Source organism: Echiichthys vipera (genome assembly GCF_963691815.1).
Source record: "Echiichthys vipera genome assembly, chromosome: 19".
Lineage (NCBI taxonomy): Eukaryota > Metazoa > Chordata > Actinopteri > Perciformes > Trachinidae > Echiichthys > Echiichthys vipera.
Window position 1 is genome coordinate 25,264,902 of NC_139844.1, and position 67,433 is coordinate 25,332,334.

The 67,433-nt window shown below is 47.7% G+C and overlaps 2 protein-coding genes across 3 annotated transcripts; both read left to right on the forward strand.

Moving 5' to 3' along the window:
- The first annotated feature begins 5,827 nt into the window (after positions 1-5,827).
- On the forward strand, positions 5,828-38,823 carry emilin1a (elastin microfibril interfacer 1a). 2 transcript variants are annotated; one of them, XM_083934358.1, is made up of 12 exons: positions 5,828-6,182; positions 24,175-24,291; positions 27,538-27,743; positions 28,905-29,004; positions 29,487-29,595; positions 30,493-30,669; positions 31,268-32,548; positions 34,059-34,473; positions 34,950-35,075; positions 35,232-35,249; positions 35,352-35,486; positions 36,091-38,823. In XM_083934358.1, the coding sequence occupies exons 1-12, from the start codon at positions 6,067-6,069 to the stop codon at positions 36,408-36,410; spliced, it is 3,120 nt and encodes a 1,039-aa protein (XP_083790484.1). In that variant the 5' UTR covers positions 5,828-6,066; the 3' UTR covers positions 36,411-38,823. The 2 variants fall into 2 exon arrangements, with proteins under 2 accessions (XP_083790484.1, XP_083790485.1); XM_083934359.1 differs by lacking the exon at positions 35,232-35,249 and having other exon boundaries at positions 34,950-35,093.
- Positions 38,824-43,273: 4,450 nt separating this feature from the next.
- ankef1a (ankyrin repeat and EF-hand domain containing 1a) lies at positions 43,274-58,183 on the forward strand (the record flags this gene model as incomplete). The annotated part of the gene is made up of 10 exons (XM_083933953.1): positions 43,274-43,466; positions 45,838-45,999; positions 48,366-48,565; positions 48,677-48,826; positions 49,432-49,555; positions 51,525-52,347; positions 53,208-53,434; positions 53,580-53,698; positions 56,989-57,147; positions 58,040-58,183. The coding sequence occupies 10 exons, from the start codon at positions 43,274-43,276 to the stop codon at positions 58,181-58,183; spliced, it is 2,301 nt and encodes a 766-aa protein (XP_083790079.1).
- Positions 58,184-67,433: the final 9,250 nt, after the last annotated feature.

Consider the following 67,433-nt stretch of genomic DNA (forward strand, 5'->3'; position numbering starts at 1 on the left):
AAACTAATACGTAGGATTTGCCACGAATGTGTTCATGAGAGCACGTTGCTGGAATGATGTGGCCTTTAAAACCATCTAAAAAATGTTTTTACTGTGTTTATTCAGTTCAACTTTCTTTACGACAGGTGAAGCAGTTTTATTCTAAGAACTATCGCCTTCCTCCTTCATGGTAGAGGGAATTGAAAATGAGTTTGAAGAGAAATAGGTTGAAAAAGTCCTCCACACACTCTATCAGCAGCCTCCAGGATGACGAAACCACAACCCACAGAGGTTGAATGACCTGCAGTTTGTTTGAAAGGTGCAGTAGATAAGCCGACGACACCTGTCTCTAAATGACGGGCTCACAACACTCTTAAAGTCCAACTGGTACCAATTCCCACATCGGATACTGGAAATGCTACAGATTAATCTTTGCAGGCTTTGGCTTCAGATGAGGAAGTAATTTAGGGAAGGAATGTAACAGGGTGGGGCTGCGTCTGTGCGTATCCGTCCAGATGAACTGCAGTTTTAAGATTTATGGCTGACAAAGGAGTTCTTATAAGAGGAACGCCACCCATCTCCACAGCCTTCACCCCTTCCTTCAACTCAGTCCCATGAGAGTTCGTCTTATATCTGGTTTGTGTCTTGCATCACGTGGTTTCTTATTTATTCTCAGCCTTATCACTTACACCACTGCCTGGCCAGCATCTCACACCAGCAGCAGCTCATTTGAAAGGTACAGTAGCCAAATTTCAGCTACAATTAATGAGCCATAAGCCTTTTGGACAAAGTGCACTGGTCCTTCTATCCCCAAACAGAGGTCAACACTTCCTAGATCTGCGTAATTTGCTCCAGCTTTTGTTTGGCAAGCATTTTATTGCATTTCATGGGCCCCAAAGAAAAAGGGTCAGGGGTCCGCGTGCTTGGAATCCACTCTACAGGAGTTCTATCTCGCCGTGGCTAAGTTTATGTGTCCGCCAGATACTTTGAGTCTTTTAACTGTCAACTAGATTTATAGTGATGGTCAGTCACCAGCTAACGTGCATGAAACCAAACCAACATAACAGAAGAAATGTATCCCAAGTTGAGTTCTAAACACTGGCGCTGTATCTTCGCAGAACGTGCAATTTATTTGATTAATGTCTTGGGTGGGTATGGCTGTTGAATCCTGGACCTAGGTATCATGTGTACATCATGCATGAACAGGCAGTGGCTGTATGTTTCAGTGATGGTGTCATCCTCCTCAGTGGGGAGCCTGTAGCCTGTAGTACCTGTGTGGAGTACTCCGTTTGGGCAGAGCACGTAGGAGGCTGGGCTAAACATGGATTACATCGCACTCACGTAGTCGGCTCATAATTTGGTCTCTTGCCATTCCTTGAATTTGTCTGATGATTTCAGCATCAGCCCTTACCGACACGAATTCACTAATCTTATAGCGTCTCCAGTAAGATATTTGCGTAGGCGTCTTGGTGTAAATCATCCTCCCTCTTCAGATTAAGAGAGTTGCATTCTTCCATTTTCACGCTATCCACATGATAGAAACGGCATCAACATCACTTGATGCTGTGAATTCTCAGCACAATCGGACATTACGCAGCTTTTTTCTGGGAAGCTGGCGTGGTAAAATCTTTTAAATGTCCGATCCGACTGATCCAGACATTGCGTCTTAGGGCGCACTCACACTGTCGATCCGTACCGTGCCCCAGCAAGTTTCACGGCTAAAGTCTAGTTCGTTTGACCAGTGTGAATGCAACCGTACTGCGCCTAGGAGCGGTACGCTTGCCGTCCACGGCCCGTTTCGGAGAGGTGGGCTTTTGTAAAGCACGTTTGCACATGTACGAGCACGAGCGTGCGCACGTGTATGAGCACGAGGCCTACGGCGGTTCTGAGGTCATTTCCTGTGCGCCTGTTGGGACGTAGAAAAAAGAAGGAGGGACCATGCGCGGACATTTGAAACAATGGCGGTGAAAGGTTCACGGTGGTGTGATGCGGAGGTGGAGTGTTTACTGCAGATTTGGTCGATGAAAAGATTCAAAAACAGTCGACAAGACGCACAAAAACTCTGAGGTCTACGGAAAGATCTGGAAACAAAGCCACGCATCGCCATGACGTCATCAATGCGTGTGACGTGTTACGGCGTGATGACGTATAGGCAGCAAGAAGCATTCTCCGAGGCCCAGGTAGTGTGAGTACAAACGGGCCTGGAGGGGGGGACAAGGACCCTAAAGCACGGGGCACGGGACGGAGGCACAGTGGGAGGGCGCCCTTAATAAGTTCAGGGTTGCAGCACATGTGTGAAAGTGACTTCTGACAGAGCAGCTGGGAGAGCTGATCTCATTAGCGGGCCGATGGGAGGACTGCTGAGCTGGGCATTCCTCCGTGGCAGCAGCGGAGGAGATGCACGGCTCTCATTGACTAAAAATGAAGAAATAAACTGGGACAACAAAGGAACTCTTGGAAAAGAAAATAAGCCCCTACAAAACGCTCTCTCAAACATTGATCATGAGGAAAAATAAAGTGTTGGAGGCTCTACGAACATTAATACGCACATGGAAAAAAAGAGTAACCCAACTGGATAACACGGCTGCTGAGATTGCAGATGTCTATTTTTAACTTTTTGGCATGTACGCTACATTTAGGAAACAGATAATGACAGGAAAGAGGCAGAGAGGGAAATAAAGTGCAGAGTAAATCATGGCATGGAGTCAAACTCTCCCTGCTGCGGGAGTACAGCGGCATCAATCACACCTCGAGAACAGCTTCCTTATCCAGCAGATAAGGAGTTGCTGCTACTACGTGCAGTGTGTGTCTGTCCCAAGAGTTGGGCTGTTAGATGTCATTGTAATCTGCCGTACTGAGCAAAAGGGAAACACGTCAGACAGGCTGATTGCTTTAAGATTGGCTGTGAATATGATGAAGGGGGCAATGACGCGATGGCTATCAATACACACAGACCAATGCCAGAGTCTGACCACAGGAAAGAGAAGATCACATTAAAGGAGTTGTTCAAAACCCTGAGATTCAAAGTTCAGGAGCAGTGAAAAGCAAGTTAGCATTGTGATTGCTAGCATATTAGCATTCTAGCTTTGCTGTAGCCTTGTTAGCTGAGTGACCCACGGGTTAAGGGTGTTCTCATGCATTTGTCGTACATTAACCAACGAAAAGTAACGCGCAGTTGTGTGTCGTCCACGTATTGATTGTGTGTATTCCCACAATGAAAGCATGTGATAGGGAAGGGGGGGACGGCTGGCGAGTTAAACACAGGACTTTATTCCACCTCAAGGCCATTTTGAAGCTATTCTGGAGCTTTTACATGATCTTCATCAGCAGAAGAAGAAGAAGAAGAAGAAGAATTACATCTCATCTCTCATCTCATCTTCAGCCTCTTATCCGGGGTCGGGTCTCAGGGGCAGCAGCTTTAGCAGGGGACCCCAAACTTCCCTTTCCCGGGCCACATTAACCAGCTCTAACTGGGGGATCCTGAGGCGTTCCCAGGCCAGTGTGGAGATCTAATCTCTCCACCTGGTCCTGGGTCTTCCCCGAGGCCTCCTCCCAGCTGGACGTGCCTGGAACACCTCCCTAGGGAGGCGCCCAGGGTTCATCCTTACCAGATGATCCTGAACCACCTCAACTGGCTCCTTTCAACCCAGAGGAGCAGCAGCTCTACTCCGACAAGAATTACTTTAATATTAAATACACACACATGCACAGACAGGACCTATACACATGTCAGAGTGAGGGGGATGCTAATGGATCAGCGCCACGAGTAGTTGGGGCATCTTCCTCCGCAGTGCCCAAGAGATGAACTAGCACCTCTTCAGCCACCAGTCCACACTCCATTCATGGTCCACAAAGGGACTCGAGCCGATTCCCAGCCGAGTCACCTATGGACTGAGCTACTGCCGCCATGGATGGAGTTTGCCCGTATGTTATTGAACTGTTCCATGCAGGAGATTTTTCTCATTTTCATAAACTGGAACACGTTAATGCATTTTCATCCAAGTGGACTGAACAGTTGAGATTTACAGTTTGATCACTGATGTTAAAAACAGTCCATTTCTATTTCTACTTTACTCGTCCCGGTACGAGCAGTAGCGTTTGGTTGCTAATGTTAGCGTTTGGTTGCTAATGTTAGCCAACTTTAGCTCTGGAACAGACGCGGCTCAGCCAGTCCGCTGACTTCATGGCTCTGTTGTGCTTCTGCTCAGTCAAGTTGCCTCCATTTGATTCCTTTAAAGCCTCAAATTCAAGAATCTGCCTCTGCACGCTGATAGGGTTTCAAGGCACAACTCACACCGACACATATTGACATTAAGATTATTTCTGTGGTCGCCCTCAGAGTCGCATGCCTCGGCTCTGGCATTCAGCTTCTTCTGGAAGACTTGGGCCGTGCACCGCGTACAGCCTGAGGCGGTCCAAGGCCCCGGGGTACTGGCCCGGTCCAAAATCCAACCGTGGCGGGGAAAAAAGCACCTAAAGAGCTCCCAAAAAAACTAAATTCATACATCTATTCCTTCATCTGTTCAGTAAAGTGCTTATTTCCCTTGTTCATCACATTAAAGTAGATGTTATTGTGCTTTAAACAACCAAATTGATGTTTATCTGCTGATAGAAGGACGACATATTCAAGGAAATACATTTTTTTTCATGTTTTTAAATAGATTTGCCGTCGGAGCAGCAACAATTATACAACTAATAGATCAACAGAAATAAAATCGGCGACTGCTTTAATCATCTTTAAACTGTCAAAAGTGATTTTTCATGAGGAAAAGTCAGAAAATGCTGTTTCAGTTTCTTAAATATGCAGATCTTCTCTTCTCTGGTTTATATCACACATGTTATCCCATATAACAACGTCTAAGCACTCTCCAAACCGTGAAAACACCACACGTAAATTCAAGTGTTCGTACGAATCCTAATACATAAAGCTTAAACAGAGAGGGCAAAGACTACAACGAGGGTTCAAAGCCCCCTTAAATCATAGATAAGTCATAGAGTGTGGTCTTTACCTACTCCGTAAAGTGTCCTGAGATAACTTTAGTTATGATTTGGCACTGTAAATAAAATTGAATTGAATTAAGACCACGCGTGGCACCGGGCCCACTCCAATTCCACAACCGTTAACTGGGTAAACGTCATCATCGCACCATAACAGGGCAAAATGCTGAATGTTCCCATATTGCTCCACCTGAGTTTGACCTGTAATGACGGGTCTGTGAGTCCTCCGGGGTCTGTGAGTCCTCCGGGGTCTGTGAGTCCTCCGGGGTCTGTGAGTCCTCCGGGGTCTGTGAGTCCTCCGGGGTCTGTGAGTCCTCCGGGGTCTGCTTGTTTCTCTTGGACTTCACTCTCGGTTTGTTTTGGTGTAAAACGGCTCTGGAAAGGTTTCAAATGTTTAAAAATGACCTTTCAGTGCCAGGCCAGTGAAACAGTCTCAACTGGAGGAAGAGAGAAGGAGCTGAACTGAGACTTAAACAGAAACAGAGAGAAAATGTAGAGAGGGGGGGGGGGTCCATACAAGCATATGGAGAGAGAGAGGGGGGGAGAGAGAGAGAGAGAGAAAGAGAGAGAGAGAGGGGGGGGGGGAGAGAGAGGGGGAGAGAGAGAGAGAGAGAGGGGTCCATACAAGCATATGGTGAGAGAGAGTTAGGGAGAGACAGCGAGAGAGAGAGAGAGAGAGAGAGAGAGAGAGAGAGAGAGAGAGAGAGAGAGAGAGAGAGAGAGAGCCTGACTGCTCCTGGAGCCCTGACAGGAAACTTTCCTCTGGTTGCCCCTCAGCTCCAGCAGCAGCAGCAGCAGCAGCAGCAGCAGCAGGAGCCGCAGCAGCAGCAGCAGCAGCAGGAGCCGCAGCAGCAGCAGTCGGAGCGCACCGCACCGCTTCAGCCGCAGTTTACCATGTGAAACGCACTTGAGTGGACTGTGCGGTGTGTGCGGGACTCTGTCAGCCTGTGAAGTCCTCATGGCTCTCCGTCTGTGTTCACCGGCAGCGCGTCACTGAAGAGCACCAGCGCGCACACCGAGACACTTCTCCAGGATCCACTTTGGAGCTAAATGACATTTGTGCGCTTTTAACGCGCCCCGGACACGAGGATGGAGACCCTGCTTTACCTGCTCGCCTGCTGCCTCACGGCGGCCCGGGTCTGTTGGGGTCTTGGATACGCGGAGTCCAGTATTCAGTCCGGACAGAGAGCGGCCAGCAGACACAGGTAGGACCAGGAACGGAACCGCACCTGTGGACATGTTTCTTTACCTGTGGCTCCATCACTTTTGGCTGTGTTTGCGCATGTGAGGTCCGGGGCCCCAGGGGGTCCTTCAGGGACTCTCAGACCACATTAAGTCCGTTTGATATGCAGAATAAAACACTATTATGCATCTAAACCATTTCATTGAATTATGTCAAACCACTAATATTCCTCATGTATCATAAAAACTATAATATTAAACACAAACCTTGTGATACATGAGGGATATTAGTGGTTTGACACAATTCAATGACATTATTTAACTACATAATAGTTTTTTATTCTGAATATCAAATGAATGTTGAATACCAAACTGACTTAATCCAGCAAATATATGTTTTGGGGTTTTCAGTACTTCTCTGTGGTGATTTTACATCGTTTTAATGTAAATTTCAGTCATTTTATACGATTAAAACCTTCCATATGAGGTCAGAGGGGTCAAATCCTCATGATACTGGGGGATCTTTTCTTCATGAATGTCAATATCATCCCTTGCAGAGTGTGTTTGTGTGTGTGTGTGTGTGTGTGTGTGTGTGGGGGGGGGGGGTGTAGTGGTGTACCTGGTTTATAGGGATTACAGCTATTTACTGTTTCAGGGCCTCTAGTGAAACAGTGTCAGGGGGCCCTGAGTTTCCTGCAGCGCCCCCCGGCTTGGAGGATAATTCATCACTTTGGTGAAAAGCGTGTTCCAGCCAAAGCGAAGGTGGACGGGCTCTACGGGGGGGAGCCGCAAGTTGCAGGGATCCTGAACTATGGACAACATTGGTGTCCTTCACTGGCGTCATTAATCCACAAGACTGATAGTGTGTCTCAGGTTGGCAATTTAAAGTTGAGGGGGTGCGATTTCCCAAACTTGCCCTTTTTAACGGGACAGTAAGGAAATCATTCAGATCTGAGAGAGAGTTGATGAATAGTTGCTCGTAAATCAGTGATGGCTGTTGGAGTCCCTGCTCATAAAGCTGTTAATACTGTCAGTGAGCCAACACATGTTTGTTTTTACTGTGCTGTTGCCGCCCCATAGTGTGTTATTAGCATGTAATTGAGCTTCTGCCTGTGTGTGGACGACCCCCTCGCCTCCATGAACACATGTGTGGCTTGTTTGTGTACTTGAATAAGGATGTTTGGACATTGAATGACTGAGAATTCAGGTGTGTGTGTGTATGCATGAATAAAAGGGTGAAGGGGTGAATGGATGACAGAGTCCATCTCTCACATGTGGTATGCGTCTGCCTGCGTGCCTGCATGTGTTTGTACTTAGCGTGCGTGTATGTGTGTATGCAAAGCAGACCAGGCTTCAGGCAGTTGAGCTCCTGCTGCTGCTGCTGCTGCTGCTGCTGCTGCTGCTGCTGCTGCTGCTGCTGCTGCCGTGGCTGCCTGATGATACATGGATGGTTGATGTTCTTGATGTATAATGCAGTAAAGGACCACGGGTCAGAATCCAACCTGGCCGCTGCAGCACTCACTTTAACAAGCCCGTGCAAAGATGCGCATGGATCGATCATTCTCTGCGCTGCGTTCTCCTACACCACAGGATAAAAGTGTCAACTCTACTTCACCGTGTTGTTGTGTCACAGCCCGCTGAGAGCTGCATCCAATCAGCAACCGGGCTTCTTTCAGGGGTTCGAGCGGCCGTTTGTTGGACCTGCTCTCCCACAGGGCCGACAAACGGACGCTCGAGCGACTCACATGCACATTAGGGCTGTTTTGGCGAGATGTACCCGCCTCATTCCGGGTATTCGACCATAGTGGAAACGTACTAATGGAGCTGAACTTTGGGCAACTTTGAGAGAAAGTGGGAGCCGTGAGGCAAGAGGAAGACAGAGGAAGAGGAAGGAATTGGTAAACAAAGTGGAAATGAGTGCTAAAAACTCAGGGGAGAGAAAGTAGAATAGAAAAGAGGGATGTATGAAAGCATCTGACAGATAGAGGGTTTAGGAAGAACAACAAGAAGCTACAAAATCTGTCAAAGTGAGAGAAACGAGAATAAAAGAAGCAGAAAGTCTAAAGAGAAGAGGGAGAACCTGAGCAGGCGTGACAGGAGAGGATAAAAGAGTGAGAGAAGCAGAGGAGGAGCAACACGACAGGAGAAAAGACAGACTGACAGTGGGTCCTTAAATGCCTTCCCCCTGCTGAAACCAGTGGGCTGTGAAGGAGTCAGCAAGGCAGGCCTGTGAAGTACACACACACACACACACACACACATACAAACCACACACACGCAAAGTGACGCATCGGGGAAAAGAATGCGCTGGCCCGTGGCAATGCGGTTTGCCCCCGTGACATCCGTTTGAACTCAATTGATCTGTTTTGACAGATGTGTGAAGTATTCCATAAGTGATAAAGGCTGTCGGATGAACTGAAGACATCCAGCGGGGGTGTTACAGGGGGCTCAGGAGGACCCCGAGGCGTCCGACACATCTCCTGCCAAAATGTCAGACCTACACGTCACGCTGCCAACTCCGCGGACAGCTACAGAAGACGAAGAGGGAAGGAGCGGCGCGTTTGTTCGTATGTGTAGGTCGATAAAACAGTTTGAAAGACGAGACGTTAGATCGCCACTGGAGGGGAGCAGGGAGTAGATGCAGAGCACGCTTCATCATCATCTTTCTCTCTCGTTAATCACACTTATTCCCCACCCTTAACTTCGTATTTACATCAGCTGCAGGGCGCTCCGTACAGGGCCATAAAGACGGACGGATGAACACATGTTACTCTTGTTCAGTCACAGGAGGTCAGTTGTTTAAAATAGGCTGTTTTACGGCCTTCTGTTTAGAGGCCTGTGATCGGAAAAACAGGAGAGCCAGAGACGGTATGATCCAGGGACGTTAGCCCAGGGAGGGCTGAAAGTAGGCCTGACGTCTCCTCTGGTTGCTCCTCTATTGTTGATCTGCTCTCGTCCGACCAAGTTCTCACCGGTCGGATACTCGCTGGTGTTACTTTCATGAGGCTGTTCAGCTGAGGTGCCTTGGTTGAGGACCGTGATACGGGATTCCTGCAGAAGTAGAGATTTACACAGCGCTCCCGTCGCAGATGCACTCATCCCAGGATAAAACATTCAGTGCGTTTACATGCAGTTTAAAAACCAGATTGTAATCGGGATAAGGTCGTACTCTGGTTTCTCAAACACCATGTAAACGCCGTACCCCGGGTAAAATCTGCGTTCTCATGCCCCGGTTAACAGACGTAGAGAACTCCTTCAGTAACCAGAGTTCTCTTGCATGTAAACATCTCACCCGGAGTAATATCGGGTTTCTCGTCTGCGCGTGTGCAGGGGTTATAACTCCCTCCTCCCCAGTCTGTGACGGTGGCTTTTGACCCGGAAATAGAATTAACCAGGAAGCAACAGCGCTGAAAACAACAACAACAGAGCGTTCCCTTTAAACCGAGGGAGGACTTCGCAACGGCAACTTACATCACTACAGAGAAGATCAGTTTCTGTCGTAATTCTGTCCGAAAGTCGTCCGTTTCTGGTTCTGACAAAGGTGAACCGGGAAAAAAAGCCGTATTCAGAGCAGCTGTATGTTGGTGCAGCGCCACCTACTGTACCGGAGGAAGAGTTACTCTGTCATTTTCCCATTCAACCCCCTCTCATGTGTACGAGGGGACCTTTAATAATCCCGTCATTCCCTTATGGTAAGGTCATTTTCAGTTTACTGATGTGCATGGAAACGCACTCACTTTGGTGGACACACAGTCCTGCAGGGTAAAAAATGCTCAGTGTTAATGAGATAACCAGGTTTCCTTTTTTCCATTAACCACTCATTTGGTTAAAGAGTAGGTAGAATAGCAGTTGACCAAGACTTTCTGTGGTCGACTAGAGCCCCAGCAGAATGTGCACGAGCCAAAATCTTATTTTCATGGTTTGGTCTAGGGCTTAAATCCATGAATGAATCCTATAGCCACAGCATGTAGTCTTAGTAAATGTGTGCGCCCAACAGTTTGGTGAAGGCATTTCCCTGTTTCAGTGTGACAATGCCCCCATGCACGAAGCCAGGCCCATAGGTTAATGGTTTTCCCAGTTGGGCGTTGTAGAATTAGACTCACCAGCACAGAGCCTGACCTCAACCCCCTTCAACACCTTTGGGATGACTGAACACCCCCAAAGTCAGTGCTAGCACCATCAGGTGGCTGTCAAGTAACAAATAACATGATTATAGCTGCATATAAATGCTCCTGGTTCTGTAATGAGATGGTAAACGATAAGGTCACTACATGCTTTTGGTCACATGGTGCAAATACCACATATTCTGCTATTGCATACATTTCATCAAAAGCATCCATGCAAAAGATTTCCTGGAACCATTTAAACATCAGCAACTCATGAACTGTAGTCGTGATTGAGTGAGGAGTTACCCCTGAGAACACGTCAGGTCTGGGCACAGAAAGAGAGTAATTGTCAGTAAGTACGCTCATTTAAATAACTGCCCCAGAGCATGCTAATCAATCCCAGTGGCTCCAGTGCAGCAGAGGCAGACTGCGGTTGCAACAGTTTGATGGATTGCCACAAAATGTACCACAGACATGTTTGTTCCCCTCTAATAACCTCAGAGTGATGATCTCATTAGTTTTCATGTATCACTATTGTCAAATTCTTGTCCAATTCTTTGGTTTAAGACAAAGTACTTTATGAAAAAATGACATTCCCATCAGTCTCAGCTACATTTTGAGAGCTAACTGGTGTGTTAGCATGCTAGCATGCAAAGACATTATACCTGCTAATCATCTACAGTCATTAAAGTGAAATCATCCCTTTTTCTGCAAATACACTCATCGAATAAGTCATAGAGGCAATATTTTTGATGTAAGAACGAATTGAATTAACAGAGAAATCCTGGAGAGTCGCTAACAGCCGAATGTGGCTAACAGTGATTAGCTCAGGGCAGTACGGTGAAGGCATTCAAAGGTCTTTTTTAACCACTAATGCTGCTGAAAATAACAGCAAACCTCTGCAGCAGCATGAGAAGAGTCCCCTCGCGCCCCAGGCCCGTTTGTACTCACACTACCTGGGCCTCGGCGAATGCTTCTTGCTGCCTATACGTCATCACGCCGTAACACGTCACACGCATTGATGACGTCATGGCGATGCGTGGCTTTGTTTCCAGATCTTTCCGTAGACCTCAGAGTTTTTGTGCGTCTTGTCGACTGTTTTTGAATCTTTTCATCGACCAAATCTGCAGTAAACACTCCACCTCCGCATCACACCAACGTGAACCTTTCACCGCCATTGTTTGAAATGTCCGCGCATGGTCCCTCCTTCTTTTTTCTACGTCCCAACAGGAGCACAGGAAATGACCTCAGTACCACTGTAGGCCTCGTGCTCGTACACGTGTGCACGCTCGTGCTCGTACATGTGCAAACACACCACCTCTCCCAAACGGGCTGTGGACGGTCAGCTGGCAGCAGTTATGCGTGGAGCGGTTGCACTCACACTGCTCCAACGCACTAGACTTGACCCGAAAAACCTGTTTTGGCGCGGTGTGGAAGGACAGTGTGAGTGCGCCCTAAACGTCATAAAGACAAACACACAAAATCAAATTAAAGGTTGGAAGCGAGTGGTGGTGATGTTGAAGTCATCATGAAAGCTTGAACAACTGGAAGAACAAAAACCTGTATGTCTCTTAAGCCTTCGTTTACCACAGCGAGAGATGGAAGAGCCCGTCGGCTTTTGGTTGAGCCAGGGTGATGACCTACAAAGATACATCAGCCCCTCAGCGCTCTTAAGTGCTAGCATACCAGAATGTTCCCGTGTGTCGCCAGGCGATTAGACCGTAACAGGATTGTCCTCTTCTTCACTGAACCTCGGACAGGATCCAAACACACTTCATCTGTGTGATTTTCTGCTTTCCGCTAATTAGGGCAGCAAACAAAATCTCATTATACATGCTAATGCCAATGTGGGAAAGGGGCTTCTTTCTGCTCACAGCCCTTTTAGTTTAATTACCAAAGTTCCCAGCATGCATTGCATTTGGGAAACCTTTCTTTACCTTGTTTAGATAAACTTACAGGATACTATAGAGACTTGGATCCCTTCCCAACGATCGTCCCATCCCACCATACGTGAAGAAGGGAAACCAACTTAAAGAGAAGACAGGGCGAGTTTATGTGTGTCGCACAATTCAACTGCAGTGTAATTCAGGGCGCACTCCCACTGTGCGTCCGTCCCGTGCCCCGTGCTTTAGGGTCCTTGTCCCCCCCTCCAGACCTGTTTGTACTCACACTACCTGGGCCTCGGAGAATGCTTCTTGCTGCCTATACGTCATCACGCCGTAACACGTCACACGCATTGATGACGTCATGGCGATGCGTGGCTTTGTTTCCAGATCTTTCCGTAGACCTCGGAGTTTTTGTGCGTCTTGTCGACTGCTTTTGAATCTTTTCATCGACCAAATCTGCAGTAAACACTCCACCTCCGCATCACACCAACGTGAACCTTTCGCCGCCATTGTTTTAAATGTCCGCGCATGGTCCCTCCTTCTTTTTTCTACGTCCCAACAGGCGCACAGGAAATGACCTCAGAACCGCCGTGGGCCTCGTGCTGGTACACGTGCGCACGCTCGTGCTCGTACATGTGCAAACGTGCTTTACTAAAGCCCACCTCTCTCAGAGGGCCGTGGACGGCCAGCTGGCAGCAGTTATGCGCGGAGCGGTTGCACTCACACTGGTCAAACGCACTAGGCTTTAGCCGAAAAACCTGTTTTGGCCCGGTGCGGAAGGACAGTGTGAGTGCGCCCTTACAGAGTTTTACATAAAACGTTAAAAGCATTTGGAAAAACAAACATAAAAGATGGTTACAGTCACAGAAGTTACAGTGCAGTTTACTGAAAAACACACGTAAAACATTAACATTTAAAACACATAACAGGTCATTTAAAGCATAAAAGATTGTCACAGTCTCAGAAGTTAAAGTGCAAAAGCAGCAGAAAAGTCTTCAGTCTCGATTTAAAAGAACTTAAAGTTGCAGCAGACCTGCAGTTTTCTGGGAGTCTGTTCCAGATTTGTGGATCATAAAAACTGAACAAAGTGGCGAGACACTTAAATAACGAGCGTACTCTTTTGCACTCCAGAGCAGCTGATAAAGTTTTACCTGCATAAATAGTCTGAGCTATTTTTGGGGCGAGGGTCGCTGGGCTTTGAGGACACTTGTGTCTCAAAAGCACACGCCTCCATAAATGGTTACAACTCAAGTGAGGCACCAAAAACCTCCTGCGGCCCTCCGAGCGCTGACGTATCTGAGCGATCACGCTGAAGCGAGTGACAGTATCATGGACATTCTCTGTGTATCTCTGTGACCGCCAGGCTAAACAATCAGAGAGACGTTTACACAGCCACGCTGTCCTTCGACGCTGGAACACGTCCAAAAAAAATAGTAAAACTTCATTTTAAGACGGACGCAGAGAGCCTGGAGGAATGTGTGTGTGTGTGTGTGTGTGTGTGTGTGTGTGTGTGTGTGTGTGTGTGTGTGTGTGTGCGTGCCTTTGTGTTTGTCTGTCGGCGTGCGATCACTCAAGCGTGAGGGAGTGCACTCGAGTGTGTGTGTGTGTGTGTGTTGTCGTCTGTGACAGTCTGTGTGCTTTGCGGTGTGTGTGTACAGGGGTGTACCTTTACAAGGACGTCGGAGGGGTGCTTGACCTTTGGGCCCGCGGTTCAAACACAGAGACACGCCCCCCATCCCCCCCACCCTCCCCTTCCATCCACTCATTCAGGCCGCCGTCGAAGCCTTCCCCCTTGAAGCTAAATGAAAGATCCCTCAACAAAAGGCGCCGCCAAAGTGGTCCCTTTGTTTGAGCAGTAAACCTCGGCTCCCCTTTCTTTCCTTCTTTCATTCCTTCTTCCTCCCACTTACTCTCCGTGTCGCTTTTGTCAATGATTATTCCAGTTTTACCCACAATTCTCCTCCGCGGGGGCTCATGCGGAGCTGCTGTTGTGTAAAATTAAGCAGGTATGCGTGGGCTTGCGTGTCAGACTGCGGCTTCCTGCTCGGCTGTGAAGTGTGTGTCTGCCGTTTTGTAAAGAGGTGAAATTTATTGGGGAGTTAAAGTGATGCTCAGACAGGTGCAGGGGCTCCACTCGTGCTGAGTTACGGCTCAATAAATAAGAATAAGACGTGCGCAATGTGGAGTTTCAGCGCTCGGTGCCTAGCGGAGATGTAATGAAAACATTGTTTGTGTGTGTGTGTGTGTAGGAGGAGGACGGGGAAGTGTATTTGTGTTAATTAACGTGTGTGTAAGTGTGTTTAGGCTGGTTTCCTGTGCTTGCTTGTGTACCTGTGTGTGTGTGCTTTTATAAACGTGGGAAATCAAACAGCTCCTGACGTGCTAATCCGACTTTGTGGGCCGGCTTTTTTGCACCTGATGGTACGAGATTCAGCTCAGCGCATGTTTCATCATATAAATAATGTCCAACATATATAATGATGTGTGTCATACGGTGATAGAAGGCGTCTACGGTTTAAAACGCAAGGTCATATCTCAGGGCACCGAGGGGTAGACTGTGTTAACACCCATAGACTGTGTTTCTCTCTTTATTAAATTGCCATAAAACAACTGTAACACACACACACACACGCACACACACACACACACGCACACACACACACACACGCACACACACACACACACACACACACACACACACGTACACACACACACACACACAGGCTTTATCATTATCGTATTGGAGAAGTTAACCAGATCTCTTCCACTTGTAAAACCGAAACATGGTGTTTGACGACACTTCCAATAAAAATGATTTGGGGCATTAAGGAGGAAGACTAACTGGTGCGTTGGTTCACCAGTTCACCTCTCCCTCCTGAGAGCGTCCCACATGAGGCCAAACACCCCCCCCCCCCCCCCCCCCCCATGTCATCCTGACACACTTGGTATCTGTTTGGCGTCTCTACTACAATTTGGAATAAAGTCCCGTAGGTTTTACCGATGTCCGGTTGCACAGCACGAGTCGTTGAGCTTTAAACAACTTGTTTAAATGTTTAAATGTTAAGAAAGTATTGTTCTCTAGTGTTGTCTTTATCTGCTGCTGTCCCATAAACATCCTACACATACATATGTAGTGAATTTGTGCAGGAACAGGACTGTTTATGCTTAGTGTTTTCCTGTGGTGCTGATACTGCAAGAGAACAAGGAGCTGCTCAATATGCCATTCAAGACACACACACACACACACACACACACACACACACACACACACACACACACACACACACACACATTTAAACACCATGTTACGTCTTAAACGAGGATATATGCCAACTTAAGCAAAGTACGCTCCATCCTACTGTGGAAGAGTGGGTCGTCCTCCATTCGAGAGATTGGCAGTTCGATCCCCAGCTCCCCCGGTCCACATGTCGAAGTGTCCTTGGGCAAGACACTGAACCCTGAATTGCTCCCTGTGCTGCGCATGGGTTTGTAAATGTGGTGTGAATGGTCAGATTAGATGGTCTGTAGATGTCCACTGCATCAGAGTGAATGTGACAAACACTGTGAAAGCGTCTTGAGTGGTCAGAAGACTAGAAAGGCGCTTTATAAGTACAAGTCTGTTTACCGTTTACCAACCAGTTGATGGAAACTTGCCCACTTTTAGGCCTAGTCCACACAAACACGGGTATGTCTCCTCACAGCAAGAGGGTTCCTGGTTTGAATCCCTGCTGGGGCCCTTCTGTGTGGAGTTTGCATGTTGTCCCCGTGTCTGCGTGGGTTTTCTCCGGGTTCTCCGGTTTCCTCCCACAGTCCAAAGACGTGCAGGTGTTCGGTTCATTGATGACTCTAAATCACCCGTAGGTGTGAATGGTTGTCTGTCTCTGTTCGTCTCTATGTGTCCTGTGATAGACTGGCGTCCTGTCCAGGGTGGACCCCGCCTCACGCCCGATGTCAGCTGGGATCGGCTCCAGCCCCCCCGTGACCCCGACCCCGGGATAAGCGGTTGAAGATGAATGAATGAATGATACATGAAACCCCAAAATCGGCCTCTGTCAGCTGGTCACGTCTAGAGCGCTCCACACGTCTCCATGGATACAACCGATCCTTTACCGTCGCACAGTGTGACGTCGAACAATGTCGACAAGAAGACACGGTTTTCCTCGGTTTACCTGTCCACGCGTGACGGCTGAAACTACAAAAAGTTCACCCTGGACTCCGGTTTCAGGAGCCCACAGCTGCGGTGACGTGTGGATGAAACGCCGAACACATGCTTTCAAATACACCTGCGTTCGTGTGGACCGCCCCTTAATCCATTTATTTTTTGCTATGTCAAATGTTCTTTTTTGCTCTGACAGTTGAATGAAACCCAGCTCCAGTGTGTGTGGGTCTGCGTGTCTTATGCCCGTGTGAGTGTCCTCGTCTGGCTGTGCACGTCTCCTGTTGGTGCATGAATGCGTGTGTAATGGGTTTTGTCTGCTACATGACGTGTGTTTGCTTGTAACTGTGTTTTACACTTGTGGAAAAGACGCCAAGTCTATTTAGTGGACTTTCATCTGAGCGATTTCTCTGCAGCCTTCTGGATTAACGGGACTTTACAGGATTACTGTGACTGGAACGCTTCACTTCACACGCGGGTTAGCGAGAGAACGAGGCGCACAGGCCGGGGAGGGCGAGGCAGAAATGTTATGAAGGTGTCACCGTAAACAGGAAACATGAACAAATTCACTGGAGTCTTTTTTGACACATGCACACACACACACACACACACACACACAAACACACACACACACACACACACACACACACACACACACACACACACACACACACACACACACACACACACACACACAAGCACACACACAAGCACACACTACACTAACACTTATGCAGGCACATAAACACACAAAGACTTTGGATACATGCACAAAAACACATTATGGGACAATACACAAACACACACACACACTCACACAGGCACGCACACACACACGCAAACACACGCAAACACGCACACACACATTCACACACACAAACACACGCACACACACACACACACACACTACACTAACAATAATGCAGGCACATAAACACACAAAGACTTTGGATACATGCACAAAAACACATTATGGGACAATACATAAACACACACACACACTCTCACACAGACACACAGACACACACACACACACACACGCACACTACGCTAACACTTAGTCATCCTGCTACTAGTATAAAGGCTCCTCTTATTTACTGGAGCAGCCCACGATGGAAAGATGGAAAATGAAGCACCGCGGAGGGTGCTCCGTACAGTCAGTGTGGCTGCTCGGAGGCTGCGGAGGGGGAGTTGTGTGTGTGCGTGTGCATGAATATGTGTGTCCTCATCTGTGTCTGTGTCCTGTTTATTTATATAAAACACGGTGCCTGTTCCTCATCAGCGGAGACAGGGTGTGAACGCTGCCAACTTTATGTTTTATCTGCTGTGTGTGTGACCCTGGGAGACAGTACGGCAGGATGATGGACCGGCAGGACTGTCCCACTGAGCCACAGTGACAAAAACAACACGGTGGAACTACAGGGGGAAGAGACGGAGCTGTTGTGATTTATCGCCGCTGTCTCAGTTTACACGCTGTCTATCCCTTCTGTACCGGTCCTGATGGAGATGTTAGATTTCTCCGAAACCTTGAATCCAACACACACAGTACGGTACAGCAGACCACAGATAACCCAGCGGTCCCTCACAGGGCCTAATGCAATAAGAGTCGCTGCAAGACTCTGGAAGAGCAAGAGGGGAAAGACAGATGTTTGCTCTCAGATGTACGGTGGCAGAGTTTCTCTCCCAGCTCTGATAGAGACATTAAATGCAACGTAACCGACCACAGAAGAGGGGAGGACAACGTAGCACGATTCAATGCACAGCCAGAGGGGGGGGGGGGGGGGGGGGGGTGGAGCGCTGTGAACGACCACAACTGTTTGGAAAGGGACTCAGGAGCTGTTTGGGCGCATGAACACTGTGTGATTCCAGCCAAATGACTTTCACTTCTGCTCCACTTGGTGTTGACGTCAGGCTGAGCTGAACCCCCCCCCCCCCCCCCCCAGCGCCTGAAATTAGATTTAACTTCAGATCAGCTCAAAGCAACATGATACACCGTGCATAAACAGGTTACAGGGGAAAGCTTTTTGCACAAGCTACTTATTTGCAATCGGTGCTGTTTCTTTTTAATGAAGCTCGGACTTCAAGACTTTTGCAGACACCTCTTTTGCAGAAACACAACCACACGTCACTGGCCTACACATGCTACACAGTGTATGATCACCACACATGTGTTGCATCCTCAAGCAGACATGACTTCGTCTCTTCCATTTGGCCACTTTTATTCACCTCAGTCCAAAGTTATCGTGGTTTTACACCAAGGAAGACAACCGGCACGCGCCTCAACGCGACACAAGGGCCGTAATACACGCCGTGACTCCACTGTTGTTTCCCTACGCTCCACCGCGCACATTCATGACGTCACGTCTGAACTCTGACCTCTACTAAGTGACATTAATCAGGATTATATTTGGCATATTAACAAAGTATAGCTTCTGTTTAAACCTCATCTCATCTTCAGCCTCTTATCCGGGGTCGGGTCTCAGGGGCAGCAGCTTTAGCAGGGGACCCCAAACTTCCCTTTCCCGGGCCACATTAACCAGCTCTAACTGGGGGATCCTGAGGCGTTCCCAGGCCAGTGTGGAGATCTAATCTCTCCACCTGGTCCTGGGTCTTCCCCGAGGCCTCCTCCCAGCTGGACGTCGCAACACATGCAGTAAAGTGCAGCATGGATCACACTGAGACACGCAGGGAACCTTTCTTTTTTTAATCAATCATTTTAGAATAATGATGATTTAGGGCCTTTTTGAAATCATGTGATTATGATATGCTTTTAAATCTCATCAGGCGTGTTTACATTTAGGTCAAATGTGGCCCCTGGCAAAGTTACAGGGCACCCCCCCCCCCCCCCCCTCTCAAATGTCTTCTCATGCGTCCCGTCTCCATTTCAAAGAAGGACCCCAGAGGGATTTTACGAGACACCGGGGTGACGTCTCAGACTGACTGGGCTTTGATCGTTGGGTAATCATTGATACACCAGAGCCACGTCGACTTCTCTCTCCAAGTGAGAAAAATAGAAAAGCAGCAGTTTGAATATTCTCGTTGACATTCAGACGGTTTAATGAGCACTTCAAGATCCGATTATTCAAATGTATGTCGTTCAAGAAAGTCGATGAAACAAAGAGTTTGTTATCATTTTGACATTTAAGGTGGCTCGTATCACCAGCTTTTTCCAGGGGAGACAAAAGTCGACAGGGCCAACAGAAGCCCGGTCAAATGGCCTTTAGGGCGAGGGGCACCCGCGTTATTGAGTATTGGTATTCGACTGTAGTGAAAACGCCACTATTGAAGCATTGTAAGTGGGTATCGGGCCGTTCAGTCTGACGTAGCACCACCACCCTTTCAAAATAAAATATCCGGGTCCAAACGCTCCGTTGAAACAAAACAGACACAACGGCAGAACATGTGAACAATGACGATCACCTCTTTGGTCACTCTAAGGGCGTGATCACACTATCCTCCCGGACCACGACCCGGACTTTAGGGTACTTGTCCCCCCTCCCTCTCCCCCCGCGCCCCAGCCCGGTTTGTACTCACACTACCTGGGCCTCGGCCAATGCTTCTTGCTGTCCATACGGCATCACACTGTAACACGTCACACGCATTGATCGCGTGTGTGTGGCTTTGTTTCCAGATCTTTCCGTAGACCTCAGAGTTTTTGTGCGTCTTGTCGACTGTTTTTGAATCTTTTCATCGACCAAATCTGCAGTAAACACTCCACCTCCACATCACACCAACATGAACCTTTCACCGCCATTGTTGTTGTTGTTAAATGTCCGCGCATGGTCCGTCCTTCTATTTACATGTCCGAACAGGCGGACATAACGCTACTGCCATAGGGCTCGTGCTCGTGCTCGTACACGTGCGCGCTCGTGCTCGTACATGTGCAAGCGGCTCCGCTAAAGCCCACCTCTTTCAAGCGGGCCGTGGCGGCCCAGCTGGCCCCAGTTGAGCGCGGAGCGGGTGCGCTCACACTGCTTAAAGGTACTAGACTTTAGCTGAAAAAATGGTTTTGGCCGCGGCCAAAAGGACAGTGTGATCACGCTCTTAGACTCTTTTTCATCCATAAGAAAGAGTTCAAAGGACAACATAAATGTCATCTTACCTCTTTCGTATGGCTGAAAAAGACGCTACAAATGGCTAGTACTAATCTATGTAGCTAGCTAAGCACCACTAGGGGAAAGTGAGGAAATGTATATGACTTGGGTCGACCAACTCTTTAAATTGACTCTGACTCTGAGTTAATTCGTCCTGTTTTCACTTTCCCACGTCGTACAGTAGCAACAGGAACAGGAGGTCGTACGGTGCGGGGGAGCATCCAAACATGATGAACTCTCTCCGTCCGTCTGACGAGCTCTGGAATGAAGGGGAGGATCACGACTCGGGCGAACAGGGGAGAGGCGTAGTCACACGGAGGGCGAGGAAAAGCAAATGGAAAGTGTTAATAAACAGGAAGAGACGCAGGTGGAGAGGGGTGAGATGTGTGGAAAGAGAGACACACAGACGCGGGACAAAGGGATATAAAACGAGGTAGACAGAGAGAGAGGGACAGAGACAGACGGACAGATGTGATGACAGACAGAGTGAGCATGAAGGAACTCCTTGTACGCTCCGACTTTTATCCGTAAACCCTTCAGAGCTGCTCCTCCGACGACGAATGTGAGGGTGACACTAATTGGGCATAATAAGCACCGGGGATGTGGCCGTGGAGGGGGATTGTGGGTAATGTGAAAATGATGATGGAAAGCGACTGAAGGACGTCTGTGTCTTAAATCTACCTGCAGTTGTTATCAAGAGAGGGATCTTAGGGTCGAAGGAGGTCAGAGGGAGGAGGACACGGAGAGTCTGTCCCTTTGAACTCGACTTTAAGACGTTCTTGTGTTGATGAGGGCGTCGTTGTCGTCTGGAGTCATTTTGGAGAGCCAGGGTTACGCACAAGTTCAACCTGAGTTAACTTTAAAATAGTTTTACCTCTGACCTGTGACTGTTCCTAGTGTTTTGTTGCTCCAGTTTCCCGTTTCCCTGTCGACCTGTGACTGTTCCTAGTGTTTTGTTGCCCGTTTCCCTGTCGACCTGTGACTGTTCCTAGTGTTTTGTTGCCCGTTTCCCTGTCGACCTGTGACTGTTCCTAGTGTTTTGTTGCCCGTCTCCCTGTCGACCTGTGACTGTTCCTACTGTTTTGTTGTTCCAGTTGCTCGTCTCCCTGTCGATCTGTGACTGTTCCTAGTGTTTTGTTGCTCCAGTTGCTCGTCTCCCTGTCGACCTGTGACTGTTCCTAGTGTTTTGTTGTTCCAGTTGCTCGTTTCCCTGTCGACCTGTGACTGTTCCTAGTGTTTTGTTGTTCCAGTTGCCCGTCTCCCTGTCGACCTGTGACTGTTCCTGGTGTTTTGTTGCCCGTCTCCCTGTCGACCTGTGACTGTTCCTAGTGTTTTGTTGCCCGTCTCTCTGTCGACCTGTGACTGTTCCTAGTGTTTTGTTGCTCCAGTTGCCCGTCTCCCTGTCGACCTGTGACTGTTCCTGGTGTTTTGTTGCCCGTCTCCCTGTCGACCTGTGACTGTTCCTAGTGTTTTGTTGCTCCAGTTGCTCGTCTCCCTGTCGACCTGTGACTGTCCCTAGTGTTTTGTTGCTCCAGTTGCTCGTTTCCCTGTCGACCTGTGACTGTTCCTGGTGTTTTGTTGCCCGTCTCCCTGTCGACCTGTGACTGTTCCTAGTGTTTTGTTGCTCCAGTTGCCCGTCTCCCTGTCGACCTGTGACTGTTCCTAGTGTTTTGTTGCCCGTCTCCCTGTCGACCTGTGACTGTTCCTAGTGTTTTGTTGCTCCAGTTGCTCGTTTCCCTGTCGACCTGTGACTGTTCCTAGTGTTTTGTTGCTCCAGTTGTCTCCCAGCGTACCTCCCTCCTGTGCTCATTCCCCGTGACCACTTTTCCCCAGTCCTCTCCGTGTTTCCCCTTCGTTCTCTGTTCTCTTTTTGTTAATTAAGTTGACTCCTGAGTTCGTGTCTGCATTCGGGTCCAATCCTCCGTGTTTTCCCCGTCACCGCTCGTGACACAACGCGGATTAATTACCAAGAGCAACAAAGTCACGCATGTAAATGTTCCAGATTTAGCCACGCAGGCTCATTTTCACCTGCAGCCCCCGGCAGGTTAATGACATTTAAGAAAACATTAAAAACCAGAAAGAAATGCAGCACAAAAACACACACACACGAGAACAATGTTACAAAAAACAGTGTGTCCAGCACACACAAACATAAAAACGCTCTCACACACTCACACACCGGCGCTCCCTGAAGAGGAATGAGGATAAAAGGAGTCTTCAAAATAAAAATGTGCATCATAAAACACATTTAAATACACGAGCATTTAAACACAGAGGGGGGAAAGCACCGTGTACAGACGAGGAGGAGCGCTGGTGCACAAACTACAAGTAAAGACAAAGTAAAGTGCATTAATCCAGATTATGGCAGCGTGTGTGATTTTGGAATATCCATTGTTTTATAGATTTGGAAAAGGATTTCAAAGATGTGGCGTCAGCTGTTTTTCCAAAAACTCACGTAGCACTGTGAGACGGGCCGAGTTAGCGACGAGCTGGGGGACGTGGTGAAGCATTTAGCAGCTGTGAGCGAGACTGTTCCCCCAGGAGCTGGTGGAGAGCGTAAAAGCACTTCAATTGGAGTGAATATTCCACTTACAGTCGCCAAGACACGACTTCAGATATAAGCTAATGTTGCTCCGTGTCTGTGTGAGAAAGCTGTTAGCTGCTAACGTGCTCACTGTGTGCGACTCATGTGGCCCAAAAAACCCGAGGATAAAGGTTTTAAAGGGAACTAGAAACATGTTTTAAATGAATTCATGTGGTTCCTGCGCTCCCAGACGGTCTACACTCACAAACTCCAATTTACAGTGTGGAAGAATGAATTGAGGGGCAACACGGTGGGGTGGTGGTTAGCTCTGTCGCCTCACAGCAAGAGGGATCCTGGTTTGAATCCCCGCTGGGGCCTTTCTGTGTGGAGTTTGCATGTTCTCCCCGTGTCTGCGTGGGTTTTCTCCGGGTTCTCCGGTTTCCTCCCACAGTCCAAAGACGTGCAGGTGTTCGGTTCATTGATGACTCTAAATCACCCGTAGGTGTGAATGGTTGTCTGTCTCTGTTCGTCTCTATGTGTCCTGTGATAGACCGCCTCACGCCTGATGTCAGCTGTTATCGTGACCGGCCTAGCGTCATCCGCTTCATACCCTTACGCCTGCCCTCATTGAAACGACTGGAGGCGGCGAGTTACTGTGCGGTTGTGTGAAAACAGAGAGTTAAACCCCTGCAGGAGAGGAGGTTATACCTCAAGTGCTAACCCACGATATATACAGTAGACATTATAGTCTGTTACCTTTAATACAAATGATTCTTTGTAGCTCACGGAGCCACTTTTAGCTCCATGTTTTGGCTTTCCAGCTGTGTGTGCGTGTGCGTGTTTGTGTGTGTGTGTGCGTGTGTGCGTGTGTGTGTGTGCGTGTGTGCCTGTGTGTGTGTGTGTTGCTTGGTGCTGAGTTGGGGAGGCATACAATGGAAGTCATTGTTGAACTCACGCCGTTATCCTGAACTGATCTGACGTTTGCACCAGCGGACGATTTCTCTTGAATGTTGCACAGAATAATAATAATCAGAGTTTGAGATTTTGATCTGGAGCCTCAAAGTCAAACAAGGGACCAGATTTTTGATTATTATTTCTCCAAATCTCTCATCTGTGCAGCAGTAGAGTGTATACAGAATGAGAATGTGTGTGTGTGTGTGTGTGTGTGTGTGTGTGTCAACGCCCGACTCTAAACTTCCAGTCAACTGCCAGTCATCTCAGAGTTATTCATTTGTCATTTCCTTCACAGGAACTGGTGTGCGTACGTGGTGACACGCACTGTGAGCTGCGTGATGGAGGACGGGGTGGAGACGTACATCAAACCCGACTACCAGCGCTGCACCTGGGGCCAATGTCCTCGAGTTGCGTAAGTATCTATGGCCTCTCTTCTTTCCTATTTCCTCTCATTCTCTCTGTTCCCTGAATCTAATCTGTATCCAATCGTGCTCCTCCGACTTCCTGTCCTCTGTTCCAAAGACGTTTGTATCCCCGATCCATCCGTCTTCTCCCCCGGTTTCCTGTCTGTGGATACTGAATCATTCTGCTGCTTCTTTTCGTTTACCCAGGAGAGTCTGGTCAGGAGGGTGTCTGGTTGTGTCTAGACTTGTGTGTAGCCAGAACATCACTACAGACAAAACTTAGAAACCATCTTGTAATGGGATCGCACCCAGGCCCCTTCCTTTACCCCTTTCTTTCAGCGCCCTAGCTCGAACCACACCCATCTTTGTACTTGGCCTTCGTTTTGGTTTCCACGACACATGTGAAAGTGCTGTGACTGTATCTCGCACAGGGGCCGCTGTTGGTCCTTGACTTGGTCCTCAGGAACTTCAAGCCTCAGGGCTCCCTCCCACTGTTCCTCCGTCCCGTTCCCCGTGCTTTAGGGTCCTTGTCCCCCCCTCCAGGCCCGTTTGTACTCACACTATCTGGGCCTCGGAGAATGCTTCTTGCTGCCTATACGTCATCACGCCGTAACACGTCACACGCATTGATGACGTCATGGCGATGCGTGGCTTTGTTTCCAAATCTTTCCGTAGACCTCAGAGTTTTTGTGCGTCTTGTCCGACTGTCCGCTGGTGACCAAATGTGTCCACGGCATGGATGTATGAAAAATGGTGGCACAGTGATTACAGCAGTCGCCCCACGTAAAGAGGCTGAAGGTCCTCGAGGCAGCGGCCGCAGGTTCGGCTCCGACCTGCTGCATGTCTCCCCTCTCTCTCTCACCCACTTCCTGTCTGTCCTGCATAATAAAAGGCCCGTTCTCTCAACTTGATCCAATCGTCCTCGCCTACGACAGTTGCCATCTTGTCAGATTTTGACTCTGCCATTGATGATATACCTGACGTAAACTTCTGCAACATTAATATCACAGCCTGGGAGCTACGCTAACAGAACATGTTACTAGATAAACAGGAGTGGGAGGTTTTTCTTCTCATGCTGCTGCAGAGGTTTGCTGTTATTTTCAGCAGCATTAGTGGTTAAAAAAGACCTTTGAATGCCTTCACCCTACTGCCCCGAGCTAATCACTGTTAGCCACGACTGACTGTTAGCAACTCTCCTGGATTTCTCCTTTAATAGTTGTTACACCCAAAAAAAGGAGTGTATTTACCAAGAAAGACCCTGATTTTACGCCAGGATTTCACTTTGATATTCAGAACATTATACAGCAGCAAACAAATATCTACTCTGTAAAGATATTGTGGAGTAATGACCAATAACTGGAGTTCCCCCACCTGCCAAATCCCACTTTAACCCCAGATTACAGCTCAGTGTTTGACTGGTTAATCCAAGCAAAGCGGTCCTGGTCTCAATCTCCCACACTCCTGTAGAGACTGCAGAGCTACGGTATGCGTGGTGCAGACCTGCGGATATTCAATACCACAAATACTGAAGAAAATGTTGAATGACTGGTCCAAATGTGTATATTGTGCTCACAAGACAACATTAATCAAGCGCCCCTGATGTTATTCCTCTTTTGAAGTTTTCACCATGTAGTCCGACCCCGGCCCGCCTGATCCCCGTGTCTGCCAGGGGCCGCGGCCTAAACCCGGGCTATGCTAAGAATGACGCCGACAGGGGTTCCAGGCACCGCAGTCGTCTCCCCTACCCTGTAAAAACAATCTCTTCTTCTTACTCTGTCTTTCTTTTTACGACTCTCCTCCGTTCTTACTCTTCCTCCAACTCCTTCTCCCACCTCTCCTCTCTCCAGACCCTGTTTTTGTTTTTCCTTCTGAGAGTGCGTCTGATCCCCTTTTCTCACGCTCTCAGAGCCCAAAGCTGGAACATGAAGTCTTTATTATGGCGCAGAAAAGGCTCTGTGATACCTACAGTGATGTTTGTGGGTTGGCATAAAGCGGAGCAACCTGCTAAACGTCCACGGTCGAGGCTCGTTAATGCGCCATAAATCTTTAGCGAGACTTCCGGCCAATTCGGGGTCTATTTATTGCATTGTTACTGTAACAGGGAGTCCCTTCAGTGGCAGAGCTGAATGACACATTAATGATAAAACTGCCGAAGAGCTTTCCAAATAAAACGTTTATATTTTTTTCAGATGACTCGGCTCAGAGCAGGAAATTAAGATTGAGTTCCTTTGGAAAATGGGACAGGAATAACATTTCAAGTTTACAAAGCGCTCTTAAGCCCATCCATCATCAGTGGATGATTCAGAGCCTTTTCCCAGACATCCAAGGATTCAGAGCACATTAATATCAACAGTGTACTGTGGTGGTGTTCAACACAGGGTTCAGGGGCCGCTGTTGGTCCTTGACACAGACTTTAAGCCTTAGGGCGCCCTCCCACTGTGCGTCCGTCCTGTGCCCCGTGCTTTAGGGTCCTTGTCCCCCCCTCCAGGCCCGTTTGTACTCACACTACCTGGGCCTCGGAGAATGCTTCTTGCTGCCTATACGTCATCACGCCGTAACACGTCACACGCATTGATGACGTCATGGCGATGCGTGGCTTTGTTTCCAGATCTTTCCGTAGACCTCTGAGTTTTTGTGCGTCTTGTCGACTGTTTTTGAATCTTTTCATCGACCAAATCTGCAGTAAACACTCCACCTCCGCATCACACCAACGTGAACCTTTCACCGCCATTGTTTGAAATGTCCGCGCATGGTCCCTCCTTCTTTTTTCTACGTCCCAACAGGCGCACAGGAAATGACCTCAGAACCGCCGTAGGCCTCGTGCTCGTACACGTGTGCACACTCGTGCTCGTACACGTGCAAACGTGCTTTACTAAAGCCCACCTCTCCCAAACGGGCCGTGGACGACAAGCGTGCGAAGCTAGGCGCGGTACGGTTGCACTCACACTGGTCAAACGAACTAGACTTTAGCCGTGAAACCTGTTTTGGCACGGTACGGATGGACAGTGTGAGTGCGCCCTTAGTGTCAATTGAGCTCAAGTCGCAAATTAGTCTGAAGAGTCTGATGTTTGGGTGGTTTACCGTCTATGTTCAATCCTAGTTTAGTGCACTAGAATGCTAACATGCTAATTAGCACTAAACACAAAGTACAGATGGGAATGTCAGGTACGTATGTAAGTGATACTTCTGATACAGTGTTTCAGAATAAAAGTCCAGATGAGATTTAACATCTAAAATTCCGGTTTCACCCACAGCTACCGGACGTACAGGAGGCCGAGGTATAAGGTAGCGTACAAGATGGTGACAGAAATGGAGTGGAAGTGCTGCCATGGTTACTCTGGTGAAGACTGCCACGACGGTCCAAAGGGAACCACCGACACTCAGGTCAACGGGGGGCGACCCCGCGTCACGCAGACGGGCTACAACGCCGGGGGCGGACAGAGAGGAGAAGGCCGAGATGGTGAGGAGGCTCTGAGAGATTCAGACGGCATCTTCTTAACACTGATGGCGTTATTTTATCTTAGTCTTCACTTTAAAGGGTCAGTTCAGCCAAATCATTTACTACTCCAGTCTTCTTATTTCATTAAGCAACATTGCAACATTCCTACGTCGTTCCTGTGGTCAAAGAAAGTCCAGAAATATTGGTAAACACAAAAACTATTGTGCTTAAACTCTAAATTCATATTCTGAAATAGTATCAAAACTGCAAAAGCATATTTTGTTTTTGTCAAATAACAATGAATGTATGAACTTTAGATAGATCTAGATAGATAGATAGATGGATAAACGGACAGACGGACGGACGGACGATAGATAGATGGATGGATAGATAAATTTATAAATGGATAGATAGATAGATAGATAGATAGATAGATAGATAGATAGATAGATAGATAGATAGATGGATAGACGGATAGATAGAGGGATAGATAGATAGATGGATGGATGGATAGATGGCGTTCTTTAACGCAGCGAGGTTGAAGGAGTCTGCTGCTGAAGCTGCTCTGAAGCTCGTCCAGGGTTTCATGGAGGGGACGAGAGACATCGTCCATGAGCATCCTGTGCTCCACCACCTCCTCCAGGGTGACAACAACAGACCCGGCCGTCTTTATGAGTTTGTTCAGTGTGTTCGCGTCTTTTGCTTTGATGCCCGCACCCCAGGACACCACAGAAGAAGAAGATGGGGCAGCTATATGATACATAACTAAAAAAACAGCTGGAAAACAAACAAAAAAAATCAAAAAAAGTTTGTAATTGAACCCAATCTCCCCGTAAAAACGGCTGACAGAGCTTGTAACATAAGCAAACACCCCCCCGACTCACTAATGACCTTTCTCCAGTGTTGAAAGCAACGACGGAAACACAAATAAAGAAATATGTCAATTTAAATTGAAGCAGAATTGTTTAAAGTTTGTCAGGAAATGTCAGGATGTAACCGTTCCTCACAGTAAGCCGATTGAGAAAAGGGTCGTTTCTGGGTCTTTAACGACTGTGTCCGTACGTCTCAAGGGTTTCTGCTTCAGTCCTGCTTAAGTTAAGTTTGTTTATTAAGCAGTAACTATAATAATAAACTCCACATTTCCTCTCTCATATGGGCTGCATTCCTTTCCTCTGCCTCCAGGTGACAGTGAGAAGATCCGACAGCTGGAGGAGACGATCCGCGGTCTCACCAAAGACCTCCACAACGTGCAGACCACCATCAACGGCATAAACCAGAGGCTGTACGTTAACGTATTCAGTACATCGTGTGCATGTTTTATCTTAGGGAGCGTGTTCACCTGCACAACCAAGTCCTGTTTACAGTTAGGAAACCCAGGTTTGTGGTACGGATCAGCCCGTACGCTGGGGAATGTAGAGAACGCTGCGTCGTTTCATGTTTAATGTAGTTTATGTGAGCGGTTCGGTTAATTGAGAGAGGATACGCGTGTTTATTAACGCATATACAGACATGTGGGGAGGGTAGGAAGACATAAATAGTTAATCCTCAACAAGAACTTAATAGGATGCTACATAAATACACAGAATTAGCTAAATCTTGACTAAACACGTCCTTTTCCACGCAACAATTTCCTGTGTTTAGGATACGTTTTCTCATGAAGCAGTATGGCAGGTCGTTCGTCCTCCACTTTGATGTCATATACGGTGTCATGTGTGTTTATGTTGTGCCAAAACCTGAGGAAATCCCAATTCTTCTTCTGCGTAGGCCCGGTCTGAATGGGGCGAGTGTCCCTGCTGATTCAGCGCAGCCACACATGAAGGAAACCATCAACAGCATCCAGACGAAGCTGGACCACCTCTACAACAGGACACAGGTAAACAGTATATAGGTACAGTATATGGGTTGATAGGGGCAACTGTGGCTCAGTGGAAGAGTGGGTGGTCCTCCATTTCAGAGATCGGCAGTTCGATCAGCCCAGCTCCCCCGGTCCACATGTTGAAGTGTCCTTGGGCAAGACACTGAACCCTGAATTGCTCCCCGTGCTGTGCATGGGTGTGTGAATGTGGTGTGAATGGTTAGATTAGATGGTCTGTAGATGTCCATCACCATCAGTGTGAATGTCTGCGTGAACGGGTGAATGTGACAAGTAGTATGAAAGCGTCTTGAGTAGGCAGAAGACTAGAAAGACGCTTTATATGTACGGTTTTATTAAACTAACTACATTAATCTAATAACTCCCGCCGTAAAGGGTGTGTCACACTCAGCCTCGGACATCCGATCACTGTCATCCACTTGTTTAATTGCATTAGCTTTCCTTTACACACATGCTAAGCTAACTAGCACCTGAACAGTAACCGTGCCGTTCGCCAGGTAATCAACTGAAATGACACAAAATAAACCAAAACACGATATTAATGACACGAACATATTATCTACTGTATAATCCGCATACACGAACATTCATTCATTCATTCATTCATCTTCAGCCTCTTGTCCCTGTTGGGGTCGTGGGGGGCTGGAGCCGATCCCAGCTGACATGCTTTTAATATCCAACATAAGGTGTCATCACATTACATCTCTCAACAGCTCAGCTTCACCAGTCAAAACAACAGCATGAATACAGGACACATAGGGGTCCGCCCCACATGACCTAAAGACCACAAGAGGTCGCTATGACGCTACAACAAACGTGGGATAACTCCACAGTAGATATTTCTACTTTATACTCAGCATTTAAATACAAGATTCAACTTGACGTTTGCTTCCTCAGGTCCATGACCAGACTCTGCTCACCATCAACAACCACCTGGTGAATGGAGGGGGCAACGAACTGGACGGAGCGGCCAAAGGAGGAGAGGGACCCGGGGGGAACCAGCTGAACACCCTGAAGGAGGAGATTCTGACGGAGCTGGAGCGAAGGGTGTCTCTGTCCTGCTCCTCCTGTCAGGTGAAGCTCATCACTTTTTAAACGTCACCCTGTGTGATGCCTAGTTGTAGTTTGTGTTTTCAATGAACCAAACACCTGCATGTCTTTGGACTGTGGGAGGAAACCGGAGAACCCGGAGAAAACCCACGCAGACACGGGGACAACATGCAAACTCCACACAGAAGGGCCCCAGCCGGGATTCAAACCAGGAGCCCTCTTGCTTTGAGGCGACAGGGTTGTTAAAAAAGAAAATGATTAAAAAAGGGAACTATGCCAAACACAACTGAGGTTAGGATTAAATAAACAATCTTTATTTTGTGTGGATTGAGTTTTTATTTGCATGTGTTTGGGCTCAAACCTGGGGCCCCTGGGCACAAACACATAAAAGGACCCCCCACCCCAGTACCCCCGACCCCCGGCTGCTCACAGTGGTTTTGCATCCTTTTGATGTTTTAATTATGTTGCGGTTAATGGTTAAAAACACTTAAACTCATATCGTTCATAGAGGAGATGAAAACAGGCTGTAAACCCGATACTACTCACCACAAAATTATTACAAAATGCTTGAAACGATTGTTTTAAAACAGTACCTTCAACTTCACTTTACTGTTTCCTCCAGGCTGGCGTGGAGGACCTGAGGCGCCAACAGCAAGAGGACAGGGATCGGATCCAAGCTCTGGAGAAGCTGCTCAGCTCCATGGACCAGCACCTGAGGCAGAGCCTGGACGTCTCCCGCAGTGAGACCCAACGCTCCCAAGCCTGCTGCAACACAGTCACCGAGCTGGAGAAGAGGCTCTCCGGTCTAGAAGTCCGCGTCACCTCCACAGCCAACAAATGTGACACGGTTAAAGGGCGGCTGGATAAGGAGCTAGCCGGGACCGGTGGAGGAAAGGGAAGAGTGACGGAAGACAGGTTGAATGGCAGACTGAGAGAACTGGAGAAGAGGGTGAATAACACGGTGAGGAAGACGGAGCAGAGGTGCACCAACACCGGGAACAACGTGAAAGACAACGTCCAGAGAGACGTCACACAGCTGCGCAACACGGTCCTCGGTCAGCTGGATGACCACAGCTTCAAGATCGGCAAGATAGAGCTGGACGTGTCCGTTCTCGGAGATACGGTCACTGACCACAGTCGGCGTTTGAGTCAGGTGGAAAACATCACAACCTTCCTAGACAGAAGGCTGACATCTATTACGAAACTGTGCAATGAGACCTGCGGGCCTAACGGTAAAGGCAGTAAGAAGACCGATGACACTGTGAAAACCTTAGAGTGGAGAGTCGTGGCCAATCAAGAGGACATCAAGAAGTTTAACACCAAGATAAAGGATCTGTCCGTGTCAGGGGACTCGCTGATTGACAGAGTGATCAACTTAACAGACAACGTCAACAAGATAATCGCCGTGACGGGAGAGAGCGGCGAGCATTTCAACCGGATCGTCACAGAGGTGGAAACCTTGGGTCGGGACTTCGAGGACTGTTCTGTCTGCAGCAGTATAGAGGAAGACCTGCGCCTGCTTAGCAACTCCACCGAGAGGGGCCTCAGCGAGTGCCAGGCAGAACTAACAGATCTGCGGAGAAAGGTCGACTCGGGAGAATCTGTCTGCTCTCAGGTGTGCTCCAACCTTCAGGAGGAGGTGGGTCGACTCAGGGAGGAGGTGGAGGAGTGTACTGGACAGTGTACAACCAACATGAACGATCTGAAGAAACGCCTGGACGGTCACGGGGCCCATAGTGGAAAATTAGGAGGGGATCTGAAGTCCATCCAAGGAGAGCTGGCTGGGGTCATGGTCACATTTAACTCCATCAACGCCACCCTGAAGGGCCTGGGGAGGACTGTACAGACACACGGGGACACGCTGACGGATCTGACCAACACCAAGGACAACATCATCTCTGAGGTGAGGTACACAACCAACTAACTGACCTCTGTTTCAGAACACTGTGTCTATTGTGCTAAAGGTAGTACCATATTACATCATCATTCCCAGGAAATGTCCTTGGAAATGATTTGAACGTATAGATTTATTTCATTGGACATGAAGGTACTGTTTCAGAGCCTTCTCCATGCTGCCAGGGATTTAATTCTGCTGAGAAATGAATTAAATGGTGGTGGTTTTTGGCTCTGAATATACAGTAAACTCGTCTCAGGTTGCTAAAACCCCCAAAGCTCCCAGACAAAACACTGAGGACATGACTTCAGTAGCCTCAATGTTAGCTACTGCCCTGCTAAAGAGGTAAAGAGGTTCAGTATTTCTCAATAAAACTAGACCTTTGCACACCAAATGCATTGCTTTGAGCTAAATGCTAACATCAGTATGCTAACAAACTCAAAACAATATGGCTAAAATACTGATGCTACTAATGTTTACCATCTAAGAGAGCTGAGCCGGAAGGCAAAGCTCTGGATCTACCGCTCAGTCCTGGTTCCTACCCTCACCTGTGGTCATGAAAGCTGGGTCAGGACCCAAAGAACCAGGTCCAGGTCCAAGCGTGTGAAATGTGTTTCCTCAAGAGGGGGGCTGGAGTCTCCCTTAGAGAGAGGGGGAGAAGTTCAGCATCCGTGAGGAACTCGGAGTAGAGCCGCTGCTCCTTTGCGTTGAAAGGAGCCAGTTGAGGTGGTTCAGGATCATCTGGTAAGGATGAACCCTGGGCGCCTCCCTAGGGAGGTGTTCCAGGCACGTCCAGCTGGGAGGAGGCCTCGGGGAAGACCCAGGACCAGGTGGAGAGATTAGATCTCCACACTGACCTGGGAACGCCTCAGGATCCCCCAGTTAGAGCTGGTTAATGTGGCCCGGGAAAGGGAAGTTTGGGGTCCCCTGCTAAAGCTGCTGCCCCCGAGACCCGACCCCGGATAAGAGGCTGAAGATGAGATGAGATGAAATGAGATCTGGCTAAAAAACAAAAAAGTCATTGGTTTCGGTGTGGCCATGCTACTAGTGTGGCTAAAAAAAGCTTTTTAAAAATCCCACGACCCCTCAGATTTATCTTGCGACCCATTTGGGGGTCCCAAGGCCCAGGTTGGGAAGCACTGGCTGTCCAATAATACATAGAACTAGCCCCTCATAATGAAACAGGGACGATCAAAGTACCATTATGATAATTATGATGGTTATGTGATGGTGATCATCTGTGTGTTGTTTTATTAAACTCTACATGTTGAAACAAAACATTTCGTTATGGACTTTATAAACAACACTATGTCAATCAAACATGCCTCGTGGTTGTCTTGGCAACAGTGTTTTGACATAATATTGTTATAGTTAGGAAAATATTTGAGCATCCTGATAATATGCTTACATATTTTCGTGTGTATAAGATACCATAGGAAAATAAAGGGTTGAAAAAAGTATATTTACAGTAGAACAATCCAAAACACACACATTAACAAGCATCTACGTTCTCTAATAGGTGGACAAGCTGCAGAAGGAGCTGACGGAGCACGTCGATGACTCGCAGATTCAATTCGGCAGTCTTGGAAAGGAGATCCAAATAATTAGGAGCAACTTTGTGACGGAGGTGGGGGAGTGCCGGCGGTCCAGCGATGGCCTGGAGACGAGACTCTCCAAACTGGAGGGAGTGTGCGGACGCTTGGATTCCTTTTCCGACAGCCTGGAGAGGATCAGGGAGGGCCTGAACCGACATGTGTCTGGGCTCTGGAGCTGCGTTAATGGGATCAATGTCACGCTAACGTCTCAAGGAGATCTTATCAACAATATCCAGAACGTCCAGCTGGAGAACGTCCACTCCGACATACACAGACTGAACTCTTCAGTGGTGGACTTGGTCGAGGAGTTCCACAGTTTCATAGAGCAAGACTTCATGGGTGAGTCGCAGAGGACAGAGGGCATGGGATTGGAGTTTTTTGGACGAGAGATAGCGCTCGGTCGAAGGGAGGCAAGGTCCAAAGAAAGAATCCAGGCTGTCACCCTGAGAAACATTCACTTTAAGAGTCTTATAGTCTGTGATCTGTCTGAGAGAGTTTTAGTAAACACGAGGGCGAAAGGCACATCCTGAGGCATTCAGTCATTTATCTTCAACCACATGTCCCTGACGGGGTCGCCGTTGGGGTGGGGGCTGGAGCCGATCCCAGCTGACATCAGGCGCGAGGCGGGGTCCACCCTGGCCAGGACGCCAGTCTATCACAGGACACATAGAGACGAACAGAGACAGACACTTCATGTTAAATGTCTTAGGCTGTTTTAAGAGTTCTAGAGAAACCCCAACTGGTAAAAAGTAAAAAGTTTTTCCTGAGGGTATTTCCCAGCTGTGATGTCTCATTAAAATATTCTTTTCCCCCAGGTCCACCGGGTCTACCGGGCCCCCGTGGAGAGAAAGGCGAGCGTGGAACCCAAGGTCCTGTAGGACCCCAAGGGAGGCTGGGACCTCCAGGTAGAGAGGGCAAGCAGGGACTAGCTGGACCCCCGGGTAAAGACAACAACCTTTGTCTTTGAATTGTTTGATTACACTTATACAAGCTTATATCTTGGATCTTCCTTTCTGCGTGTGTACTGTGGATACATCTAAAGAATGATATTGTTGAACGAGGAACTGACTGTTTTTATCTTTCTCCTTATTTCTCAGGTCTCAGAGGGGAACAGGGTATGTGTTGCTCTCACTAAGCAGTAGAGATAAGAAGCAGTCATTACTGTTGGATCTTTATTTCATACTAACTCCTCCTCTCTGTCCCTCCACCCTGATCAGGTCCTGCAGGGTCAGATGCCCATGTGCCACGCCTTTCTTTCTCTGCTGCACTGACCCGTCCGATGAGGAGCGCGGGAACTATAGTGTTCAACGAAATCTTTGTCAATGAAAATAACGTCTACAATCCCAGAACAGGTGAGCTTCGGATTGGCTGGAATTTGAACAGTTGCCTGTAGATCAGTACCCTCTGTTTTGTTAGATCCCCTCCAGGAAAAGTAGGTATTTCGTGTAAATTCAAAGTGTCGGTTCGCCCAAGCTAACAGCGTGGAGGCAAAGCTCAGAAAGGAAACAACATGTGGGTAAAGGAGATTTTCCCTTTGTGTTTAACGTGAATTTACGGATCAAAGGCCCAATTTCAGGAGCCCGGTCCATATTCAACAGAAGGATCCAGAGAACAAAGAGTTAGTGAGCGGCTCGCTCCATAGCTGCTCATCTCATCCGTGGAAGCCTCCATGTTGGTTACACTCAACAGTCTCTTCTGTTTCACTTCAATCCACCAAAGAAACCAACGCTGATTGGTTCGGTCGCTTGGTCAAACGTCTCCAAAGTTACCAGACTGATCTGCGATTAAAATACAATCGAGCTCAGAGATCAGGATGGTCTCAAGCGCGGCTAATATTGACCTCCAACACTCATGAAAATTGCTTAGCAAAAAAGGATTCAAGCAACCCTTTGGTTTGCTTCATCACAGCAGAAACACAACGTTAAGTCTAACGTGTCCCTTGCTTCCATCCTCCAGGTTACTTCACAGCTCCGGTGAGTGGGAAATACTTCTTCAGCGGCATCCTTACAGGTCACAAGAACATGAAGATCGAGGCTGTGTTGTCCAAGTCCAACACCGGTGTGGCCCGAGTGGACTCGGCTGGGTATCAGCCCGAAGGCCTGGAGAAGCCCATGGCAGAGGCCAAGCACATCCCCGGAGCTCTGGCTGTCTTCAACATCATCCTGCCGATGGAGGCGGGGGACACGGTCTGTATCGACCTGGTCACCGGCAAACTGGCCTACTCCTCTGAACCGCTGACCATCTTCAGTGGGATGCTGCTGTACGAGACAGTCTGAGCAGAGGAAGGCTCGTTGTGATCAGTCTCTCTGGGTGAAACTCTCAGCCACAAAGCATCTGATTTATCTGCTGGAGTGTAAGAGACGGAGCCGCGCGCTGAACAGTCAAAGAGACCGAGATAACTGGACTGGATTCATTCAGCTAACAGAAAGATACTTTACATATTTTACCTTCTGTGCTAAGAAGACGGCACAAAACAATGCTACTCAACCACAATCATCCATCGTCTGTTTCACAGTATTTGTGCAAAGAGTCATTGCGTTTTTTATTCTGTCTGTAAGAAAAAGCCACTGCGGGGTTATCCTATAAGTCCATATTTGATGCCGTTCTATAAACTTGAATTCTTCACCGATCACAGCAAGAAAACCCTGAGATTTACTGAGATAAAGGTAAGATTCAGGCTGCAGGGCCTTTGGTTTCTGTGTGTGTGTGACCCACCCAAAGCATATCAAATGTTCAGAGGTGATTGCACCCTGGTTTTTTTCCATTCCTAAAGTAGTTTCTGTTCTTCATGCTCGCAGTTTCACTTTCCACCACAGGAAAATTCCCAGAAACAAAACTCTGAATGCCAATTGTCTTGGAAAACATGCAGAGGGATGTAGGCGGAGGAGGGGGGGGGGGGGGGGGGGGGCGCAGTCCAAACCGCTATTCTTTAGAAGGAAATGCGCGAATGAACTCACTGACAGTTAATTCGATAAACCACAGGATTTTATAAATCATACAACAGCAAAACAATAAGACCATTTTAGGACATTAGCAATGCCCGGAAACACGAGGGGAGGGAGGAGAAGGGCGGCTACGGGGAAGAATAAGGGATCCTTCTCTCTGTCCTAATAAGGACCATCTAACGTTATGAAGCTGTTACTATCGTTCCATCTCACAGTGGGATTTCTGTGTGTTGTGTTACAAAAACAAATAATGAAGTTAAACCCTTGTCTCTATGCTACAAATCCCCTTCTCTTTCATGAACACACACACTTCCTGTCTTTAGAAGTCTAATTAAAATGCCCCCAGAGAAACTATGTGCATGTGATCACGTCTGTAGATATTTTTAAATGGATTTTTAAAAGGAATATTGCACATTTCCTGCAGAGCAGTTGGGCAACACATTGCATTTTATATACTTTATGATGGAAGTAATATTTGGATTACCGTATTTTCCGCACCATAAGGCGCACCTTCAATGAATGTCTTATTTTGAAGCTTTCTTCATATATAAGGTCACCACATTATAAGGCGCATAGAACAGACGCTACAGTGGAGGCTGGGGTCACGTTAAGGACCGCCTCTAAACTCATTGATGTTAAGTTAGCGTGCTAGCGCTGTTGCCTTCAGTGGAACAGTGATCGTACGGACTCTTCTACTCGCTGCTCTCTGTTCAACAACCCACTGTTGGAGTTTGTCCTCCAGCTGCAGCCGTCTCGCTCTGTTCCCTCTAAACCATGGGTGTCAAAGTCAAGGCCCGTGGGCCAGATCTGGCCCGCAAATGAATGATCTTGGCCCCCGGGATATTTGATTAGTATTAGAACCGGCCCGCACGCCACAGCCGCCTGCTGGTGTTTTTCACGCACCAAAACTACATTACCCAAAATGCAACGGTAGTGCGCAAACTCACTGCAGCGCCGCAAGTGGGTTCATTATTCATCAGCATTCAGAACATTGAACCAGTCCGGCCCTCGGCTTGTAGCAAATTTGTTTTTTTGGCCCTCTGATGTACTTGACTTTGACATCCCTGCTCTAAACTCTGTTTAGTCTTCTTTACTTGCCGCAGGTCGTCTTGTTGCTTCCTCCACTTCGGCACCATTGATTGGTTCATGTTCAACTCTCTGGCTGCTGCTCTATTCCCGTGTTCTACTGCGTGACTAATGGCCTTGAGTGTAAACTCTGCGTCGTAAGCGTGTCTCTTAACAGGAGCCATTTTGGGCTCTTTACACAAACACACACATGGAAATGAAACGGCACGCTTCACGCAGTCGTATATCTCAACATGCACCGCGCGTTACTTCTTCAACGGGGGGAAATAGAGTCGGCAGCTGCTCACCGTAGTTGGAGACCTGTTTTGGCTCAATATTGGTCCATATATAAGGAGCACCGCATTATAAGGAGCACCGGGTTATTTTGAGACATTTGAAGGTTTTTAGGTGCGCCTATAGTGCGGAAAATACGGTGATATCAGCATTTTGGGGTTTGCTCACGGTGCCTATTCTGTCACATCTTCCTCTCAGTGTTCGGTGTGGGAATGTACTTTTATACGTGTCTGTGCATTTTATAACCTTGAAGGAATGTAAATATTTTTCAGCGGTTTCGCCCGTATATTTTTATGAGTTACCACTTCACTTTGCAAGGTATTGTATGTGTTTTGTATGTTTTTACCACAACTGTGCCTCAAATACAGACACGCAGTTTTACACAGCTGATGTCAGCGGTCTCACGTTCATCTGGGTCTGTTTTCCTTTCATGACGGAGTGTGTGCCAGGTTTTTTACACACTCTTCAGCCTCTTTTAGACTCATTTAATCTGCCGCTTTCTTGGCTTTCATAAATACACACAGCTGGGTTGACTTCTTATTTCTGGCTCCTACTTAAACCTCTCACATTTCTATCTCCTGACCTTAGAGGGCTAATTTTAGCTGCAGACTTAAAGGAGGTGGCTTTCTTATGCTGCACTGCAGCGACACCCTGTGTTCAGTCTCGTTACCTGCTACGACCCGGCTCATGGGGAAAAGAGAAAGCAACATAAACCTGAATGTTTTTGGTGAAATAAAAAGTTAAAAGGAGCCAGTTGAGGTGGTTCAGGATCATCTAGTAAGGATGAACCCTGGGCGCCTCCCTAGGGAGGTGTTCCAGGCACGTCCAGCTGGGAGGAGGCCTCGGGGAAGACCCAGGACCAGGTGGAGAGATTAGATCTCCACACTGGGAAAAGGGCACGTTGGATGCTGCTCAACTCACAGAAATAAATATAATTTAAGGAGGTCGCTCCAAAATGAGGGATAACTACGAGCCACTTGCAAAAATAACGACTCAACGTCAACAATAATCAGAAAATATAAAATAAGCAGCACCCTCTCAAACCTGGTGCCTCTAACATCAAGATACTACAGGTGTCAGGTTGGTGTCTGTAAACCCCTACACACACACACACACACACACACACACACACACACACACACAAACACACACACACACACACACACACACACACACACACACACACACACACACACACACACACAGTTGGTCAAAGACAAAAGGGCCAAAATCACAGCGAGGGCACCTATTAAAGCAGAGGGACGGTCTGGAAGGTGGTAGGTGGTTGGAGGAGATCGCCGCACCAATCAAATCACCAGCAGAACCAGGAAGTAGGCAGGTAGGTGGTCGGAGGAGATTGCCTGACGCCAAACCAATCAAATCACCGGCAGAACCAGGAAGTAGGCAGGCAGGTGGTTGGAGAAGATCGCCAGACGCCGCACCAATCAAATCACCGGCAGAACCAGGAAGTAGGCGGGTAGGTGGTTGGAGAAGATTGCCAGACGCCGCACCAATCAAATCACCAGCAGAACCAGGAAGTAGGCAGGTAGGTGGTTGGAGGAGATTGCCTGACGCCGCACCAATCAAATCACCGGCAGAACCAGGAAGTAGGCAGGTAGGAGGTTGGAGAAGATCGCCAGACGCCGCACCAATCAAATCACCGGCAGAACCAGGAAGTAGGCGGGTAGGTGGTTGGAGAAGATTGCCAGACGCCGCACCAATCAAATCACCAGCAGAACCAGGAAGTAGGCAGGTAGGTGGTTGGAGGAGATTGCCCGACGCCGCACCAATCAAATCACCAGCAGAACCAGGAAGTAGGCAGGTAGGTGGTCGGAGGAGATTGCCTGACGCCAAACCAATCAAATCACCGGCAGAACCAGGAAGTAGGCAGGCAGGTGGTTGGAGAAGATCGCCAGACGCCGCACCAATCAAATCACCGGCAGAACCAGGAAGTAGGCGGGTAGGTGGTTGGAGAAGATTGCCAGACGCCGCACCAATCAAATCACCAGCAGAACCAGGAAGTAGGCAGGTAGGTGGTTGGAGGAGATTGCCTGACGCCGCACCAATCAAATCACCGGCAGAACCAGGAAGTAGGCAGGTAGGTGGTTGGGGGAGATTGCCCGACGCCGCACCAATCAAATCACCTGCAGAACCAGGAAGTAGGCAGGTAGGTGGTTGGAGATCGCCAGACGCCGCACCAATCAAATCACCGGCAGAACCAGGAAGTAGGCAGGTAGGTGGTTGGAGGAGAATGCCAGACGCCGCACCAATCAAATTACCGGGAGAACCAGGAAGTAGGCGGGTAGGTGGTCGGAGGAGAATGCCAGATGCCGCACCAATCAAATCCCCGGCAGAACCAGGAAGTAGGCAGGTCTCGTACCAGCCAATCCTCGGCAAGGGATCCCACATCCTGCTTAGCCCGACGTAGATGCACAACACAGATACATGTAGATACCGGAGGAGGCCGTAACATTACCACCATAGCTGTGACGCCGCTGCTGCTGCCGTAGAAGAACCGTAAAAACTTAAAGGCCTTGGAAGTGGACTCTCACTTGTCCTCCATTATTTGCACGTTCATGAGCCGCCTATTAACGGAAACGACAGGTGTCTTTATGAAGCACGCTGAGGAGCTGCCATTCCACTGTCACTCACACAAACACAAACAAAGTCATCCCCATGTAAAGTGATCCATGCACCGGCAGTCAAGGGGAACGAACCGGTAATTCTACCTGGGCCACTTAAGGAAGACGCACGATCAGAGGGGAGGTAGAGACTGTGGTTATGCAGGTAGGTCAGCGTGGACCAGGGCTGCAGATCCCATGGCAGGATCGGGGGGGGGGGGGTTGCCTGTATGTAACTCATACCATGCCCCATAAATCACTGCTTCATCGAGGCCGTATCATCCAAAAAGTGCTGCACATGGAACCATTTACTGTGCTTTCCTCCTCCTCCTCCTTCTTCTTCTCCTCTTCTTCTTGTTCTTCTTCTTGTTCTTCTTCTCCTCCTCCTCCTCATCCTCCTTCTCCTCCTCCTCCTCCTCCTCCTCCTCCTCCTCCTCCTCATCCTCCTTCTCCTCCTCCTCCTCCTCCTCCTCCTCCTCCTCTTCCTCCTCCTCCTTCTCCTCCTCCTTCTTCTCCACCTCCTCCTCCTTCTTCTCCTCCTCCTCCTCCTCCTTCTTCTCCACCACCTCCTCCTCCTCCTTCTTCTCCTCCTCCTCCTCCTCCTCCTCCTCCTCCTCCTCCTCCTCCTCCTCCTCCTTCTCCACCACCTCCTCCTCCTCCTCCTTCTCCTCCTCCTCCTCCTCCTCCTTCTCCTCCTCCTCCTCCTCCTCCTCCTCCTCCTCCTCCTCCTTCTCCTCCTCCTCCTCCTTCTCCTCCTCCTCCTCCTCCTCCTCCTCCTCCTCCTCCTCCTCCTCCTCCTCCTCCTCCTCCTCCTCCTCCTTCTTCTTCGTCTTCTTTTTTCCGAGCTCAGCAGCTGCGCCTGAACGCAGCATCGAACGCCACCCAAACACGCGCGTGCTGTGGTTTCCCCCCGCGTGCCGTTGCCATGGAGCCGAGTTTGTTTCTGTGGTGCCGCCGACACGAAGTGAAGAGTTGTGCTTTAAAACAAAGTCCAGAAACTTGACATTAAAGTTAGTGACACTTCCCTGGACGCGCTCGGTGATGTGAACAGCGACGTGTCCGGACTTTAAAAGTTACCCGGCACCGTCAGGAGGAACCAAACTGTGGTAAGCTAACGTTCAATTACCTTTAATTACCTTTAATTAGCTTTAATTACCTTAAAGTTAGCTTAAAGTTAGCGTTAACTTAGCTTTGAGTTAGCTTTAACTTAGCTAACGTGTGCTTGTGGGTGTACTGGAGGTTTATCTGTCAGTAAACTGTCTTTTTATCCGTCGTTTATGACTCCAAATGTTTTATTTATAGCGTTTTTGAGGCTTATTTTGGTTCCATTTGTCTTGTTTTTAAAAGAGTAACTGTTGACAGCTAATGTTATTATATTTATTGGAGTTAAATTACACTAATGTTGCTTACTTTAACGTAAATGTGTCATTTTTCAAACGTATAAAAGATGAGTACAGTTACAGAAGTTAAAGCGCAGTTTACTGAAAGACACACATAAAAAATATAAGATTTAAAATATAGAAAAGATTTTTAAACAAATAAAAGGTAATTTATAAGATGTAAGAGATTTAAAACACATAAAAGGTCATTTAAAACACATAAAAGGTCATTTCAAACGTACATTAACGTAAATGTGTTGTTTAGTTGAACTTTTCACAAAGGAAAACGCCACTGAATGTGAAATGTGTCGTTCAGGTGCTTGAAACCTTAAAAAAGTGCTTGAATTTATGATAAAGTGCTTTGAAAATGCTTGAAATTGTATCTGTTTTGCATTTATTTCACAACAAATAGCTATAGAATAGACATTTATGGTGTTCTGAGTAACAATAACTATAATAATGGTTAAAAATAAAGTATTAACCAAAGAAGACAAGGTGAAAGACATAAATATATATACATGTTTAGTGCTAATGTGCATGTAATGGCAGGGGGATTATGGGGGATCAGGGAGACGGCCTGGGGGAAGAGACTGCTTTAGTGTCTGCTGGTCTCGGCGTACAGAGCTCTTCTTCCAGATGTGTGTCTCGGTGCATATACGCGTAAAGCCGTTATCCCGGTTGACCTGGGGGCTCTTGTTGGTTGTTAAGGTGTTTAAAAGTCTCAGATGTAAGACGGTGCTACACCACTGTGCATTAGCACGTATGCCTGCACATTTGTCAGGAAGTCATATCTCTTTTCCTCCTCTTGTTTTTTTAAACTAGCCCATCCGACCCCATGATGAGCGGCAGAGTAGCGGAGGGACGCCTGCAGGTGCTGCAGATCTACCGCCTGCTGCAGTGCGTCCACGAGGGCGACGAGGCCCAGATAGAGAAGATGGTTAACCTCGGGGTGGAAAACCTCATCAATCTCGTTGAGCCAAAGGACGGCACGGGGGTGCTTCACGTGGCCGTTTCAGCCAACAATCACGGTGATGTGCCTCTTCTTTACAGATTATACATCATATACATTCTGTTTAAGGCAATATTAATGTGTACAGCTCATTTCATACCAAGGCAACTCAATGTGCTTTACATAAAGACAAAATGTTTATTTTAAAAATGCATAAAAACACAGTTAAAAGCCGGAGCAAAGGAGAATAAAAAAGTAAAATAAAATCAATTAGATCGAGTTTAAAGACTGTGAATGTTCTCATGTGTCCAGGTCGTCGTTCTCCTCACAGCAATTTCAGTCAAAAGCAACTGGACTTGGTTATTTGGAAAGGAGGACATTTGTGAACAGTCGTTCTTTGAGGTTAGATCGTTGAATGAAGGGATGAAAGGGCAGCATTGTAAACTGGAGATAAGTGGTGTTTCAGACCTCCTCCTCTGGTTAGCGATGGTTTCTCTACTTTTGCATAGATGCTTCTTTTCCTCCTCTTTCAAACCAGGATGTGGACATTGTTGTCATCAAAGGAGTGGGCTTTGAGGTGTGAGTGGGCAGCAGAGTCCAGGCCTGAGGAGTGAGCTCTCCTGTGTTGGGCCGTGCGTTTATGCTCTGGTTGTTTTGTTTCTCCAATGTAAAGATCTTTGCATTCCTCGTTGCATTGGACAGCACAAACCAGGTTGCTTTTGTGGGTGTGTGATGTTCTGTCCTTGGGATGAACTGGTCTCTGTCTGTGCGTGTGTGTGTGTGTGAGTGTGTGTGAGTGTGTTACCGGGTTTGAAACACACAGGGATGCAGTGTTTGTTGAAGGTCCTCCTGAGTTTCTCTGATACCCCAGCCACATACGGGACGACTCTGTTGTTCCTCTTGTTTTCTTTTTCTTTGTCAACCACTTTGGTTTTCTTTCTGGAAGCAGCTGCCGTTTTCACAAAGGTCCAGCTGGGGGGGCACAGGTTGTGAGGGCGCCTCTCAGGTGCTGGGTTCTTTCCCTTGGGCCTGTGAGCTGGGGGTACGTTATCGGCTCTGTGTTGCAGTGTTCTGATAACTCAAAGCTTGTCTTCCAAAGGGTGGTGAGGGTCAAACAGTAGATATTGATCTGTGTGAGTGGGTTTTCTGTATACCCCTATGTGGAGGCTCATTGGAGATTTGGAGATTAAAACGTGCTGAAGAGAGCATGCTGAAGCAATTTCACCCTTTTCAAATCAAGTCATATTTGGTTGCGAACGACATTTGAAAGCAAAGCATTCAGACAGTATGTTTACATGACTGGAATACTGTTTTATTTTCCTGAATTTATGGATTTCATCTTGATCTTCATATTCCTCTGGGTTGACCAGTGTCTCAGAGTTCATGCAGGTGCTTGAAATCCTTGAAAAAGCTCACATTTTAACGTGTTTTCAAGTTGAAAAGTGCTTGAATTTTGGATAAAGTGCTTGAAAATGCTTGAAATTGTATCTGCATTTCTCTCAAAACAAATAGCTCTACGGTAGAGTAGAAATATGATTTCATTTCTAATCCTTCTGGTGTTTAAAACATAAAATCATCTCCTTTGACGTGATTTTAAATGAAAGACAAAAGTGAAATAATAGTTTTCCAAGTATTCCTAGAAATACGTAATTTACCACAACTTTAAGGTGCTGGAAAAGCTTCATAATGCACCTTGAAAGTGCTCGAATTTGACCTTGGTAAAGGTGTACGAACCCTGAGTGTCTTTAGTATTGCACAGGAATCATAAGAGTGCATTTACACAAGACTACCGTATTTTCCGCACTATAAGGCGCCCCTAAAAACCTTCACATGTCTCAAAAGCCGACAGTGCTCCTTATAATCCGGTGCTCCTTATATATGGACCAATATTGAGCCACAACAGGTCTCCAACTACGGTGAGCAGCCGCCGAATCTATTTTCCCCCGTAGAAGAAGTAACGCGCGGTGCATGTTGAGATATACGACTGCGCGAAGCGTGCCGTTTCATTTCCATGTGTGTGTTTGTGTAAAGAGCCCAAAATGGCTCCTGTTAAGAGACACGCTTACGACGCAGAGTTTACACTCAAGGCCATTAGTCACGCAGCAGAACACGGGAATAGAGCAGCAGCCAGAGAGTTTAACATGAACCAATCAATGGTGCCGAAGTGGAGGAAGCAACAAGACGACCTCCCCTGACTGTGTTGTTGACGTTCCCTTTTGCGCAGCTCCATCTAATGGATGCAGAACGTTACCCCAGCCTCCACTGTAGCGTCTGTTCTATGCGCCTTATAATGCGGTGCACCTTATAGTGCGGAGAATACGGTACTCTCCAAATTGTTTGTGAGAGAAATCCAGCAGTGCGTAGATTGTACCGCAAGACAGAACAAAGCATTGTTTCAAAGTGATGTCATTGTCCTCACTGTGTCTCTACTTCTCCTGACGTCTTTACAGACTTGGTCAACTTCCTTCTCTCCCAGGGAGCTCACCCCGACATCCAGGACAAGAAGGGCTGCACCCCGGCCATGTTAGCTGCGGAGCTGGGCAACGACGCCATCGTGGCTCTGCTGGCCCAGAGCCAAGCTGATCTGAGGCTCCTCGACACTGAGGGCAAAGGTGAGCAGCAGCAGCCACGGTCATCCGTCTCTGAGCATGTGCAGATGGTGGGTTCTGGAGGAATGAAAGACTTAGGGGAGAGTAGAGCGGTACATTTATTTGTTAGCTCTAAAGCCCAGTTAAGACCAAAGATCCGCAACGCAAACAACTGTTTTGTAACGTCTCATCTGGACTCAAACCGGCTGACGTCGTCTCCATTGATTCAGCTCATCAAAGCGCCAGCAGCTGGTTTTAAAGCGTGACACACGTCTGTTTCAACAGCCAGTTAACCAATCGGAGGCTCAACGAGAGAGAGAGAGACTAAAAGAGACGGAGAGAGAGAGAGAGAGAGAGAGAGAATCGAGCAATACAGTGAATAAAGAGAGGGAGCGCTGTAATCCAGAACAAATCGTTTTCTCTGTTTCATCTCTATAGAAACGCAGCTGTAGTGAGTTTCTCACTGTCTCTGTCCTCATTTATATTTTATAACGCTACAAATTACATCCAGCTACAAAAAATAGCCTGAAAAGTCGGAAGTACAGAGAGGCATTGCTATGGAGACGATAACCCGTCTCATCTCGACTCCTCTCAACTTTACAGACCTGATATTAAAATCTTTAAATTGAATAATAAAAAACCTGCGCACAAATTAAAGAGTAAAGGTCAGTAACAACTGAGCAGCACTTACTTGAGAGCATTGCGTCTAGGAGCGGTACAGTTGCAGGTCACAGCCCGTTTGGGAGAGGTGGGCTTTTGTAAAGCACGTTTGAGGCCTACGGCGGTTCTGAGGTCATTTCCTGTGCGCCTGTTGGGACGTAGAAAAAAGGAGGGACCATGCGCGGACAATTCAAACAATGGCGGTGAAAGGTTCACGTTGGTGTGATGCGGAGGTGGAGTGTTTACTGCAGATTTGGTCGATGAAAAGATTCAAAAACAGTCGACAAGACGCACAAAAACTCTGAGGTCTACGGAAAGATCTGGAAACAAAGCCACGCATCGCCATGACGTCATCAATGCGTGTGACGTGTTACGGCGTGATGACGTATAGGCAGCAAGAAGCATTCTCCGAGGCCCAGGTAGTGTGAGTACAAACGGGCCTGGAGGGGGGGACAAGGACCCTAAAGCACGGGGCACGGGACGGAGGCACAGTGGGAGGGCGCCCTCAGTTATGATTCACACCAGACAACTGGACATTTTAAAACTCTGAATAAAACTCATATATAGTGAGCAAAGATGCACCTATAATGTCACTGAGTATGTGGCTTCAGTGATGAGAGGTAATGGAGCAGCCTCCATCTCATTAATGTATTCTCATCTGAGCCCGAAGTGTTGATTTCACAAATAGAGTTGTTTTCCATCTCAAATTAGAGCGGCGGGTTCGTCCTGAATGCCTCGCCTTGTCTTACAGCTCATGAAAATGCATGCTGCTCCTGTTCAGATATTGATGAGGAGGAGGTATCCAGGACAACTCCAATCACTGAGCCTAAAGTTCTTCTCCAGGACCTTTTTTAAACCAATTATGATAATGACCGCAATTACAGTGCGTCCGTGCGGGGCTTCAATTACTGCAAATGGCTCCCTTATGAGAGCGAGTGAAGGAGAGCAAGAGTGCACGAGTTAGGAGGAAAGGTATTTGTGTGCATGAATACATGCCTCTGTAGAATATATATACTGTATGTTGCATGTGTTATGTCTGTGCCCGATCGTGTGTGTGTGTGTGTGTGTGTGTGTGTGTGTGAGTGTGAAATCACACGGGTACATTTAATTACAGATCAGCCTCAAATGGTGATCCTCTCCTGTGAAACACGCTGTGTAACCTGATATCGTCCTGTACTCCCCAGGGACTGTTTGAGCCCAGTCTCAACACTCACAGCCAAGCCTTTCCCCAGTGGGCTGAGTGTCAGTCTGTTTTACCTTCTGTGTTATAAAGGGCTCAGTGTCAGTAGTCACACTTTTGCCTGTTTGCACATGTACGCACGCTCGTGCTCGTACACGTGCAAACGTGCTTTACAAAAGCCCACCTCTTCCAAACGGGCCGTGGACGGCAAGCGTGCCGCTCCTAGACGCGGTACGGTTGCACTCACACTGATCAAAGGAACCAGACTTTAGCCGTGAAACGTCCTGGGGCACGGCACGGAGCAATAGTGGGAGTGCGCCTTTAAACTATGAAGTGGACTTGATGTGGAGCTCTCTGTTGAGTTTCAAAAAGGCCTTGGAATGGAAAATAATTAAGGATCCGGGTTATCTTATCTTAATGGGTTGTATAGGATAGGCATTAAAACCATTCATTCATATTATGATTTTTTCCTTGATGTAACTCCAAAGCTGAATGTCAGTCACATGTATCTTCCATTTGCCTTAATCCCCGTGTCTGTGTCTCTCCTCAGGTGTGCTGTTCTACTGTATCTACCCCACCAAGGGCCACACCCGCTGCCTGCAGGTGGCACTGAAACACCAGGCAGACGTTAACAACATGTCCGTGCAGGGGACTCACGTCTTCCAGTTGATGTGTGAAAAAGCCTCCGAGTGCACCAGCATGTGCCTCATCATGCTGGGTGGAGGGGCAGACCCCAACGCAACAAACCAGGTTAAGCTCATCCTTTGAATACGCATCATAGTGTATGCAGCTGAGAGGTTCTATATGCACTTTGTTAAACCTAAGACTGACTCTTTCCCTCTCTCTCCGCTCCTTCTTCAGAAAACCGGCGTCACAGCCTTGATGGAGGCAGCCAAAGCAGGCTCCCTGTCGCTTGTTAGAGCCATTCTCAAGACCGGGGGAAACCCAAACGCCCTGGATCGAAAGCGCCTCACAGCAGTACACTATGCTGCCATGGGGGGCTTTTTTGAGGTGAAGTATCTGGTCACCCAATGCCACTTAGGGCGCATTCACACTGTCCATCCGTACCGTGCCCAAATATACATGTACGAGCACGAGCACGGGGCCTACGGCGGTTCTGAGGTCATTTCCTGTGCGCCTGTTGGGACGTAGAAAAAAGAAGGAGGGACCATGCACGGACATTTAAAACAATGACGGCGAAAGGTTCGCGTTGGTGTGATGCGGAGGTGGAGTGTTTACTGCAGATTTGGTCGATGAAAAGATTCAAAAACAGTCGACAAGACGCACAAAAACTCTGAGGTCTACGGAAAGATCTGGAAACAAAGCCACGCATCGCCATGACGTCATCAATGCGTGTGACGTGTTACGGCGTGATGACGTATAGGCAGCAAGAAGCATTCTCCGAGGCCCAGGTAGTGTGAGTACAAACGGGCCTGGAGGGGGGGACAAGGACCCTGATCCACGGGGCACGGCACGGAGGAACAGTGGGCTACTACATTTAGTTTTCAAAATTTCAAACTCAAATCGCAGTTACTATTGGTATCAGTGGGATTGAGGATTGAGGATTGAGGATCGTGTTGTTGATGTGCTGCTCTGTGCTCTTTCATGCCTCCCAGTTGATTCAGGCGTTGTCTGCGTACTCAGCAGACATGGGCGTGATCAACTTAGAGGACTGCACGCCGCTGCACTACGCTGCTGCCACGGGCGACGCCAACTGCTGCAAGTTCCTGGCACAGAGAGGTGCTGTGAGAGAGTCTGACCATAACAGGCATTGTGACGTCAATACGAGATTTATTTTATTTATTCATAACCTTTATTTAAACTTGGGAATATATTGAGGAGCAACCTCATTTGCAATATGGCCGAGATAAAAATACAACACAGCAAATGTGAAATATCAGAAAAATAAAGTGACACAGAATAATAAAAACAGAGAAATCCAGTTAAAAACAGGAGCAGTTAGAAGTGAAATCAGATGCAGTTATGGATTTAAAATCGTCCCGATGAGAAGAGCGTGGGATGTTTCAGGTAGTTTTGCAGGTGCACAGTAAGAAGAGAGGGAACCTGTAGTGTGAGCCGGTCTTTTCAGCGTGTAGGATGAAAACTTGCATTCAAAGATACTAAAGAGTTTATAAAGGATGGTAAGAGACCAGTGAGAGCTTTAAAAAAAACAACAAATCCAGCTTCAATCACGCCTGTCAGCTTTAGCACACAGGTCACAGTGATGAGTGATGTCGTTGTCGCCTGTAATAAATCTCAGGGCTGAATGATGCACAGAGTCAAGTGTAGAAGTGTAGCTCACGCATGCGTGTATAACACGTCCCCATAATCTAAAACTGACTCAAGAAGTGTCTCCCTGCAGTGAAGAGGAAAGGAGGATTTGTTTATGTAAAAGAAACTTTGTTGTCATGAACGGTTCAGAGATGACACACAAAAAGAGAGGACCCAAAACAGACACGGGCACGGAGTAAAAGTACAAACTAATATTTAATTAACTATAAACACAACGCTAAACACTACAGGGGAAAACAGGAAATACAAATGAGGAGACGGTCGAGGGAAAAACAGGAACGAGGAGACGGACGGGAAACAGGAACACGGGAAACTACGGAGAGAGAGAGAAACAAACACGATTAGAGTAAACTTAACGACGGGGAGCGTGATAACCACAATGAGAAAGGGGACGCTAATCGGGGGAAATAGTTTACCGATGAAGGAATACAACGGTCCGGCGCTGCATGCCTGTCAGCATAAGTAGTCTGCCAGGTGATCAGCGTAACAGGCTGCAGCTTAGGGGAACGCCTACCGGACCTAGACAACAGGAAACGAGAGGGGACACACACATGCAGGGAAACACAGACAGAGGGAGACAAACTCAAACAAAAAGGGAGAGAGGAGGGACTGACAGAGCCGAGTCTTGACACTTTTATTCGTCTTAGTTTTGTCAGATAAAGTAAAGCAAAGAAGCCCCAGGGTCAGGAGAGGCGCTCTATTTTTGTAGTTTTATGTTGCAAGTTAATATCTCTATTTCGATTCATGCAGCAGCAAATAAAATGTTCTTCTCGTTGGTCGAGTATTTGACAAATAAAAAAAGAGAGTCAGAGAATATGCAGGTGCAAACACAGTCCCAAAGTAAGAGAGGTTTATTCAAGATTCAAGATTCAAGATTCATCTCCATCTCATCTTCAGCCTCTTATCCGGGGTCGGGTCTCAGGGGGCAGCAGCTTTAGCAGGGGACCCCAAACTTCCCTTTCCCGGGCCACATTAACCAGCTCTAACTGGAGGATCCTGAGGCGTTCCCAGGCCAGTGTGGAGATCTAATCTCTCCACCTGGTCCTGGGTCTTCCTCGAGGCCTCCTCCCAGCTGGACGTGCCTGGAACACCTCCCTAGGGAGGCGCCCAGGGTTCATCCTTACCAGATGATCCTGAACCATTCAAGATTCAAGAAGCTTTAAATGATTGTGCAACAGTTTCAATACAAAGATGAAAGGATCAGAGTAACAATAAGCTAACATAAAATAAATCAAACAGTAACTAAATGTGACAGAGTGCAGCAGACATTGTGGTTAAACGCAGGTTTATACAATATGCAACAATACGTGAGCGTGCAGTTTAGCAGCAGATTAAAATAAAATAAGCACAAACTAAAGAAGTGATAACAGTGTTAAAGTGTAGCAGCATTTCTTACCTTGCTCTGCTCTGTGTTCAGGTTGTAACCCTAAACTGAAGAACCAGGAGGGTTCGCTGCCACGTCAGATCGCCAAAGACGCCGGTCACAAAGCAGCAGCCAAGGAGCTGAAGAAAGCAGAGCGGCAGCAGGGGAAAGGAAACAAAACCGACGGTGCCGTCCCCACGTCAGACCTGTGGGCCCTCACCCTCCATGACTGGTCTTACGAGTACGAGACCGAGTTACGGCAAGCATTCGGGGACAAATCAGACGCAGCTACCACAGAAATGTTTATTTCAGTGTTACAAGAACTCAAAGCTCCCGTTGAGCTCGAGCAGCTCCACGTAGTCATCTCAGCCCATGAGAAGGGAGGAGAGGGCTGTATCAACATTAATGATTTCATCAAAGGTGTCAAGTACATCAAGAAACCGTTCCTCCTCGCCTCGTATATGCCTAAAAAGAAAAAGGGAGAAAAGGGAGGAAAAGGGGGTAAAAAGAAGGGGAAATTCGTCCTCCCCGTGCCCGTTTGCACCCTCCCGCCAGAGCTTAAGCCTCGGCGACCAGACGGAGGCCCGCCCCACTTCATGATTGAGACATACTACAACTGCTCAGACATCCGTCGATTCGACCACGATCACCCGCCGGAGCATCCCATAATGAATGACTCTGGATGGTACATGGAAAAGCCAGCGAAGGTCTACGTCAATATCAACTACTGTGTAAAAAGTGGAGACCTGGAGTCGCTCGACCTCGCTCTCAATCAGGGGGTTCCCGTCGATGTTCAGGATCAGTTTTACAAGACCCCGCTGATGGTGGCCTGCTCCAGTGGCAACTACGAGGTGGCTCAGTACCTCCTCAGTCAGGGGTGAGAGAGATCATCCTTCCTGTTTGGTTTTCCACTGTACCACTGTAGCAACACAGACAGGCTAGTTCCGTCCGCCAGCTAGTAACTGTATCTGTGAAGGTTAATAATATATTATCTGTAAGATTTAAGTCAAGTTAAAGACAAACAATCGACAGAAACGCAAATATACTGTGTTTTTAATGATACCCTGAGACTGCTGTTAACTTGACTGGAAGAGGTGCACAGATCAGATTCAGTGTTGATGTGTTAAGCCCAGTTCAGACCAAAGGTTGCAGGTAAATTGCAGCAGTGTGAATTAGCTTGTTTCGTCTGGACTCAAACTGTCTGACGTGTCACCTGTGACTAAGCTCGTCAAGTCTCCAGCAGCTGGTTTTAGCCCCTCAACAGTCGATCAGCTCATAACAGAGTCCGCTGGTCAAGCCACTTGCACACTGTCAGTTGGTCGAAATGGCAGTTTTGTACGAAGGCTCATCAAGCGTGCAAGAGACGGTGAGAGAGGGTCGAACAAGCTATACCCTTAATAGGCAGAGGGAGCGTTGAGAGCAAAGCAGTGAATCAGGGAAATAAAACAGTATTTTCAACGTTTCATCACAGCTGTATTAAGTCTCTCACTGTATCGTCCTCATTGTGTTTTTATGATGCTTCAAATATCCCGCTCCATCAAAAGTCAGAAATAGAATCGAAGTGCAGAGAGTTGTTGCTTTGGAGATGATACGTCGTCTCGTCTGCAGGTTTCAGATTGTTTCAGACCTGCACGTTGCAAACAGTTGCAAGTTTCAACTCGTCTCATTGCAAATGTTAGGCCAGTGCCCCTGAACCGGGACGCCGACACACCACGATAACACGTCTCTTCCCGACAGGGCGGATGTGAATGTGCGTGACCAGTTCTTCTGGACGCCCCTCCACCATGCGGCTCACGGCGGCCACGTGGAACTCATTGAACTTCTGGTGGAGGCAAAGGCCACCGTAGACGTTCGGGCCCTCAATGGAGGCACGCCTCTCATGAGGGCCATTGAGAGCTCTCGACCCTCCTGTGTGGACTTCCTCATCAAGGCGGGTGCCAGTGTTAACGCAGAGAACAAGAAAGGTTCGACTGTACAGCGGAAATATATCGAAGATTACCATTTGTGCCACTGTGTTTGGTTTAAAATGCACTTTATGAATTCATAATATGGATGGCTAACACTGTGACGTCACTGTTATATTATTGACTGTATTTTATTTTCCTACAGAACAAAACTGCCTCGACATCGCCAGAGCTTTCGCAGACTCCAGGATAATCGACTTGGTCAAAGACAAGATGGATTCTCTCCCTAAAGCAAAGGAGACGAAGGGAAAGGGGGGCAAAAAGGTACCAAAGTAACTCCATTAAAGGCTTTTCACCGGCCACAAACGTATTAAAGTCTTATGGCTTCAAAACTGTCCTGTTTTGTGTTTGCGTGAAATGAAAAGTTCTCTCTGTTTTCTATTTAATGTTCGAATGTTCTGGTTTGAATCCCTGCTGGGGCCCTTCTGTGTGGAGTCTGCATGTTCTCCCCGTGTCTGCGTGGGTTTTCTCCGGGTTCTCCGGTTTCCTCCCACAGTCCAAAGACGTGCAGGTGTTCGGTTCATTGATGACTCTAAATCACCCGTAGGTGTGAATGGTTGTCTGTCTCTGTTCGTCTCTATGTGTCCTGTGATAGACTGGCGTCCTGTCCAGGGTGGACCCCGCCTCACGCCCAATGTCCGCTGCGATCAGCTCCAGCACCCCCGTGACCCTGATAGGGACAAGCGGTTGAAGATGAATCAATGAACTTGAAAAGGTTGAGGGTTTTGGTCTTTTTACGAGCCCTGTTTGCATCGATTTTATAACAAAATATGAGTTTTCAGACTCAGCTTCCGCCGATCCTTCCCCATTTCATATTTAGCATCCCTGTTTTAACTGCTGTAAACAAATGCAATCACGATTTATGGTTGAAACGTAGCAGTAGCAAGTGTTTTTGTATTTTAAAGGCTTTATAAAGGCGTTTTTCCCCCTAACAGCACTGTTTTTGAGTTGTCAGGGGGTAAAAAAGGGGGTACGTTACCACTGGTTTAGATGATGGTAGCAGGTAGCCTCTGCGCAGCATCAGTGTGAATATAGTGAAAGTAGTGTAAAAGTGTCAATATGTGACTGGAGGTCTCCCAATCTGTTTCTTCTATGTCAGGGGGGTCAAACTGATCCAGTAAAGTACCGCTGTGGCTGCAGGTTTTCAGTCCAACCAATCAAAAACACACCTGATCCAACAAGTCAACTGTGTGAAGACAGTTCAGGTGATCGAGTAAGTCGAGTCAGGTGTGTTTTTGCTTGGTTGGACTGAAAACCTGCAGCCACAGCGACTCTTTACTGGATCAAGTTTGACACATGTGTTCTATGTGATCCAGCTTCTTCCTTCCTTCAGCGTTAGAAACCTAAGCCTGTAAAGAAAGCTGATAACTGTGAGGCAGCAACTTGCAAGTAAATTAGACCAGGTGTGTTACGTTTCAACTAGAACTAGTTCGCACATCTCTTTGCATTTCCTACGATCAGGCTCAACTCCCACTAAAGGTATGGATTCTGCCATTAGGGCTCTGAAAGTAGCAGGTGGTACTGTAGCACAAACACATAAGGATTATTGACAGTACAATAAAGCTCCAAGCAGCAATTCTGGGGGGCATCTAGTAAGGATGAACCCTGGGCGCCTCCCTAGGGAGGTGTTCCAGGCACGTCCAGCTGGGAGGAGGCCTCGGGGAAGACCCAGGACCAGGTGGAGAGATTAGATCTCCACACTGGCCTGGGAACGCCTCAGGATCCCCCAGTTAGAGCTGGTTAATGTGGCCCAGGAAAGGGAAGTTTGGGGTCCCCTGCTGGAGCTGCTGCCCCCGAGACCCGACCCCGGATAAGAGGCTGAAGATGAGATGAGATGAAGAGAGCGTCCATCACACAGAATAGATTGCACACGGGTAGAATATGAAGCGGTCGACCCATCCCATTGATCTAACTGAGGAAGGCACAGAGGCGATATAGCTCACTTCCTGTTCCTGCTCATGCACTGGTCTGCAATAAATAACTATAAATGTTGCAGAAACTTGCTCACTATGAGAAACTGATCCGCCTATTTAACTTCCGTCCACTGTGACTTACGAGCACGCCGTTCACTGTAAATAATGCATGCGCCCTCAAGTCAGAGTGCATTGAACCTGGATACTTATCACATCTACGTTCGTGTGTAAGTTTTAATGGTCTGACTTGGTAAAAATGGGAATACTGTAAATGAGACTGAGTCAAATGTAAAATATGGTCCTAATCCCTGTGTTTCTAACCAGCTATCGTAAACGTTTCACAGTGGATCGCTGTAAATGTGAAACTACGTCTGTGTATCTTTAAACCTATTGGTTTGACTGAACCAGTGTCTTATCCATTTGTAACTTCATCATTTTTTTAATGAAGTGATTTTTCTCTACACAAAGTCTTTGCTGCTAAATTCATTTGCACGTCAGCTGAATTTTATGGGATTTCAAAATTCTCATCATTATTATGGCTTTGATTTAAAGAGCGTCTTTCTCAGAGCTCAAGGTGCTTTACAGAGTCCAGGTTCATTCACACAGACACACACGGTGCTGGTAAACTACGTAGTAGTCACAGCTGCCCTGGGGCAGACTGACGGAAGCGTGGCAGCCAATCAGCGCCTTCGGCCCCTCGACCACCTCCTCAATCATACGGCAGTCACACACATTCACACGAGGCAAGGTCCGACCCTTCGGACATTGGCCAACTCGCTCTACCAACTGAGCCACAGTCGCCCAACAACAATCCATAGTAAGAGCAGGAAAAGGACTTTTAAAGTTGAAAGTTTATCCATTCTTTACTTTACTGTTAATGTCCAACCAGTAACACAGGATTTCTAACAAATGCGGGGATGGCAGCGCTGCGTGTCTGCTCCGTGCTCAGCCGTCCGTCGTTATCCACCGACTGCGTCTGTGGTCTGCAGCGGTGCGGCTGTGACGAACACCTGCAGCTGTGATTCTACTATGGTTAAGTACAATATTGCGAGCACTGTGGCTTTTGTTTTTTAACTAACCGGATGTTTTATATGTTTCAATTGAGGGCCAGAGGCTAGCTGTCACTCAAGAGGCCACGCCCCTAATTATTCATAAACTTTAACCTCCAATAAAATAAAATCTAGCCCCTCCCCCTCAGTGTTGTCATGGAGATCTGATCTAAACACACAGACTAGAATGTTCTTTTGTCCTTAAACAGGTTTAATAATGCTGTGTAAACGGCTGTTTAACATGGGGCTCAATGAGAAACTGCTCTGTTATGAAACCTGCCCCTAGTGGACACTCAGAGAACTGACGCTGACGGAGCTTCCTGATTGTATTAAACAGGAAGTCGCTGTGGTGGGGGCTTGATCCTGATGCAGCCAAACCTTTCCAGATGTTTGTAACTCTCTCTCTCTCTCTCTCTCTCTCTCTCTCTCTCTCTCTCTCTCTCTCTCTCTCTCTCTCTCTCTCTCTCTCTCTCTCTCTCTCTCTCTCTCTCTCTCTCTCTCTCTCTCTCTCTCTCTCTCTCTCTCTCTCTCTCTCTCTCTCTCTCTCTCTGAGTTGTAGTAACTGCACTGCACATCTTGGTGTTTCCCACAGATTGTCGCTGCAGAAGGTGCAGTGCGAGCAGAGACGTCGACTGCTACAACAGCAGGGAAGACTCCTCTTCTGAAGGATTCAAAGAGCGTCATCCTGCAAAACACCAGGATCACTACGGGGAAAACCAACGCTGTGGATATCTCCTTTGTGCCAAAGACGGTAAGGCCCATCACCATCTACTGCAGGCTGCCTCCACATAACTTAACATAAGTTATTACTTCCTGTCTGATCATGCCATTGAAACAAACAAATATATATAAACATGCCGACATTTTAAACTGCTGAACAGGGTCAACATGCAAATAAAAGTTATGTTTCAACAACATTTTCCAACATCAACACGTTTCCGGCCCCAAAAAAATAAAATAATTTAAAGTTGTACTCCATAAGATTTGAGATTTGTTGCTTCTAGCGCCCTCTGTGGCCTGTCAGATGTAACTGCAGGCGAGGCTGTTCTTTCAGAGCCTCCATCTTGTCACGTTCAAGGTCACTATGTGTGTGTTTTGCTCTTTTGTAAACTGTATTCATGACCGAAAGAACCAGGTCGCGGGTACAAGCGTGTGAAATGTGTTTCCTCAGGAGGGGGTCTGGAGTCTCCCTTAGAGAGAGGGGGAGAAGTTCAGCATCCGTGAGGAACTCGGAGTAGAGCCGCTGCTCCTTTGTGTTGAAAGGAGCCAGTTGAGGTGGTTCAGGATCATCTGGTAAGGATGAACCCTGGGCGCCTCCCTAGGGAGGTGTTCCAGGCACGTCCAGCTGGGAGGAGGCCTCGGGGAAGACCCAGGACCAGGTGGAGAGATTAGATCTCCACACTGGCCTGGGAACGCCTCAGGATCCCCCAGTTAGAGCTGGTTAATGTGGCCCGGGAAAGGGAAGTTTGGGGTCCCCTGCTAAAGCTGCTGCTTCCGAGACCCGACCCCGGATAAGAGGCTGAAGATGATAAGAAAAGCAGTGGTGTTGGGGCACACATCACTTCAGTACTGTACCCAACGTACCAAGTAGTCGCACATAGTTCTCTGTGTAGATCTTTTCAGGACTTGTCTGTGTGTCTCAGGTTTGGGGGAAGCCGCCCACCACCAGCCAGCTGATGTCAAAGATCGAGAGAAGGAAGGAGCTTTTATCACTCGAGGTGGACTTTGACGACTTCATGATGCCTTTCAGCCAGAACGTTCAGAGGAAAACGCTGGACTCAGACTAGAGTGAAGGGACGTAAGGTAGCAAGAGACACATTCTGGATTTTCTGGCTGTTCACCCGTAACAATCATGCAGAACGGATTTACTTCTTTAAAAATCACTTTTCATTACAGCTGCTTTGATCAGCAGAGCTAGACATCATGTTACTAAACCTCTCTGTTGTTACTGTTGGCAGGTAGTGTCAGAACAAGTAACATGTATCTTTTTATCAAGAGTGGAATCTGCTTTCGCACCATCCAGTACTACGCAGAATACCCACAATGCTCAGCAGGAACTGTTTGTATCATGTCAAAGAAAACAACAGATGTTTATTTGTCAACACACTGGAACACAAACTGAATATAAATATTTTGTTTATAAATACAAAATTGATCGCTTCTGTAATTACTGCCCCCCCCCCCCACATCTGCTGTACTACCTGAAGGCCAGGTGAGCCCCCCCACCTGCTGTACTACCTGAAGGCCAGGTGAGCCCCCCACCTGCTGTACTACCTGGAGGCCAGGTGAGCCCCCCACTAGGTGAGCCCCCCACCTGCTGTACTACCTGAAGGCCAGGTGAGCCCCCCACTAGGTGAGCCCCCCACCTGCTGTACTACCTGAAGGCCAGGTGAGCCCCCCACTAGGTGAGACCCCCACCTGCTGTACTACCTGAAGGCCAGGTGAGCCCCCCACTAGGTGAGCCCCCCACCTGCTGTACTACCTGAAGGCAAGGTGAGACCTCCCCAACACAGGTGAGCCCCCCCACCTGCTGTACTACCTGAAGGCCAGGTGAGAGCCCCCCCCCACCTGCTGTACTACCTGAAGGCCAGGTGAAACCCCCCCCACACAGGTGAGCCCCCCTCCTGCTGTACTACCTGAAGGCCAGGTGAGCCCCCCCACCTGCTGTACTACCTGAAGGCCAGGTGACCCCCCCCCCCCCACCTGCTGTACTACCTGAAGGCCAGGTGAGCCCCCCCACCTGCTGTACTGCCTGAAGGCCAGGTGAGCTCCCCCACCTGCTGTACTACCTGAAGGCCAGGTGAGCCCCCCCCCACACAGGTGAGCCCCCCTCCTGCTGTACTACCTGAAGGCCAGGTAGGGAAGGCCTGAAGGCCCCTCACCATTGTTTTAAGACACTATTGAACATTATAAATATCATAATAGGGCCACTGAAGTATTGACCAGATTGCACTTCTTCAGTGTAACCTGGTCGAATGATCCAAGCCGTTAATGGGCAGATAGATGTTGATTAAGTATAAAAAGACTGTGGATGTTCTCATGTGTCCAGGTCGTCGTTCTCCTCAAAGCAATTTCAGTCAAAAGCAACTGGACTTGGTTCTTTGTCTAGGAAGACGTTTCACCTCTCATCCAAGAGGCTTCATCAGTTCATGTACGCAGCTGACCAGGCTGGGACTGGACCAGGACCAGGACCAGGCTGGGACTGGACCAGGACCAGGCTGGCACCAGGACCAGGACCAGGACCAGGACCAGGACCAGGCTGGGACTGGTATCCAAAGTATCCAAAAAAGAACAGTTTCACAGCCTGTGGATAGATTCAAACATTGAGCAGAGTATAGGGGACAAGGCTCTACTGTCAGAACATGCTGCAGTTAGGAGGTTGGTTAAATCCGTCCCCTGACTCTGCAGAGGCTAGAGCTGCAGTGAGAGACAGGTAGAGCCTTTTAGAAGTTGCAGGAGGAAGATGCTGAGCAGAGGAGGAGACAGAGGCTCACATGATGGATGCCTGATCTCTGTTTGTTTGTTTTCGTTCTTTTACATTTACTCCAAACTAAATGCTTAACTCTTACTCTGTATGCAGCCAGAGACTCACTCAGTTTAATGGTCACTTTGCCTCCTCAATGCTGATTTCACTACAGCAAAACATCGAGCTGCCGGCTGAAACGACATGCTCTCCAGTCGGGTGTAGTTCCACGTTGAAACCAGCGCGTGGCGCTGTTTGGCAACTTAGCATTGCAGGGGTTTGGTTGTTTATGAAGCTCAGGGAACAGAAAACTTAGAGGGAGCTCTTGTGTTTCTAGCACAGAAAGACATCAAAATGGCAGCCATGTGTGTTTACTGCTCTGGTTTGCGACGCTTGCTTTGAATCAGGAATGTTCCACTCACATATTAATGAGAAGAGGATATTGATACCCCTATAAGATTAATAATTCACCTTCAATTCCCATGTGTTATGTGTGCCTTGATGATATGATTGCATGAATGGCTTCAGAGTGGCTGAACAGTGTACGGGTCATATTTTAGGTGTTGATATCTTGATATAAGACTTTTCCTGTGATTAATGACGCATTGATGCACACTCCCATCATCACCACCACCACCATCGGCAGATCAAATTAGATTTCAGTGTCCTCTAGGTCCCTGGGGACGCAGTTATATAATCAAATATACAGGCGGGAGGGGGGGGGGGAGTGGCTTTGAGGTTCATAACAGGGCCGGGATTGTTTAAATATACATTCACAACACCACTGATGACAAGGATGTGGAGACAGGCAGGGGATGAGAGAGAGGAGAGGAGGAGAGGAGGTAGAGGAGGCAGAAAGACCCACGCAGATATTTAATGATATACGGAGAGAGAGAGACACCGAGGCGGCGAATAGAGAGAGAGAAACATCCATGAAACCCCAGCAGAGCCATTCATGGTGAGGCGAGAGAGGCGAGAGAAGGGGAGGCGAAAGGACACGAGGATAGGACAGCAGAGGGGGTGGGAGGATGGGGATGAGAGAGCAGCCGAGGGTGACTCAGAAGACGGGGAGGGAGCGCGGCGGAGGAGAGGAGGAGAGGAGGAGAGGGCGGGGGGAGAGGATGAAGGCTTTTCTAGCACAATAAGTGGCACACAGGTTAGAGGGAGTAAACAAGGCGCCTGGCTGTGATTGTCGGCTGTGACGCAGTGTGTCAGGGCGTGGGCCCCGGGTTTTATGGTCTTGCAGCATGTACGCTATCAAACGGGTGTTTTTAAAGAATTTATAGAGACATACGGGGACGCTCTCATGTCGTAATGCTCATTTTGTGCATGATGTATCATTTAAGGCGCAATAACGTACGTATATTAGTTCTAATGTGACTTCTCTGTGTTTTTATCTGTGTTATTGAGGCTCTGCTGTGCCGCCTCATGTTAGGGAAACAGTGTGTGTGTGAGTGGGAGTGCAAGTGCGTTAAAATGTGAACGTTCATACACACTTGTAGTGAACAGCCAAGGGTATTTTTCCTCCCCCCACCCCCCCCCCCCCCTCTGCTGAGTATCAGTCTGAGCTCAGATCAGTGTGTGTTGCTGCCAGCAGCACTGCAGTCTCCCAGCTCTCCTGCACCGCTTACTCAGCACTTAGCACTCCAACCCTTCACTTCCAAAACAACCAAACACACACACACACACACACACACACACACACACACACACACACACACACACACACACACACACACTCACTCTCCCTGTTGTTCACTGTTTACAACATTAGAGTATAGTATTGTTATTATAGCGTTACTTAGATCTTACATTAAGTATGCACGCAGACACTCTGGACATCACAAACATGCACACACACACATCACACACACACACACACACACACACACACACACCACTGTTTACAACATTAGAGTATTGTTATTATAGCATTACTTAAATTAAGTATGCACGCAGACACTTTGGACATCACAAACATGCAAACACACACACACACACACGCAGATGTCCTGGTAGTCGTCTTTTTCAATGGTCAAAATAAATTCACTGGCTACTTTAGTAACCATGCACATCAGTCTACTGTGTTTGCAATGTCCTGTCTTAACAAAGGACACATCTTAGTTTTAGTTTAAAGGAAAATGTCTGAAATCTCTGATTCCAGCTTCTTCTTTCTGTCGTCTGTGCCAGTAAACTGAACGTCTTTGGGCTGTGGACAAAACAAGACATTTAGAGGACGCCATCTTGGGATGTGGGAAACACTGAGTGACCAAGCAACTCAACGATTCATGGAGAAAATAATCTACAGATTAATTGTCAGTTGTAACCCTGGGGTAGCTTCGGGAGACCATCCTGATCTCTGAGCTCCATTGTATTTAACTCGCAGATCAGTCTGGTAACGCGCGGCGGAGAAAAGGCCGATCGGCGCTGGTTTTGAAGCGACTGTTCAGCGTAAACAACATAGCGCAGATGTAAGGTGCTTGAAAGTGCTTGAATTTGACCCAAGGTGTACGAACCCTGTCAGTAATACAGCAGGAATATTCTACTTTGATAATAACTCAGCCTTCTGTTGTAATTAAATGAATTAAATCAATGATACTTGTCCTTAATATAAAAAGTTAGATGAGCAAATGTGTTGAAGTTGAAAGAAAATCCATTTGGTGTAGTTGCACGCTGCGATGGATCCAGCGCTCCTGGTGTCTCTGTAGCTGTAAACACAGTAGCAGTGGAAATGCTGCGTCGAGTGAAACAATGGTGGTGTTACACTGATCCGGGTTTATCATCCATTATTGATGAGGGAGTCATGTTTCACACCAGCCCGACTCACTGACACAACAGGACCTCGTGTGTGTACTGCGTGTGTGTGCGTGTGTGTGTGTGTGTGTGTGGATGTTTGGTAACTGTGCAGATTTACTGAGTGAGCAAACTGTGTGTGTTTCAGTGCTTCATCATTCATTAGCGTGCATCCTCGGCATCGCCATAGATCTCTTTAGCTTTTCAAGTTATAGATTCCAGTTTGCTGCGTGCGGGCGCGGGACTTTTATTATGAGGATATGGATTTGAATTTTATAGCGAGAGCGATAATGCTGCGTGGTAAACAGAACTCTGGGTCTTGGTTCAGATAAAAAAGACCGACTCCTGGGATCAGGACCAAAAACAGATACAATAAATATCTGACAGGATGCGTCACAGCTGCAGCATCTTACTTACCGTATTTTCCGCACTATAAGGTCACCGCATTATAAGGCGCATAGAACAGACGCTACAGTCGAGGCTGGGGTTACGTTAAGGACCGCCTCTAAGTTCATTGATGTTAAGTTGGCGTGCTAGCGCTGTTGCCTTCAGTGGAACAGTGATCGTACGGACTCTTCTACTCGCTGCTCTCTGTTCAACAACCCACTGTTGGAGTTTGTCCTCCAGCTGCAGCCGTCTCGCTCTGTTCCCTCTAAACTCTGTTTAGTCTTCTTTACTTGCCGCAGGTCGTCTTGTTGCTTCCTCCACTTCGGCACCATTGATTGGTTCATGTTCAACTCTCTGGCTGCTGCTCTGTTCCCGTGTTCTACTGCGTGACTAATGGCCTTGAGTGTAAACTCTGCGTCGTAAGCGTGTCTCTTAACAGGAGCCATTTTGGGCTCTTTACACAAACACACACATGGAAATGAAACGGCACGCTTCACGCAGTCGTATATCTCAACATGCACCGCGCGTTACTTCTTCTACGGGGGAAAATAGAGTCGGCGGCTGCTCACCGTAGTTGGAGACCTGTTGTGGCTCAATATTGGTCCGTATATAAGGAGCACCGGGTTATAAGGAGCACTGTCGGCTTTTGAGACATTTGAAGGTTTTTAGGTGAAACTTATAGTGCCGAAAACCTGTAAATTGTAACAGATTCAATTCAGTTTTATTTACAGTGCCAAATCATAACAAAAGTGATCTCAGGACTTTACAGAGCAGGTAAATGTCACGCTGCGGTGAGCTCTGTCCTGTCTCTGGGTTTTTGTTTTGTGAACTTCCTGTTTTATTTTGAAAAGTAACTCTCCTCTCGTTCCAGGTCACTTGCCCTTCCTCTTGTGTCACCAGTCTGACGTCCTCCCTGATCCTTGATTGTTTCCACCTCTGGCCCCCCCCCTCCCTTCATGTGTATATAGTCAGTGTCTTCACCTCCCTCATGTGTATAAAGTCCGTGTCTTCCCCTCATGTTCTGTACCAGACTTCTTCGTACCTTGTGTCGAATGTCTCCAGCGTTTTTCCACAGTCTTGTTCATGATTTTGAGTTCTTTGTTTCCATGTTCAGGTGTTTGTATTCTTTGTTTAGTCCGAGTAAGTTTAACCTTTTGAATTCTCTTGTGACTCCCGTACGGAGTGACTTTGTTTTGTACTTTGTTTTATTACTATTACTTTATTACTTTTGTTTTGTTTCTCTTGTGTGATTTTTTGTTTGTGGCTTTTTTGCTCTGTGCCACGTTTCTGTCGTTAAGTTAATAAATTCAGTGTTGATCCGCGAACCTCCGCATCTGAGTCCTCATTCCTGCCTGGGCCTGACAGTAAAGACCACGCTCTATGACTTATTTATGATTTACACAGACCCGACAATTCCCCAGATCAGAAAATACACCTCAGTCCACTCTATATGTTCCTCTAGAGTCACCAAATAAATATTCTGAAACAGGAATCAAACCTACAACAATGTTCTTAGAGTGGTTTTAAAGCTTTGTTGTGTGTGTAGGGACTCTTCTCATGCTGCTGCAGAGGTTTGCTGTTATTTTCAGCAGCATTAGTGGTTAAAAAAAGACCTTTGAATGCCTTCACCGTGCTGCCCCGAGCTAATCACTGTTAGCCACATTCGTCTATTAGCAACTGTTCGGGATATCTCCCTAAATGGTTGTTACACTAAACAAAATGGCTTTTTTGACGAGTGTATTTGCGGAAAAAGACCCTGGGATGATTTTACGCCAGAATTTCTCTTTAGGTTTGTTTGAATTCTCAGAGCTTGGCGTCATCGAGGGTTCCTGAACGCGTCAGTATGTGAGTGTTATGCTGTTTATACGTTTTTCCCATAAGATCACATTTGCCGTATAGTGCCGGACAGCTAGCGTACAGCTAATCACTGTTAGCCACGTCCGGCTGTTAGCGACTCTACGGGATTTCTGCGTAACCCTGGGATGATTTTACAATTATTTTCTTTTAAATGATGTGTTAAATGTCTGATAACGTGTTGAGATAACCGTACAGGCTGCATCACGTCCACAGTTACAGAGAAGTTTAACGGTCTAAGTTGTTGTGTGTTTGCATTTGGCTCTGTGTTATACTGCAGTATCATCTGCACCCTCCCCAAACCCTCTCCCTCAGTGCTCTGGAAAAAAGGAAAGGAGAGATGGGCTTAGTCTCTCTCTCTCTCTCTCACACACACACACACACACACACACACACACACTCACACACACACTCTCTTCCTGTTGATTGAGCCCTCCTAGGTGGCCAATCGCTCAGCGGTAGTTGGATTCCTGAGCAAGAAGGACATTTTAATCAAACTTCAAGCGCGAAACACTGTCATAAAATATGAATGTTATATAAGGAATTGTCAGCAGGGCTTTCTGACAAGCCCATAAATAAAACACAGGAGTATTAAACCAAAGATTGTGGCGAGGAGAGAGGACTCACTCACTCACTCACACACTCACACACCGACACATGACTGGCCGTCGCTAGCATCTCTCAGGATAAGTCATAATCACGTTCGCATCTCTGGAGGCTTCTTACTTTCATAACAGCTCCTGTTTTATTTTGATAAAGTGGAATTTTCAGGTTATTTTAGAGGAAAAACACTGATCCATTGATCGTGTAAAGCATTGGGCCTAATGAGGAGTCTTTGTCACATGTGATTACGTTTCTCATTAGCGCTTTTCCCCCTTTGAAGCTTTCCACATCGCATTTATCATTCTCACTGTATCCTCTCTCTGCACGGGGATGATGCTGCGTCCACAGCTGCAGTTTATGCAACTCGAGAAGCAAAAGAAGCCGAACCTGAACACCGAACATCCCTGAACGTGCCCGTGGAGACAGAAACGTGCTGCAGGGCGCGGGTTAAAGTTGGTTCCCTGGAGGAAATCAAGGAGTTAAGAGGAGGAGGTGACTGAAAAAGAGGCTCTGCGTGGGGTTATGTTAGGTCAACAGAGAGGACGGGTTGTTTTTCCGAGTCCGACACGATAGAAGTTGAGGTGAGATCTAGCTGAAGTGTGTGTGTGTGTGTGTGCAGTAGAGGGATGATGGGGGTGTTTGGAAGGACTGGCCTGTCATCGCTGCGTCAGGGGATATCAAGCAGTGGAGACGAGGTGGCAGCGAGCGCGACAAGTGTAAAAGAAGAAAGGGGGTGTTTCCCCAAAGCAGGGCAGCCACTGCAGAGCCTGAAGTTGAGGAGGAATTGTTATGCTGCTGCCGCTGCTGCACCACTGAATCGATGAGGAGAGGGGAGGAGGGTCAGCCTGGTCGGGGTTGTTTCACTGCAGTGGAGGCTTTTTGTCCTCCCCCTCCTGCTTCACACTGATAGACCCCATCTCTCTCTCTCTCTCTCTCTCTCTCTCTCTCTCTCTCTCTCACCGGAGTCTCATCTATCTGTCTCTGCTTGACCCTGTGTCTCGTTCTGTCCTTACCCTCGTTTTACCTCCAGGGGCGGGGCTCTGCTTCCTGATACCTGGCGCCCTGCTGTCCAAAAAACGAATCTGGCAACCTCTGGTGAAGTTGTGTCAGAGTCTGGCCGTGTGCAGACATCGCAATCTACGCCAAGACCCGCACTTTTCCTTATTAGCTGCGTCAGCGTCTGCCAAACGGTAACTTAGCACAATTGCACAAAACTTCTTCTTCTTCTTCTTCTTCTTCTTGAGATTGTGTGCGAGGCAGCTTAAAGGGGTACAGTGTGAGATGCACCGATCTGTCTGTGACCTAATTAAGCACAGTGGGTATCGAACGGACGTAACCTTGAATAAGCTTTTCTGCCGTTTTAATTTACTGTGTTGAGCAAATTATGAGAGAAGTTCCTGTTGGAGGCCGGCCAAGAACAATGACAGCAGTTGTTTCAGCAACATGACTTTGTTCATGTTTAAAGGACAGAGCTCTCTAAGCAGCGATATCACTTATGTACGGAGCACAGGAGGGAGTCAGGTGCTGTTATTAAAGAGCGACAGAGTCCGTGTAGGGACACGAGCACGGGGGATATTTGGGTCAACAACACATTTGATTTTAAAACGGGAGGTCGCCGTTTGTTTCCTGTTCCCAACTGCAAGTCACCAGGGCTGCTCAACCCTGCACCTGGAGGGCCACCGTCCTGCGTGTTTTAGGTTTCCCCTGCTCTAACACGCCCCGTGCCCCGTGCTTTAGAGTCCTTGTCCCCCCCTCCAGGCCCGTTTGTACTCACACTACCTGGGCCTCGGAGAATGCTTCTTGCTGCCTATACGTATTCACGCCGTAACACGTCACACGCATTGATGACGTCATGGCGATGCGTCGCTTTGTTTCCAGATCTTTCCGTAGACCTCGGAGTTTTTGTGCGTCTTGTCGACTGTTTTTGAATCTTTTCA

What these genes read in the sequence shown, in the direction of transcription:
- emilin1a (XM_083934359.1), top strand. Translation starts at nt 6,067, where the DNA reads ATGGAGACCCTGCTTTACCTGCTCGCCTGCTGCCTCACGGCGGCCCGG. An exon ending in GGCCAATGTCCTCGAGTTGC is followed by an intron (nt 24,292 to 27,537) that starts GTAAGTATCTAT and finishes TTTCACCCACAG; the next exon opens with CTACCGGACGTACAGGAGGC. An exon ending in AGGACAACATCATCTCTGAG is followed by an intron (nt 32,549 to 34,058) that starts GTGAGGTACACA and finishes GTTCTCTAATAG; the next exon opens with GTGGACAAGCTGCAGAAGGA.